This window comes from Mustela lutreola, chromosome 4 (assembly GCF_030435805.1).
Source record: "Mustela lutreola isolate mMusLut2 chromosome 4, mMusLut2.pri, whole genome shotgun sequence".
Classification (NCBI taxonomy): Eukaryota; Metazoa; Chordata; class Mammalia; order Carnivora; family Mustelidae; genus Mustela; species Mustela lutreola.
In genome coordinates, this window is record NC_081293.1 from 109,217,754 (window position 1) to 109,269,393 (window position 51,640).

Consider the following 51,640-nt stretch of genomic DNA (forward strand, 5'->3'; position numbering starts at 1 on the left):
CCACCTCTGGCCCTAAAGGGGGGGGGGGGGCAACTGTGGCTTGTGTCCAGACAAAGCAATTAGCAAACCTAGCTCCCTGCAAACACCGTGGATGGGCTGGTCTGGGTGAGAACAGGCAGGATTTCCTATCCCTGGGATCTCTTAGCAGCGGGCGGTGACGAGCACTGAGCTGTGGTTTAATACTTACCCAGTGACTTTAGCCGAGAAGTTCTCTGCGTTGGCGGATACTGTTTCCAGCCTCCAGAGCTGCAGCCTCGCTGGAGGGCTGGCCGGGGGGCTCCGGATTTTACCCAGAGACCCCCTCAGTCCCCTGCCCAGGCCCGGGCCCTGTCCCTGTGTCCCAGAGCTGGTGAGCAGGGGCTGTGGCCCACACAGTCCTGCTGCGGCATTCACACCAGGATGGAGTTCGGGACAGGGTGTAAGGAGTCTGCGTAGGCAGCGACTGCAGGCAGCAGGAGCTATTCTGAGGCACCACATGCTTGAGTGCCTTGTCCACCGCCACACAGAGCCAGGCCGGTGTGGGTGCCCGTCTCCAGGAGCATTCGCAGGCCCACCCGCCCGCCAGGTCTCCAGGGGTTGAAAATGAAGACATCCGAAGGACACAGCGCTTGACGGCACCTAGCGCAGCCTCCCAGCCTCCTTGTGCGAGGGCAGCCCAGAGCAGGTCCCCATGACACTCATTCTAGTCCAGGGCCAGAGGGCTCGGCCATGGGGAAGGGCTGCTGCAACACTTGATTTCACGTTGCTGACCAGATGTGCTGATGGAGGGACGTGTGGGTGCACCAGTACCCCAGACGGTCTTGGGGTCCTGTCTGCTCAGAGGACCTGACCATTTCGGAGCACAAAAGGGCAGAAAGGCAAGGCCAGAGACAAAGACGCCAGTCTCAGGTGGAATGTCCCTTGGAAGCCACAGGTCGTGTGTGCACACCACCCGAGGGAAGTCACGGGGTAGTTACCGGGTCCCGCTAGTCAAGCTTCTGTGTTGCTGCTGCGATCAGAAGGCCCAGCCTGTGTCTACACCCGGGAATCCTGGCTGGCTGGGGGCTTGTCGGCCTCAAGCAGCCTGCTGGTTCTGCCGCATGCCTGAGAAGCAGAGGCCACCCCACTGAGACGAAGCCCGGGATATAAGCTCACATGAGGGAGAGGCATAGCCCTCCACCTCCCAGCCGGACACAGACCTCAGTCCCATGGCCACATCCACATTTAGGCGAGAAGAGGTAGGGGTCACCTAGACGCTGTGAGAAATGAGGAACTGTTGTTGCTTAAGTCGGAAAGCCATGGGGCAGCTTCTTCCATTCATTCTGACCTTCTATTATAGGAATTGAGGCCAGCTCCCACCAGTCACCACTCACAGACACCCCCCCCCCCCCAGGGCAGTGTGCGTTTTGATTAGGGACTTCCAGGGATGAGGGCCTCTGATGGAGGACCCAGGCTAGAGGGACGTAAGCCAGAAGGTGCTAGAACAGTCCCGATGGCAGCTGGGGTCGTGGCATCTGAGCCTCTGCCTGGCCTCTGGCCTCCCTGGATTCAAGTCCCAACCCAGGCATCCCCTCCCCAGAAAGCCACCTCCTGAGCCACCGGGTGTGCCTGGCCCAGCCTGATGTAAGCCAGTCTGGTTTCCCAAGAGCAACAGGGACAGGGACGCGTCCACCATGCCTGGCATGCGGCCGGTGCTCAGGGGGGATGTGTAGTGAGTGAGCAGGGCAGCGCTATGAATCTCCAGACTTCTGGAAGCTGAGACCAGCAGGCTGTAGACCCTGTGAGTCCCCAGAGCCTGCTGCCTAGTGGTTGGTGCCCTGCTGCTTCCCTGGCCTTGCCCCCTTGGGGATGGCTGCAGGGAGGAGATGCCCTGCCAGCTTCTCTCCCCTCCGCCCCTATCCCACTGCACTCTCCCTGCCCTGTCTCCCCCGCCCCAGGGGTCTGGAACAGCCTCTGACCTCCCACCAGCTGCTGGCCCTCCCCTACCATCTGGGGACCATCCCCACGGGAGTGTGCTGCTGACATGCAGAGCCACATAGCCCCAAAATAGCACTTTGTCACCCTGGCTTGCCCTGCTTTGCATCAGCAACACCTCCAGCATCCCTCTCCCCGGACCCCCTCCTCACTTCCTGCTTCCCCTCCCCACCAACATGCACCAAGGCGCCTTGGTCAGCCCAGCGGCAGACAGCCTCGTCCCATTGGCCCTGCCAGGGATGACTGGTGTGGGCCACCTCGAGTTCCTGCCAGGCTCCAACCACAGCACCCCCTTGCCGTGGCCACTTCAAGAGATGGGGACCCTGCGTTGAGCCACAGGTGACTGGACTGGGGTGGCCATTACTCCCAGAGGGACACACAGACCTCTCCCAATCCTGTCTCTTAACTGGCTGGGAGAAACCATTCTCCAAATTGGGAGTATCTTTCTGTCCCTGTTGACACCAGAGCTACACATGTGCAGCCCAGCCCCACCGCGGCAGAGCAGCCCCTGGGAGGGGCAAACACTTCAAATGGTGGGGGTCTCCAACCAACCTTAGCAGGTTCCTGCCTCTGAACCCACTCCCTCGGAGGGGTACCCGCTCTTTTCTCCTCAGTCCCTCCGCCCCTACTCCCTGGGCTGGGATTCCTTACAAAAGTATCATGCCAGAATTCCTTTCTCGCTGAAGGGGAAGATAATTCTAGACTCTGACAGCAGCGATCAAAATAGCCAACCAGGGGATTAGATGATGCTCTGATGTCTTTTATCTGCTCTGTCTCTGGCGGGACCATCACGGTGTCTGGGAACACCCATCATTTATTTCTACTGGATCAACTAACACCCTCTTTTTGGGCAAAATCCTCAGCTGATATTGGTAAAATCCACAGCGCAGCTCCCAAGATTCAGCTAGATCGCTCAAAACCTCTCCCTAGAATTATCAACGCCCTAAAAATACAGAAGTCCTTCAGGGCCTCAAGCCCATGACAGAGAATTTCGAGACTCAGGGCCTCACGATCCCCTGTACCAGTCCCTGTCACAACCCCACTTTACCTGGGAGGAAACCCAACAGCCAGGGACGGACCTTTGTCCAGGTCCCTGAGTGGGACCCCTCAGGCCCCTGCTATTCCTAACCCCTACATGCTGCTGGCACCCACTCCCACTGCAAACAAAGTTTCCACGGTAACTGGCCTGGGGGGTGCTTGGTTAGAACTCCGGTCGGTAAGGATAGCCCGTGTCTTTCTGCCTTCACTTGGGGAGAACAGCAGGACACCCCGGCAGTCACACCCCAGGGGGGCACTGAGGGTCCTTCAAAGGCTGACTTGGATGACACAAAGTTTTCGACAGGCTGGACTTGGTTACAATGTGTAGAGGATTTGCTCTTCTGCTCCCTTCCCAGATGTCTTCACAGGGAGGCGGTCTCCCCTGTCAAACTTCCAGCCTGAAAGGGACCTACGGTCTCCAAAGAAAAGGTGTTGTTTGCCCAGACTCTGTTTTGGTACCCAGAGCATCCACCTTGGAACAAGGAGTACCTCCCGGTCCAGATGAAACCCTTCACAGCTGCTTATTGTTGAATCCCTGGGACAGCCGACAGGAAACTCCTCTAACCAGAGGCAGGAGCTTAAGGATTTGCTGACTTTTTTTTAAAGATTTTGTTTATTTGACAGAGGGAGCACAAGCAGGGGAGCAGCAGAGGGAGAAGGAGGAGCAGACTCCCCGCTGAGCAGGGCTCCTGATATGGGCCTCGATCCCAGGACCCTGGAATCATGACCTGTGGACATTTATACTGATGGCTGGCATGTCTTGGGGGTGGCTCAGGGCTTTGGAACATTCTAGAAACATCAAGGCCTCCTTACCGCCAATGGGGTAAGATTAAATATGTCTCCTGTGGGGGCGCCTGGTGCTCTATCAGTTAAGGGTCTGACTCCTGATCTCAGCTCAGGTTTGATCTCAAGATTGTGAGTTTAAGCCCTGCATTGGGAGGGGGAGGGCTTGAGGAAAAAGGCCCCTGTGTCCAGAGCTTATGAGGTACGGCATTCTGCTGGCTGGCTGTTATTAAGGTTCCCTGGTGTTCCAGACTCAGCTCCCTGGCAGCTGGAGTCAACCCCCCGCTGATATTTCTGCCAGAAACACTGCTCTCAACCCAAACCTCTGTTGTGTTCCAAAGAGATGTCCTCCCAAGTGATAATTTGGAAAAACTGACAAGAGATGTTAATGCCAACTGGTCCCAGAAAAGGAAAAACAATATTGGAAATCTAATAATTTTTGGATCCATAAAGAGAGAACTCTGGTTTAGGCCAAATAACAATCTGGTCCTACCAGGAACTCTATAATTCCCTCCACTAACCACTGTACTTGCATTAAACCACCAGTCTACTGAAAAAATGGTAGCACCATGGCCAACACCAGTGGGCAAATATAAGTGAGGCCACAGCAAGGGCCTTCCTCCCCTGTCCCAGCTGCCTGAAGTATGGATGCAGAGAAACCAGCTCATACAAATGGACCTCATACAGCTTCCCCATTCATGGGGGTCCATGTTTCCCTTGTTTTCTCACTGGACCAGAGCTCTCTCTTGTAGACAGGATGACATCTCTTCTGCAGTTAAAATTCTGTTAGAAAAGATTCTCCCCCACCTAGGGAACCCCTTTCACGCCTGATGGTTATCAGGGAACCCCCAGTCATGTCTGTGTGGTCTGACTGGCTTTACATGTGCATACCAGGCTCACAGTCCTCAGGGTTAATAAGATGCACTAACAGCACTGTTAGGACTCAAGTGGCAAAAATCCGTGAAGACTTTCCAAAGCTTTGTGTTTGGCCTCTACATCTCCGATGCGCCCCCTGGGGGCCTCACAGATTCTTGAACTTTGGGGCAGTCACAGGATGTCCGTACACATGCCCCCCCCCCCCAATTGATAAAGAAGAGCGATGCTTTAATACGGTAAAGGCCTAACTGCTCCAACATGGCATTGAGAAAACTGGATAGCTCTATGCAAACAAAAGAAGTTAAACCTTACGTAAAGCCATATATAAAAACTAATCGTATGTGAATCAAAGACCTAAATCTAAGAGCCACGACTGTAAAACTCTGAGAAGAAGCCATGGCCGGCAAACTTCATGATACTAGATTTGGCAGTGAGTTTTTGGATATGACCTCTAAGGGACAGGAGACCAAAAGAAGAACAGGTTATGATGGGACTTTAATACAATGAAAACAGTGTGCGTCACAAGACAGTGTCGACAGAGGAAAACCTGTGGAATGGCAGATGATATCTGCAAATTACATCCCTGATAAGGCATTAATAACCGGGACACATAAAGCACTCCTGAAATTAAAAAACAAAAACATAACCCACTGAAAACATGGACACAGAACTCGGGAATTTCAAAGATACACAGGTGGCTAACAAGCCCATGAAAAGGCGTCCAACATCACTCATTATCAAGGACATGCAAATAAAACCCAACTGCGGCGGCACCGCACACCCCAGGAGGCAGGCTACGAGCAGAGCGCCAGAGAAGACCATGTGTTGGCCGCGATGTGTAGAACCTGAAGGACTGCACTGCGGCTGGGAACGTGAAAGGGCACAGCTGCTGGGGTGAGTGGGCGGCCCCTCCGGAACCTGACCCGGAGGGACGGTGGACTTGCTCCAATTCCACCTGCAGGTATGTACTCAAAACCTGAAACCAAAACCTTGACGCATTGGGCTCACCCACATCCAAAGCAGCGAGTTTCATGAGCCCCAAGAAGGAAACCAGCTAGGGCGCCTGGGGGCTCAGGTCATGACCGCAGGGTCCTGGGATGGAGCCCCACAGGGGGCTCCCTGGTCATCGGAGGGCCACCTTCTCCCTCTGCCCCTCCCCCGCTTGTGCTCCCTCCCGCCTTGTCTCTGTCATAAATATGTAAAGGCAAGTATGCAAACCAGCTGAGTGTCCTGTCGGGCGGGCGGACAGACGAACAACTGCGCTCTGCGTGTACGAGGCGGCGCTGCTGGTCCCTGAAACTCCGCAAGTTCCGACTCGCGGTCCAGCATGGACGTACCTGGGAGATCGTGACATAAACCAAACGAGAGAAGATGGACCCCGCATGGTTCCCGTCCGCGGGCACGTAAGCTGAGGCCCGGGGGCAGATGGAGGCCTGGGGACAGACGGACGGACGGCGGCTGCTCAGGGGAGCAGGTGCGGCGCTCCGGGGCGCCGCGGTGAGGCCGGACGGTGCGGACGACCGCGCCGCTCCGGGAAGGCGCTCGGAAGCCTCTGGGCCTTGCACCCCCCGGGGGCTCCGGGGTCCGTCCTGCGTCGTGCAGACGCCCCGGCGCGAAGACGGCCCGTCCGGCTCGGCTCAGCAAGGAAACGCACCGACTTCCCGCAGCGCGCCGCGAAGCCTGCCGGGAGCCCTGCGCCCGCGCGTCCCCCGCACATCCGGACCGACCCCGTCTCACGCGGCGACCGCGGCTCGGGTTCGGGTTCGTCCCGCTGTGCCCTGCGCACTCAGCCCTCGCAGGCGGCACCGCGACGCGGTGGCGCTGTGGCCGCAGGACCCCGAGGCGGGCGCAGGGCTGCAGGCCGACCCCCCACGGGTGCAACCGCGCGGACGCCCCACACGCCCGCGACCGTCCGGGGCGCCACGGGCTGGAGGGTGAGGGAGACCCCGGTGCGCGCGCCAGGCCACAGCCCGTCGGCGGTCGCATCACTAACCCCAGTCCGAAGCGTTCCTGGGCGGTTCAGGACCCCAGTCCCGGGCCCTGCCCTCCGCGGGCTGACCTCAGGCACGCTCCTCGGGACACGCAAGCGCTCGAGCCCCACGCCACCCCCAGGTCCCGCGTAGCCCGGGAAACCCGGAACGCGGCCACAAACGGGGCGCTCGCGGACTGGCTGGAGGCGGAGGTGGGCGGGGCGGCGCGCGGAGGAGGCGGGAGGCAGGGCGAGGAGGTGGGCGGGGCGGCGCGCGGGGGTGGTGGGAGGCAGTGCGAGGTGGTGGGCGGAGCGGCGCACGCAGTTTGGCGGGAACCCGGCGAGGAGGTGGGCGGGGAGGCGTGCCGGATTGGCGGGAGGCTGTGTCGGTGGGCGGGCCCCGCCGTGATGACGGAACAGGAAGCTCGGCGACTGGTAGAAAGCGTTGGTGGGCGGGCACTAGTGAGAGGCGGTGCTCGGAGGTGGGCGTGGCGGCGAGCGCGGACTGGCGGGAGGTGGCGGGAGGCCCGCGGCCGACGATTAGGTAACTGAGGTCCTGCGACCCCGGGCCCGCGTGGCGGCGGCGGAGGCGGCGGGGCCGGGGTTCCGGTGTCCGCGCGCGGCCCTGTAGGGTCCCTGCTGCACGCGCAGAGCCGAAGCCAGAGCGCGGCCCGAGGCCGGCGGGGCTCCTTCCGGGGCTGCGGCCCGGCTGCGCGCGTTCGGGCCGGAAGTTAGTGCGGGCAGCGCGGCTGCCAGGAGCGGGGCAGCCGAGCGGGGTCCGAACCGGGGTCAGAGCCGGGCCGCCGCGCTGGAACGGTACGCAGAGGAGGAGCGACCGTGAGGCGTGCGCTGCCCACGGCCCGGGAGCTCGTGCCCCAGGCATGGGGCGGACCGCGGACCTGCCGCGGCCGGAAGGAGGACGCGCGAGCGCCCGGGGAGGGGGACAGTGAGACGGGAGCCGAGACGGCGGGGACGGGGGCCCGCGAGACCGCCACGTGCTGGCAGAGGCGGGGGCAGCGGAGTTGTAGGGACTCGGGGTCTCGGTCACTGAAACGGGCCGGTCGAGCAGAGGGTGGCAGGCGTAGGTTTGTTTCCAACAGGCGTGTCTCCTGGGGGCGCAGGTAAAGGGAGGCTGGCCTCGTGCCCGACATGGGGCAGGGGCCGGGGGTCGTCTAGGTAGAGCGTGAGGCAGGCAGCGCCTTGCTGGTTTGGAGTCAGGACAGCCCCAGGTGGGACAAGCCTTCGGAGCCTTGCCGTCTCCGGTTTCAGATGAGTGTGACAAGGTGACCGGCTGGCATCCAGCCTGGGCTGTTCTGAGCCACGTCTGGGCTGGCGTCCTCCTTCCATGCCCGCAGGTGCAGGGGAGACATGGTGGGAGAGCCATGGGGTGGGCAGGGGCTGCAGGGCTACATCTGTGTCTTCACAGTGACTGCTGCTGCCTGGGCCCAAGCACAGGGTTCTGAATGCGTCTGGCACACCATGTTCTCGGAGCAGGCTGCCCAGAGGGCCCACACTCTCCTCTCCCCACCGTCCGCCAACAATGCCACCTTTGCCCGTGTGCCTGTGTCCTCGTACACCAACTCCTCCCAGCCCTTCAGGCTCGGGGAGCGCAGCTTTAGCCGGCAGTATGCCCACATTTATGCCACCCGCCTCCTCCAAATGAGGCCCTTCCTGGTGAGCCGTGCCAAGCAGCGTTGGGGTAAGTGATGCCTTCGGGCAAGTGCTTCCTGCCTGCCAGCCCAGAAGGGTCCGGGTGTTGGGGGGTGTTCTAGAGATGAGCGACCAGATACAGCTGGGACCTTCTTTAGTTTACCCCCCTTCCCGCTTGTCTTGGGAAAGCAAACCCGTTGGTGCCTCTGCTGCTTCTTCAGGTAGTTACAAGGATTAAATTAAGGAACCGGTGGCTTTAAAGGGAGGTTTAGTTCAGAAACTGGGATGAGGTGGGCTTTGTTCTCCTGGGAATAGTGGTCATCTTACTGGTGTAGGGATGTTCCCTGTCGGGAGAGCAGGATACGTGCTTGTTTGCCTGCATGTGGCCACCCTGTGTCTCAGTGCGGCAGCCAGGTACCTGGCACTGGGAGCCCAGGTCCGTGAAGACACGCCTCCCGCCTCGGGGGCTCCCTGTCCGCTGCTTCTCTGGGCCCTCCAGCCTGGTTGGGTCCCGTGGACTCTTCTGTCAGCACACATCTTCTTCCTTCTCTACTTCTTCCGTGACCTGTCCTGCAATTACGTTATTGGTCGTGCAGACAGGACCTGCAGTTTCAGCTTCTGGCCGATGCCCTGTTCTCGGTCTTACTGTGTGTCAGAGCAGCTTTCCGGGCTGTTTTCAGTTCATCTGAAATGTTTACAGGTGGGACCGGTCTTCTCCATCCATGTGTGTTGGCCCCAGCCCTGGCCTTGGTGCTCCAGCTTGGGTCTCGGCTGTGGGGAGCCGTGGCACTCAGGCCCGTCCCACAGAGCCGGGGGGAATCGACTCTGGTGTCATTCCAGGCAACAAGAACTAGACCGTCACATGTGTTAGGGACATCTTGTATTGTCTACACCACAGGCACAAGTGCAATGGGCATGTCCTCCGCCACAGAATGAGGTCTTCCTGTAGCTCCTGGTGGCCTTTCCTTGCTTTCCTTGAAGCCCTTGGGGACACCCTCCTCAAGCCCCGTGTCCCTGCCACCTTTTAGGTACCAGCAGCACCCGGTCTGATGTGGCCTTGCCTTGCAGTCACCGCTGCTGTGGCTCCCATGGCTCCTTGGCACTTGTCACAGGGGCTAACCCCTTGTTGACTGCTGTTGTTTCTCTCCCTCTGGGTTGTACCCTTGGTGAGGATGAGATGGGCCGTGCTGTTCATTCCCGGTGCTGGTGCCTGGCCTGATGCCCGCATGCCATCCAACTGCACACATGTCCTGCCCTCGACGCAGGGATGTGTGGTTCTGCCTGGTGCTTAGGTGTGCACAGTGGATTCCAGCTGTGCAACCTTGAACTGTCACTTAACCTCTCTGTGCCTCTGCTGCCTTAAGCGTGTGATGGGGCAGTAGCGTCTACCCTGCGTGTTGGCAGGCACGGATGAGTTTCAAGGACAGTGCTCGGTGTGAAGCGAGGGCTTGGCAGTCGGGCTCCGGAGTTTGTTGTCTCCGTGGGTCTCTGGCATTTCTCTTTCAGCTGCTGGCGCTTTCCTTACCTTGTTTTGAACTACTAGCCTTCTCCCAGGGCGCAGCTCTGTGGAATGTTCTTGGTTATTCTGAGGCAGAAGGGGCAGCTGGGCTCCAGAAAGGGCTGGTCCTGGGGTCACATGATCCCTTTGGCTCCTGGCAGCATTTTTCCCAGGCTCCGCGTCTTTCCTGACAAACCCACAGGCCTTCTGGGACTTGTGCTCCTTCCTCTTGCCTGCCTGGGTGAGCCCTACACACCGAGCCTCTGTAGTTTTTAGGGCAGGGTGCTTCTTTCTGAGAGTGAGTGTTATGATTTTGGTGTAAGTGACGTAATGCTCCGTGTCAGTTTCCTGGTTGCTCGTGCTGTCACGGACGGCATGGTCACAAACCCAGCAGCTTAACACACCAGACCCGTATTCCCTGTTCATCCTGGAGACCAGGAGTCTGAATGCAGGTGCTGGCCGGCCAGGAGCACCTCCTCTTTGGCTCTCCCTGTTTCTGGCAGCAGCTGTGCTCCTGTCTCTGAGTGTCTGTCTTTCTTATGAGGACGTGGGACGTGGGAGCCCCGCCACATCTTTCTGTCTTCCTGGGGCCGAGGCTGCTCGTGTCAGAGGGTCTCTGTACTTGGTGGTCTCCTTCCCTGCAGAGGCCGGCCTGTGGGCTGCTGCGTGGTGGGCGGGGAGGCCACTGGGTCCCTGAGCCCGTGCCGTCGTGCCCAGGTGGTGGAGTCCAGGTAAAGAAGCTGTGTGAGCTGCAGCAGGGGGAGAAGTGCTGTGTGGTGGGGACCCTCTTCAAGGCCATGCCGCTCCAGCCTTCTATCCTCCGCGAGATCAGTGAAGAGGTGAGGTTGGCCGCTGCTACGGGAGCACCGTCGGGACCACCAGCCGTGGACCCAGGGAATCAGGGCTGGGCCTCTGTCCCAGGGTGGGGGGTGGGGGGCGTCCGGAATCTCACTGATGGGGCCTGGGAGCCTTAAGACCAGGCCTCTGGCCCCACAACTCCCTCCCATCTCTGCTGTCCAGCACAACCTGCTCCCCCAGCCTCCTCGGAGCAAGTATATCCACCCTGACGACGAGCTGGTCTTGGAAGATGAGTTGCAGCGCATCAGACTGGAAGGCGACGTCGACGCATCAAGGCTGGTCACAGGTGGGGGCGGGGGGGTGGCCCACACCTGTCGCTGCAGGTGCAGCCCTTCCTCCCCAGAGTGGAGGCCCAGGGAGGGGGTCAGTGGTTCCTGCCTACATCCAGAGGTGGTGACCCCAGGATTCGGTCCTGAGTCCTCAGTGAGAATGTTCTGGTGTGGCAGAAAGGAACTAATTGGTTTTGCCGCAGGGGTGCCTAAAGGTGGTAACCTCTCAGGCTTCTGTCCTGGAGCCTGACACTGCTGCTCCCCAGGGACAGTGCTGGCCGTGCTCGGCTCCGCGAGAGACAGTGGCAAGTTCGTCGTAGAGGACCACTGCTTTGCAGAGCTCGCCCCTCAGAAGCCCGCACCCCCCCTTGACACAGACAGGTGAGGAGCAGGCACTCAGGGGTCTGGTGGTGGTCTGGGGCGGGTCACGGTTGCCAGGCTTCATGTCCTCTACTCACCCATGACGGTGGCAGAGCTCTGCCTGTGGCCAGGCTGGGGGCAGCAGTGGAACTCCCGCTCTCTGGGTGCACAGGAGGACCCTGACTTCCCCTGCAGGTTTGTGCTGCTGGTGTCTGGTCTGGGCCTGGGTGGAGGCGGGGGTGAGAGCCTCCTGGGCACCCAGCTGCTGGTGGACGTGGTGACAGGGCAGCTGGGGGACGAGGGGGAGCAATGCAGCGCCGCCCACGTGTCCCGGGTCATCCTCGCTGGGAACCTGCTGAGCCACAACACCCAGAGCAGAGATTCCATCAACAAGGTACTGTCCCCGCCCGCCCGCCTACGCACACTTGAGCCCCTCCTTCCCCAGGGAGAGTCGGGGTGCGGGGTTTCACACATCTGGTGGCCAGTGCCCCACAGTGATGCTGCAGTCTCTGCTCCGGCCCTGCTTTATGAGGGCAGGGGACCCCGTGGCACAGAACCCCTACCATCCCCGAGCAGTGGGCCTCTGCTCCACTCTCCACTGTCCAGCTGGGGCTCTTAGTGTCCCTTCGACCTGAGCCTGCCTTGGGGCCTGACAGCCTGCGGACTTCTATCCCCAGGCCAAGTACTTAACCAAGAAGACCCAGGCAGCCAGCGTGGAGGCGGTCAGAATGCTGGACGAGATCCTGCTGCAGCTGAGTGTGAGTGAACTGGGGGCTGCCGGGGACGGGACTGGGGTCTGCGTAGCAGGCGCCGGCAGGTGGGCCGAGGCAGAGGGGGGGGGGCTTTGGAGTGCACTGGGCCCTGCAAGCTCCCCTGCCCCTGTGCCCTCCAGGCGTCGGTGCCCGTGGATGTGATGCCAGGTGAATTTGACCCAACCAACTACACGCTGCCCCAGCAACCCCTGCACCCCTGCATGTTCCCGCTGGCCACCGCCTACTCTACGCTCCAGCTGGTCACTAATCCCTACCAAGCCACCATTGATGGAGTCAGGTAGCTGTAGCCACACCCCCATATGACACCTGGCCTCAGGCCTCAGTGGCACCAGGATGGGAGGGTTGGGTCCAGGGCTGCAGAGGGCCTACCAGATCTGGGCTCTTTCTTAGAGTCGGCTTGGGATACCCACCGTGAGAGTGCCAGGTGAGCTCGGGGCCAGCTCCTTTGGGAGCACAGGCAGTGGCCCCATGCGGGGATCAGCTGAGCCTTGCCTTGCAGATTCCTGGGGACATCAGGACAAAATGTGAGTGATATTTTCCGGTACAGCAGCATGGAGGATCACTTAGAGATCCTGGAGTGGACCCTGCGTGTCCGTCACATCAGCCCCACAGCCCCAGACACACTAGGTAATGGGACTCAGCCACATGGGGTGGGGCCAGAGGGCCAAGGGAGTCCTGTTCAGGGGCCTTGATGTCCAGAGGGTTCGCAGCCTGGAAAAGCTTCACGCTAGTTCTGGAACCTCCCCTGGAATCTTCGGGCTTCCACCGTCAAGGCGCTGTGTAGGGCCAAAGACCCTGGAGAGCATATTGGGAGCTCTGGGTAGAGCCTGGCGCCCTACCACAGTGGCCACCCAGCAGGGCATGCTGACCTGACCCCAGGGCCATGGGGCTGTGGCACAATGGGCGGGGCTGCTACCAGCACAGCCCGAGTGAGTATGAGGGGGCGGCGCCCCAGCTGCCCTGACTGGGCACCGTGTAGAGCTAAGAAGCTCCAGTTGCTGTGGGCTTCCTCCAGGATGCTACCCCTTCTACAAGACTGACCCATTCATCTTCCCGGAGTGCCCTCACGTCTACTTCTGCGGGAACACCCCTGAGTTTGGCTCTAAAATCTTCCGAGGTGAGTCCTACCTTCTGGGGGCTCTGGGCCTGGGGTGTCACGAGGGACCGTGTCCTGGGGACAGGGCTCAAAGAGGACACCTCCCTGGAGTCCCCGGGTCCTGTGGGTAGCTGACTGAGCATGTCCGAGCAGGGGCTGATCGGTCTGCACCTGTGCAGCAGGCTCCCTGCCCACCTCTGGTCAGCAGGGCTTCAGACTTTGACCTTCATGCTGCTCTTGGCCCTTTGTCTGGTCCAAAGGGGCTTCTGTGGCCAGCACCCCGACAAGGCTCATGGGGAATTCCTGTTTGCTTCTGGTGACTTCTGTTGGCGCCAGGGCCCACCCAGAACCTAAGTGGTAGTGCCCGTGTGTCTTCTTTACAGGACCAGAGGACCAGAGGGTGCTGTTGGTGGCCGTCCCCGACTTCAGCACCACACAGACTGCCTGCCTTGTGAATCTGCGTAGCCTGGCCTGCCAGCCCATCAGCTTCTCAGGCTTTGGGGCAGAGGATGAGGATCTGGGGGTCTTGGGTCTGGGCCCCTGACTCAGAGACCCCAGCTATCTGTTCCATGTGACACTGACCCAGCAGTGGCATTTGTTTCTTAAGAAAAGCCTGGGGCGCTTGGCCCGTGGAACAACCAAGTCTTAATTTTGACTCAGGTCTGATCTCAGGGCGTGAGATGGAGCCCCATGTTGGGATTGGCGCTGGCGGTGGAGTCGGCTTGTGAGTCTCTCCGCCCCTCCCCCTGCGCGCACTCTCTTTCTCTAAAATGAATAAAGTCTTTAAAACAAAGCCTGACCAGTGTGCTGGTGTTGAGCCCCAGGCAGAGATGAGGCCGACCCAGGGCCCTGGCGGGGCATGCCGCTCTCCCTCCCCCAGTGCTCTGCAACAGGTGTCTGCGGTGAGCTTGCTTTATTGGTGAAGTTGTCGGGGCAGATGGCTGAGCAGTCCGTGCGCACGGGGCCCTGCAGCGCCCTGACCATCCAAAGCAGCCTGGCTCCTCGATGTTGCCCTGTGCGCGTCCCCTCCCGGCCCGGTGACCTCGAGGCAGGGGGCTTCCCTGTGCTCAGAAGTCCCCAAAGTTCACTGTGTAGGTTTCGGCTGTAGTGAAAGCGAAATCTGGGCCCATGACCACCACCACCTCCTCCTCCCCATGGTCCTCCTCGTGGTCCTCCTCGTGGTCCTCCTCCTCCGGCCCCAGCTCCGTCCCAAACTCGGTCACCACCTCCGTGTAGGTCTCTGTCTCCAACTCCTCCCAGCCCACTGTGGTGGCCTCGGGCTCAAAGGGCCAGGGCCCCAGGCTGGCACTGGGGGTGGGGGAGGGGATGAGCGAGGGCGCTGGGGGCAGCGTGACGGAGGTGGGGGGCGCAGCCGTCCCGGGGGTGCCGGGGGCGGGGGTCGCAGTGGCGTTGAGGCGCCGGAGCCGCAACTGCTCGCGCATGCGCAGCCGGTACTGCAGGCGGCGCCGCTGCATCCGCCGCTGCTGGGGAGTCATGGGGCGCGAGGGGTCGATGCGCGGGATGGGCCGGTTCCCATTCATGGCCATGATCTCACGGATGCGCTTCCAGTTGGAGCGCGCCAGGATGAAGTTACACTGGGTGGCCCCGATGTCGTAGTCCACGTTGCAGGTCTTGGCACTGGGGGTGTAGCCCTCGGCGTGGGCCGTGACGCGGTACTCACCGGGATTCAGGATGCGCCAGTAGTCGCCGCCGCTTGCTGCAGAGGGAGGCCGGCGCTGCTGCCCAGGATGTGCGCTCCCAGCCCCCAGCCCTCCCTCCGCCTCCCGCGGACCCTGGGGTGGGGGGTGGCGCCGCGGACGGTCTGGCCGAGACCTTGCACAGATCTGCCCCCGCTTCAGGCAGGAGGGGTGGCCCCGTGCGCACAAGGTACCTGTCTTCACGCCGTGGTTAATGCCGCTCACAGAGATGGTGGCGTTAGCGATAGGGATGCCCTGCTCATCCGTCACAACCCCCTTGATGCCCCGGTGAACCTGCAGAGGAACACAAGGCTGGGTGTCCCCTTGCAGGCCCCACACAGCTCCTGTGAGCTCCCAGGGACCCCAGCCCAGGCCAGTGCCCACCCACCTGCTCCATGAAGGTGAGCAGAGCCTCCTTGTTGTTCTCCCACTCTCGGGGCAGCTCGCTCTCATGGGGGAACTTGTCGCAGCCCAGGTAGATGGAAAGCTCCAGGCAGTTGGTGTGCAGGTAACTGAAGTCGTTGATGGCTACTCAGGGGCAGACAGAGCCACAGTCACTCATGGGCCCCGCCAGATCCCCCAGCCCGGCCCCTCCCCGGCTGACTTACTCCCAGACCGGGGGTTCCACTTGGCCCCATTGACGATGCCCATGCCACTGGTGTAATCCTGTGCTTGGCACCCTCCCCGATACGGCTCCGTCATGGTGAGGTGGGCAGACGCGAAGGAGATGGCCAGCCAGCGGAAGATGGCGTGGTCCGGGGTCTCCTGGGCCTCGGATACCTCATCCTCGTCTTCTCCCCGGGCAGCTGCCATGGCCGCAGCCAGCAGCTGCTCCTGGGTGGGGGTCCGGGCCATGTCGTAGGGGTAGGACACAAGACGCTCACCACCATTCAGGTTGGCCCCCAGCACAAAGGGGTTCTTCTCCATCCAGGCAATGATGGCTCGGACCTCTGTGGATACCTGGGGATGGCCAGTGCGTGAGGTTGGAGACACAGCTGCCATCATCCCCCTTGCAGAATGCACCCCCATACTCAAGCCCCCTCTGTGCCCCCATGCCTCGGTCGGCCCAGTCCCAGCCTCAGTCCCCCACCAGCCCACCCCCTAGTCCAGAGCTCAGGACCCCAGGGTCTGGGCTGCTCCCCTAGGCCTGCTAGCCAGACTGCGGCCTCACCGTGGCATCTGGGGAGAGGTAGCGTTCAGGAATGGGCAGGTTGTTGTTGGGGACCCGGTAGGGGACCCATTTCCTCTCCTCTGCTCCCCAGAGCACAGAGTTGAGATCTGGGAAGTCCTCATAGATGTCAAAACCTTCCTCAGTCCACAGCCCCATCGCCCAGTTCCCAAACTCAGAGCCCTGGAGGAACGAGCAAGGTTGGTGTCAGCCTGCCCCCCACCCCCCGCCCTGTCACCCTCACCCGCCAGCCCAGCGTCTGCTCCCCCACCCACCATCTGCGCTGCCACCTCGTAGCCGTCGGGGTTTAGCGAGGGCACCAGGTGGATGCGCGTGTCCTGCACCAAACTGCGCACGCGGGGGTTCCCATCGCGGTACTCGCGGCACAGGTACTGCATGAGAAGCAGCAGCAGCTCTCTGCCCAGCACCTCATTGCCGTGGATCCCAGCCGTGTATCGGAACTCAGGTTCCCCTGCAAGGGCAGGAGCCTCAGCAACCTCCCAGGCCCCGGAGGAAGCACCCACCCAGGGGGCTGGGGGCAGCTGAGTCTTGCTGGGCCTAAAAAGGCAGACTGGGCCCCCCAGAGAGGCTCTGAGATAGGCACAGGGACCAGCTGCAATGCCAGGGAGGGCAGGCCTCCAGGGGGTTTTGGGGCACACACCAAGCTCGTGATCCCCGGGGTTGTCCGAAATCTCCATGGCATAGATCTTGAGCCCGCGTGAGCTCTTTCCCAAGCTGTACGTGCGGGTAATGGTGGGGCACTCCTCATTCACCACCTTCATCAGCTGGGCGCAGGAGAGGGCACCGAGTCACACACCCCACACCCACAGAGGCAGCCCTGCACGCAGGCAGCGCCACGCCTCTTCCACCATCCTGGTCTGTTCCGTGGGGAAGGTCTCTGTGGTGGGAGTGGCCCCTGCGGGCCACACTAGCTCCTCTCGGGTACCAGCATCAGAGGGAGAGGACCTGCGGTTTTCCCCTGCCTGAGGCGAGGGCCAGCCGACCCCTCCCCCCAGGCAGGCTGCATCTGGGAGCCCTGACCCCAGTCGCCGGACAGCCTCTTCCCGCCCCTGCGCCTACCCAGGGACAGGCCCTCACCTGGCGCATGTCCTTGTAGCTGTGGTGCCGGAAGTCCAGGTTGTCGGTGGCCACCACCTCGTTCTGTGCGTAGTAGCTGTGGACAGCTGCAGCAGGCGGCCGGGGCCCTGAGCGGGCCACCGGCCAGCCCCTCCACCCCGGCCAGCCCCCCACCCGGCTGCCCACCGGCCCCCTGCACTCACGAGTCACTGGACACCCCAGAACCTCCAGGCGCATGCACAGGCTGCCGTTCCAGGTGAGAGGATAGACGCGGATGAAGCGGGCCACCACCGGCTCTGGGAGCTCGCTCAGCACGGGCGTGTCCTTGTCCACGTTCCCATGGAAGGTCTGGGGAGAGGCTGGGCTCAGAGCAGCCCCCCGACCCCTGCCAAGAGCCGCTCCCAGTCCCGATGCCAGGGCAGAGCCACGAGCTCATGTGCCCACCATTTCCTCGTAGCCGTTGGTGTACATAGTCCATGTTTGGCTGTCGTTGCTGAAGCCCACGAAGAAGGAGGTCACGAAGTCATCACTGGGGAGCAGATGGCGGTCAGGGCAAGGCTGCTCTCCCTACCCCAGGTCCCAGGGCCTCAGGAGCTGGCAGGGGCATGTGGAGCTTGACCTGGGCGGCAAGAGTGGCTCCCACGCCCGCTATGTGCCACAGGTGGGTGATCTGCTCATCCACGAGGATTGGGCGTGGCACATCCTACATGGGATGCAGTCCTGTGCCCAGGGCCATCCATCCCTCGAAAAGTGCCTGGGAGTCTGGCTGACGTACTGGATGCTGGAGTCACGGCCCTGGGTGATGACGCCCGTGAACTTGGTGATCCTTCTGGTATCGACCTCAATCCACTGTCTCTGAGCGTCGTCCTCAGCGCACCAAGCCCCGTCGTAGTAGTCGTCCTCGGTGGCCCCAGCCTGTTGGGGAGTGGGTTGAGCAGGGGGAAGAGCCCCCGGGCCAGCCGAAAGACGGACGACCCCGACACCCACCTGTATGTTGAGCCGGCCTCGCTGGGCACCCAGGCCATGGCGCAGCATGGACGAGGCCCGGATCTGGTTGTCCTCAATGCGGTGGGACTCCATCCCAATGGGGGGACACTCTAGGGACATGGCACCCAAGGCTGGTGGCCCAATGGCTCTGCCACTCCCTCCCAAAATCCAGAACGAGGAGCCCAGGGCAGCCGCACCCTAGCCTGTGCTTCCCCTCCCCGGGACTTAGCTTCCTCCTCCCGAGAACTGGCAGGTGATGCTGGCTCCAAAAGGCCCCAGGGCTCACATGAAATTACAGGGAATGGCAGGCGTGGAGCTCAGATCCTCCCAGCCACACATACCCACCCCCCCCCCCCCCGCTTCAGGGGCTCCTGCACACTGCCTTGTGCTGTGAGTTCTATCCCCAGAGAGTGATCCCAGGGCACAGATGCTCCAGGACCTGTCCCTCCTGGGTCCCAAGACTTTAAGAGCAGGAAAGGGTTCTGGAGGCCTGGAGCATCATTGGGAATTTCAGGTTTGGGACCCATGCGTGGCTTTGGGTCGTCTGTCCAGCACCCTTACCCTGCTGCCACTGCATGGACCCCAGCCCCCACAACCCCCACACTCCCCAGCCTCCCCACATACACCAGCCCCCCACATACACCAACCTCCCCCACATACACCACCCCCAACCCCCCACACTCCCCAGCCCCCCATATATACCAGTTCCCCACACAGTCCCCAGCCCCCACTCCACAGATCCTACATACACCAGGTCACACACACCAGCCCCCCACATACCATGCCCCCCACGTACCCCAGCCCCCACATATACCAGCCTCCACAACACTTCACAGCCCCCTCAATCCCCAGCCCCCACATATACCTGCACCCACCTTACTGCAGACTCCCCACACTCACACACCCATCCCCACATAACCCAGCCTCCCCACCCGCAACCCACACACCTGCTCTCCAGTCCCCTGCAGCCCCCAGGACCCTCACTCACTGACTTTCTCGGTCGGAGCCCACTCCTCCTCCAGCTCCTCACCCTTCTGGGGCCCTGGAGGCAACAAAAGGAGATGTGGTGCAGAGGGTCCTGGGTCTCAGCGCGCACTCGCTCTCTCACAGACGCCCGGGCAGTGAGTCCAGCCCCAGACGCACACCTTTGTGGTCCTTGCCCTTCTCCACGCTCCACTTGTCATCCTTCTCATCCTCCTTGGGGCTGCCCTCCTTTTTGGGTTTCTCTGAGTAGTGGAAGGTAGAAGCCATCTTAGCCCTGGGCTTCAGAGGGCGAGGGGTCCGGGGTCGGGCCTGCAGGGCTGGGGGGCTCGAGGGTCAGGCCATGGGGGAGCTGGGAGGCTCAGGGGTCAGGCCGCTGGGGGAGCGACGCGGCTGCACTCACTCAGCTCCTCCTTCTCCTCATCTGTCTCCAGCTCAGCGTGGGGCTTTCCGGGTCTGGGAGGACCGAAGTAGTAGTCCACTGTGGGGAGGCAGAGCCCTGCTGTGGCCCAGGTGCTGCCCCCAGGGGCCCCTCTGTAGACCAGAGCTCCTGGGTCCACAGGAGCCTGGCCAGCAGGACCAAGCAAGAGGGAGAGCAGGAGGAGGTGGGATCAGGGTGGGCCTTGAGGAATCCAGGTAGGCAGGGATGCGTAGGGAGGGTCTCCTGGAGGAGAGGCTGTCTAGGCACAGGTGGGATGAGCCCAAGTCGGGGAAGTCACCAGCCTGGCTCAGGAGGGCATGGCCTGGGGAAAGGTGAGCCATGGAGTCCTGGGCAGGGAGTGGGGCGCACACAGGACACACCTTAAGTGACACCGGACGCCTGTAGCCAGGAAGGGCTGGTCTTGAATGGGGGCTGAGTTGGGGCCAAGGGTCAGTGGGAGGGATTGGTGGGGACCTGGGGGCAGGAACCTTTTCAGGCCCCTGTGGACACAGGCACAAGAGGGAGAGGATGGTGACTGCCCAGAAGGAACTGGAGTCCCGCGCAGTGATGGGAGCCAGGGGCTTCGAGTGGCAGGACCCGTGGCAAAGCAACTCCCACCAGAAAGCACAGGAAGCAGGGGCGTGGTGGGCCGGGCCGGGCACTCACTGTCGTCATAGTGAGGGATCACATAGCCATCCCCGTAGTCAGGGGGCAGGGGTGGCGGCAGCGGCTTCGGAGGTGGCTCTGTGGAGGTGGGAGGCAGGGGTGGGCCCAGAGCCCCCGCGCCGGGCAAACCCCCGCCCCCCGGGGTCCCCATCCTACCGATCCTCTCCTCCGGGGCCTCCAGTCCGGGCCCAGGCGGCTTGGCTTTCTCTTCCGGGCGTTCCGGCCAGGGCCGCTCGGGCCTCCTCCTGGTGGGGGGTGGCCGGGGCCGCTTCTGGCGTCTGATGTACTCAACTGAGGGGGAGGGTGGGCTCTGAGCCAGTCCAAGGGCCCCCCTCAAAGGCAGGGGGGCTGGGAGGACAGAGTTTCTGGGAGGGCTGACCCTCGGTGGACCCGGGGCCAGGGGTGCGGATCCAGACAGGGGCAGGGGGGCCACTCACAGTCCTCGTAGTCCTCCCTCTCTATCTGGTCGTTGTAGTCCAGGGTGGGCGGCTCGGTCTCCTCCTCCGGCTCTGGAGGAAGTGCTCATAGCTGGCTTGTGGAAGACACTCACTGATGCCCCTCCCCAGGCCCACTCTAGAAACCCAGCCAGCCTAGGCAGCGGGTCCCCCAAGGCTGGGAGGACATTGCCCACTCACCAGACTGGCGCTCCAAGTCAGTTTTTTCTTCTGGATCCAGCCAAGGACCTGGGAGGGCCCCACCTGCAAACACAAAGCCCCCAAGCCAGTGGACAGGAAGCCCACCCTGACCACGGCTCGTACAGGGAGCGCCCACGAGACCTAGGCCATGCCGACAGCTCCTGGAAGCCTGAGCTCACTCCCAGGAGGCCTAGACTATTCTGGCCTTCAGCACCCAGTTGGCATCTCCTGGGGCTGGAGAGCTGGAGGGTTTTCTGGGGAGCCCAGGCCCCAGCAGGAGGGCAACCCAAAGGCCGAGGGCCCCACAACACACAGGAGAAGGGATCCAAGTGGGGCCCAGAGGACAGATCCAGGATACTGGAATCAAACCCCATCCACAAGGCCACCAACACCCCTACCCAAAGGAGGCAGCCGCCCCAAAGGAGGTCCAACCAAAGAGCTACATTCATGACAACAACAAGTCTATGGGGCCCACCCTGAGTGGCCCTCAGATCTATCTGCAGGAAGCAGGGGCCTAGGGATGCCCTCCCCCTCCCAGTCACCTAGCAGTCAGAGCCCCACAACCCCAGGAGAGCCTGCACACACCTCCCTCCTGGGGCAGCTCCTCAGGGCCGGGGCTGGTGGGTAGGGGCCGTGGCCACCACAGGGTTTCTGAGGGGGTGGGGGTGGGGGGCCTCTTCCCAGTCGAGGGCCTCTTGGTGGCTTTGGGTGGCTTCTCCTTGGGCTTCTTGGTGGCCTTGGGTGGCTTCTCCTTGGGTTTCTTGGTGGCCTTAGGTGGCTTCTCCTTGGGTTTCTTGGTGGCCTTAGGTGGCTTCTCCTTGGGTTTCTTGGGTGGCCTGAGGGACCCTTCCAGGGGCTGCTTGGTGGCCTTGGGGCCTTTGTCCTTCTTCCCTTTCTTCCCTTTGTCTTTGGTCTTGTCCAGAGGTGCTGTCACAAATGCAGACTTATGTCAAATCAATGGAGACTTCACTCTGTACCTCACGGGGCCCCCAAGGTGCCCACAACCAGGGCACAGCAGCTCTTGCTAGTCCCGCGTTTCTTGGATTGGGAAAAAGAGAGGTTAAGTAGCTCGCCCTTGTGGCGGAGCTGGGATAGGAAACCAGGCTTCCCGTCCGCATCCGCAGTCCGCAGCTCTGTCTGCAGCTCTCAGCCACCAACACTGCAGCTTGGCCAGGGGAAGCAGGCCCTTACCCTCCCACCTGCTTAAACTCAACAGAGGCCCGTTACCATGCTCTCCTTCCCCATGCGTCCACTCAGCTGACCAGGGGGCGTTATACTGTGTGGGGCACAGAAGGGATAGAGAGGCGATTGAGCGATCCAGGCCTGGGGGAGTGCCCTGTCTAAAGGGGAAGGAGGTCTCACCCGCGCCAACTATCACAGAGTCAAGGGCCAGGTCCTGGGGCCTCCCTGAAGCTCCCCGCAGAGCAAGAAAAAGGTCACTTGTGCCCGTTTTAAGAAGTAAGGGGTCTGCTGTGGGTTGGCTGCTCTAACCAAGAGGGGGTCCAGGGGGCAGGAGGACAGGCAGGCACTGACGCTGCCCCCTCAGAGTCTGGGGGAGGAAGCAGGAGCGGGGCACGGGGCACTCTGTGGGAGTCCTCCTGGCCCCTGAGAAAGTGCGGTGCGGTGCCCGAGATATAAACACAGAAAAATTTACAGAATGCACACAGCCGGGAGAAACAGAGCTGCCACCGCGGCATCCAGGAGGCCAGGACAGCAAGCCTGGAATGGGGAGTAGAGGTGGGGAGGGGAGGCCATGTTGGGTCCTAGGATCCGCCTCCAAGGGGTGGGGAAGGAGCCAGGAAAGATCTAGAAGAGGACACAGGGGAGGGGCTGCTGACCTCAAGAATGATGGATGGTGCCTGGAGTCTCCTGGGAGAGAGAGATCAACAGGACCCTTGCCCCCCTCCACAAAGTCACCACAAACACATGAGATTTATTGACAACTGATTATGTAAGAAGCCCTGGGCCGCATGCCCTGTGATGCTCAGGGTGGTGAATGCACTGTCCAGAGAGGGCAGGGCGCTGCCCACGGCTCCCTGCAGCCCCCTCACCTGCCTCTGCGCTCTTGGAACAGGAAGCTAGGCAGGAGGCTGCTTGGAGCCCTCCCAAGGGAGGTCTGAGGCTGGGACTCTGGGGGGTGGTGTGGGCACAGCCAGGGTGTGCCACACACAGGCCCCAAGACCACATGAGGGCAACTCACAGGACAGACCTGGGGAGGGGGCAGCCAAATCCCCAGGTGGCTCAACGCTCCTCCTTGGGGGGGCGGGGGTGCTGGGGGTGAGACCAGGAGGGTGCAACCGTGAGGCAGCAGACCTGCTAGATATGTCTCCATGCCCAGAGGGCTGCAAGCCAGCCCTGACCTCTGCCTGGCGCAGTCTCCTGCCAGACATCTGGGCTCTCTTGGGCCTCATGGAGAAGACTGGACAGCAGCCAAACCCCTGCCAGGGCCTGCCCTTGTCACCTGCGACGAGGGGAGCCCAGAGGTCCCCCATCGGGCGCAGTGGACCAACCGCACCCCCACACCCCCTCCCCCGCACGCCCCTGGAGATCTTACCTTCTTTGGCTACCCCCAGGCGAGCCCCCGGCTTGTCTCCCGTCTGGGCTTTGCGGGCGCGCAGGGTGGGCTCGGGGGGCGGCGGCACCTCCAGGTCGTCCTCCCGGGTCTCCGGCTCCAGCTCCGACAGGAAACCCTCGAGGAACTCCTCAATCTCGTCGTCGGTCAGCACCGTCTGCGGGCACCCCCCGGGGCACAGCGCCAGCAGCGCCAGGAGGCAGCCGAGCAGGGGCGCCCCGCGCACGGCCTCCATGGCCGGGGCTCGCGTGGGGGGGCGCCGGGGGTCCCGGGGTGGGGGGTGCAGAGGAGTCCCGCGTGGGCCGGAGCTCCGGGGTTGGCAGAGGGCTCCGGGAGGGAGCGGGCGGGAAGATCCGGGGTGGGGCGAGAAGGCTCCGGGCCGGGCAGGGGCTCGGGGAGAGTGGGGGCTCAGGGGTGGCCGGGGACCTCTGCGGCGCTGGTGGCGGCTGGGAGCTCCGGCCCCGCGTGGCGCGCTCCCGCGCGGACCGCCTCTCCAAAGCTCCAGTGGCGGCCGGGGCGGGGGCGCTGGGGCTTCCGGAGCCGGCTTCCCCCACCCCTGGGGAAGGAGGAGGAGGAGGAGGAGTCGGGCGTGGACAGAGGGGCTGCGGGGGCGGGGGGTGGCGGGCGGCGGTCTGTCCTGGCGCGGTGCGCGCTTGGCACTTTCCGAAGCGGTGGCGTCCCCGGCCTGAGGCTGGCGCCTAGGACAGAGGACCTGGGGTGCGGGGGGTGTGCGGAGGGAGGAGCTGAGGGGACGCGGGTCTTGAGGGCGCAGGTCCTAGGGGTCCACGCCGCCTGCCCCGCACGCTGGGTCTGCAGCAGCTCACTCGAGTGGGACCGAGAGGCGGGATGCAGGGAGACCAATGGAGGGGGTCGGGAGCCGGGACGGCAGAGTCCAGCCGCGGCTTCTGGCCTCCGAGATCCTCCCCATCTCAGGGCTCCGGACCGGGACCCGCTGTGAGGGCTCCCGGCCAACCCATCCTTCCCTCTCTCCGGAGGCTGGGGCTGGCAACCCTGTGAACGGTCACCAGCTTTCCTTCAGACGCCCAACTAATTTCCCGGGCCGTGGGCCACGTGCGGGTGCCCGGTGAGGGACAACTCTTAGGGAACTCGCTCCCTAGCGGCAGGCAGTTTCGAGCCTCCCCCAGGGCAGGCGGATTGCTCTGCTGGGGCTGGGAGCCTCTCAGTAATGCCCCCCTCTCCCTGGGTCCTGGCAAACAAGGGCAAGTTTAGAAGGAGGCAGAGAGAGCAGGGAGGGAGGGGAGTCCTTTCCCATTGTATTAACTTTGTGTAGAATTCACAGGACCCCGACTCAGCATTCACACAGCGATTTCCAACCGAGCTGAAGGGGTTCTTGCCTGCCCCACACCTGAGTCTCCTCAGCCCACTTATGTGGCCTCTCCAGCAAACCACATAGCCCCTGGTCAAGCCCGGAAAGATTTACCCACAGTGCCTGTGAGCCCAGCGGCATGTGGACCATACGGGGCGGGGGGTGGGGTGGTGGTTCGAAGACAGAGTAGACCAGACAGGGCCCCTGAGGGCCCAGCTAGGGAGAGACTTGGCGTGCCTTTAACCCAGCAAAGCTGTGTGCTGGGACATGCCACAGGGACTGTCCCTCGACACTGAGGTAGGAGGTGCTTCTGTCTGGGGCTCGTCCCCTCCCTAGAGTTCCTTCTGTTTCCTGCAGTGAACACTGCCTTGCCTCGGGACACACGGCTTTTGCACCGGCTCAGACCCCAGCACAGACAGCCCTCCTGTGCCTCTTACCATAACCTGGTTTTTAAAGACTGTTCACAGCAGCTCCAGCCGCCGCGTGGGCCTGGGAGCACAAGTATTGGGTAGTCAGAGAATCTCGGAACCCATCAGTAGTATCTGTATGGGTGCCTGCCTAGATCTGTGAGTCCAGAATAGATTGGTAATGTCTGCCATGGGTGCTGGTGCAGCCCATTAGGACACGTGTGTTTCCACAGGCTCCTTGAAGGTCAGCTGGCCCCACATGGGCCTCACAGCTGAGGCTGGAGCTCCCCGCAATGAAGGAGCGAGAAAGTGCGAGAAAGCACCGTGGGATTCAGTGGGTCAAGTTTGGCAGCAGTCAGCCCTGAGCCAAGGTTGTCTGGGAGGCTTTGGCCCCCTGAAATGGGTGGGAAAATCCAGGAGCCCCTGGGATGAACCACAGGCAGTTTGGTCCTCGGACTAACGGGAAAGAGAAGGGGCAGGTCAGGAAGCCCCTGGGCCCCTGCATGCAGCCACAGCCAGCCAGAGGGACACTGTGGGGGCTGCCGGCTCAGCCCCCCGGACCAGGAGCAGACCCCGGGGAGGCTCTGTACCCCTTCTGTTCAAGGCCCTTCCTTTATTCGGCACCAGTTCACCTTCGTCCGTGCTTGAAAGGCACTGGGGTTGTGTCAAGGTCTGGTCCCTAGGGTCCCACCCCAGCTCTGCCATCCCAGTCTTCTGAGGGCATGAGGAACCCCTGCCCCCAGCCTTAGATGGTGGTGCAGATGGGAGCACGTGCTATGCCTGGTAGGCTGTCAGCAGTGAGACATGCCAGCGCCTGTTGTCTCCCCCCAGAAACCACGCCACCCTCCTGAGCTGTCCAAGCACCGCCCAGCCCCTGCCCCCAGCCAGCGTCCTTGTCCCTGCTCTGTACTCACCCTGTCATGTGTCCCCAGGCCGGTCCTAGCCACAGAGATGAAGCAAGCTCTTACCCGTAAATGTCCTCTTTGAGCCTCTGAATCATCATTCTTGAAACTGTCTTGGAATTTGCTCTGTGGCCCCCAGTTGAGTGTGTCAAGCAGGGAGGCTCGAGGCCGGGGCGGGGGGACGTCACTTCCCTGGGAATGCTTCTGAGTTCAGCTGGCTCACACATGGATCAGATTTGGGCCCAACAGCCTCTGCCAGGGAAAATAGAAACCGTAAAAAAAATGAGAAAGGAATAGAAAGAAACTTTTCCTTGGCCACAGTGAGTCACCAACGGGAACATGAGCAAAAGCCTTGTGGGGAGCTGGGCAGGGGGTGGGGGTGGGGAGTTGGGGGCCCTCTGCCCCCAAGTGTCCGGGCAGGTGGAGAGCAGGGTGGCTGCTGTCCGGGCCAGGCCAGGACCTCCTGCTCCGTGCTTGGGGCTGGGACCCCACTTTCCCACGCATTTACCCTAGAAGGCCCTCGAGCTGGGCCCAGGCTCTGTCTGGGGGCAGAGAGGCAGCCATAAGGCCTGTTAGGGGGTCCCTTGGTGCTGAGGAGCAGGCCAGCTAACCAGACTCTCCGAGGGCAGCACAAGGCAGGTCCGGGGGAGGCTCGTGGCCTGTAGCTGCCATTCACCCCTTCAGGGTCCGGTGCCTCCTGCTCCCGGGTAGGGTGTCGGGATGCAAGTTCAGGGGCTCTTGGGAACTAGTGAGGGCCTGCTGGACCCTCCAGCTTCCTGTACCCCTACCTCGGGGGCTTCCCTTCACTCTCTGGTAGGGTCTGCCCAAGGGGCCACAGCAGGACCGGGCTTGCCAGGGAGAGGGCAAGCCCGGTGGGCCACTCTAGCTGTGTCCAAGGAGAGAAAGGAGAGTTTCTGGAGGAACCTGTGGGCCAGCAGCAAGTCCTCTGGAGAGGGAGCTGGAGGGGCTCTCCCCACCCTCAGTCAGGAGCAGGGGAGCCCTCAGAGGTCAGCATAAGCGCCATCTTGGAGGAAGGGGGCCTTGCAGAGGCCCTGCAGGCTGCCAGGGAGGGCCAGGGGACATGTAGACAAAGCTTTCAGGTAGGGGTCACCAAGGCCACGATGCTGCTTTCAGCAATGTCCCCTGCCCCCAACATGGTGCGGTGGGGGAGCTATGAGCTCCTACATTGGAAGGGGTGAGGAGGTGGAGAAGAATGGGAAGGAATGGAGGCCACCCTCTTTCTAGTCTGGTGGGGTCCACCCTACAGGGACGGGGAGGGAGGATGTTGTAGGTGGGATGAGAACCAGAAGGCTCAGAGGACGTAGATCTGCCCTGCATGGTGAGGAAGGCCCCAGGATGGGCCTGGGGCAGGAGGGAGAGAGCTCCCACCATCCTGGAGGTCAGTCTTAGAACTGGGACCTCAAAGAGTTCCGTTGACTTAGTCTGTAAGACCAAGGCTGGCTCAGGACCCCGGGGCCACTGCCCCACAGGGACAGAGCCTGAGGAGTCCTCTGTCTCTGCAGCTTGGACAGCTTCAAGGCAGTGTTGGCCTGGGCCTTGGGAAGTGTGAGGTTCACTCCCATTCTTGCCCCCATGACCTTGGCGCTGTTCCCTTCACCCACCGGACCTCAGTGTTCCTGCTTTCCAAATGTGGTCACCGGAAGCACTAGGAAATGCCGGGAGTGGGGCACGGGGTGGGGGCAGGGAGGGCATTCTCTACTGGCCCCTCTGGGGAAGAACTGAGCTCTGGGTCTAAAGATGTCCCCAGACCAGCCAGCAGACCACCCCAGCAGGAGACCACCTCACCCCATGTCGCCGTGGCTACCACATTCCTGGTACTAGGAGTCTAGGAGGCCCTCCACCTCCTAGTCTCCAGCCCACAGCCACCCCCAATGACGGCCCCCTCCACCCTGCCCACCCCCCATCCCGCACCTTTGGGCCCCCAGGCAATTTGTGCATGCCTCTGTGGCCTGTCTCCACGCTAGCTCACTGGCTCCTGGAGCTCCACAAGCAGCTGGCAGGCACAGAGACCATCTGCCCCTGACACAGTCAGGCTGCAGGGCACAGGAAGTGAGTGATGGACTGTCTGGAGACAGACAACAAGGGGAAGGTAACGACCAGTGGGGAGACAGAGTCCTGGTCTGTGAGACAAAAGATGGGGGATCTCAGAGGGGGAGACTCGACCCCCCTTAGGCTAGGACCCCCTGTCAGGCTCCCACGTCTCCGGTCCTAGCACGTGGAGGGCAGACAGGGACGGATTCACACTTGTCCAGTAGGCTACCATCTTTCCCCGTCCCTAAGTGAGAAAGCAGCTGCTGCGGGAGAAGGGATATGTTCGGGTCACAGCATGTCAGCGGCGGGGAAGGGCCAGGAAGGACTTTGGAGCTGGACTGAATGCTCTTTCCATCTGGGCTCCCCAGCCTCTGGGCCCAGGCCAGGGGGCCGCGGTGGCGCTAGCCCAGTCTGCAGAGGCCCGAGTGTCACCTGGGCATTCACCCACCAACAATACCACATGCCCGGGGTCCGGCTGGGGCAGCCACAGGGCACAGGAACTGGGACAGGCATGAGTGGCAGAGCCGGGGAGCCCCGAAGAGACCCTCCTTGGCTCCTGGGGCCTCAGGAAAGCAGCTTGGGCACCAACGCTGGGCCTTGGGGGAAGCAGAGCCTCAGTACTGAGCTGGCCAAGCGGAGCCTTCCTCCATACCTGGCCAGCCGGCCCATGTGTCGGGGGTCCTCTCAGTGGAAGGCCTGGCAAGCCCAGGCTCTGGACAGCAGGCCCAGGGATCACGTCCCAGCTCCTCTCTGCCTCTTAGAGTCCTGGTTCTGTCTCTCAGGATCAAGGGAGAAGGCCCTGGGCCGGGCCCACTCTTCAGCTCCTCCCTCTGGGGAGTGGCCCCTAGAAATGCCCCCTTGCGTGCAGGAGGTCAGGCCGCTGGGGGGGGCAGCATGGGACCTGGGGTCTCCCAGACAGTGTCTAGTCGGCCACACAACTGGCAGAACAATTTCCTTGGTTTCTGACATGTGATTTTCCACAGTCCAGTGTCCCCGCCCAGCTCACCAGGCCTGCTCTGCTGAGTGAGCAGAGTTCTCCCGGATTCCTTCCATCACCGCAGGACCCAGCTCCCGGGGAGATGGGGGTCACCACAGCCACCAGGGCCCTGCAGGCTGGCGGGGGGCAGGCGTCCAGTGCCCTGAGAGCATCTGTGTATGTGGATGGGACCACGGTGCGCGGCAGAGGCAGCCGGACAGCCTGCCAGGGGCGCGTTCCAGGGGGACGGTTCCAGACGGCGTCTGCTGGGAAATGGACTGTGGATCCTGGTGGCTGTCCTCACCCAGATGAACTCCCGATGGGCTGAAGTTACAGATGTTAGAGGAGAAGCTGTCTGGCCTTCAAGGAAAACAGGGTTCTGAGTTTGGACTCCTCTCGGGAGAAGTTTCTGGGCAGAAACTGCATAAAAAGAATCAAGAACTTTGTCTGGATTAAAGTTTTAGTTTTCTATTCAAAACGTACTGAAGATCACCTAAAAGGGCAAACAGAATGCTGGGGGTGGAACTCCCTGGATGGAGAGAGCATTTCAGGGGCTCGGCAAGACTCCAGAGCGGCCTCCGAGCTTCCGCCTCTCCCCTCTGACAAGGGGTCACAAGGGCCATGAGGACTCCCTCCAACAAACCTAGAAAGCTGGGCCCGAAAAACAGTGCCTTTGATAAAAGGAAGCTGTCCAATAAAATTCTTTACATTTTTAAACCAATCTGACCTTGTTTCCGTTTTTTAAAAGTGAGAGACAACACAGAATCCAGCAGTGCCCCAAAGTACAAACATAAGTTTCCAGGAAATACTTGCAAACTGTTGACCTCATTAAAAATCACTAAAATGCAAATTAAAATCTGTGCTCGGTGCTACTTTTCCTGCGTGAGAGGCTCCGGGACAAAACATCTCCTGGTGGAAGCGGTGCTGGGGAGACCCCGAGCACGCCTCTTGGGGTCATTTGGCTGCAAAGGACAGGATCAGGCTGAGCTTGCTCCACGAGTGTGTCCTACTGGGCTGGGGATGCCCGGAGCCAGAGATGTGACCTCAGGGTGTATCTGTGCCATTTCTCCAGACCAGTTTGCTGAGCTGCCCTGTGCACTGGGAGGAGCCCACAATCCTCCCCAGGGAGCCAGACCTGCAGGAGAGCGAGGTCAACCCCTCTCCCTGCCCTCCCCCACTCTCTACATCTGTATGTCTTCACATACATGATGTACACACATGTGTGTTTATAGTGATACACATATCCCCTGAGGGCTCCGTCTCTCTGAAGAGCCCGGGCTGGAACCTCCCCCACAGCAGCCGAGTGGACCGACCATCCCATGGACACCTGGTGGGATGGGGCCCCTGCTGTCCGCTGCTGCCCAGCCTTCCCTGCCCGCCCCCAGCCCTTCCATATCCCGAACTCCAGCTTAACGTGTCCCAGGAAAGGCTGGGACCAGGTGACTGGACTCCAGCCTCCCCCTCGCTCCCCTCGGCCTCAGCCAGAGGGCGGGCCACATGCACACCCCATGGGGCTGCCCCGGGCCACCTTCCTGGGGGCCACGAGAGGACCGGATGGCTCAGCAGGCCACAGCTCTTCTTCTTGGGAAACCGGATGCAGCCTTGTGAAGACCGCATGCCCCAGCACCCCCACCCTGAGGCGGGCTGTGGCCACACGGAGGTGCCCTATGGCCCTGGGGGTGACAAGCCTGGTCGCACAACCCGTCCACAGGAACTCTGCGGAGCAAGGTATTGCGTTAGTCCCTGAGAAATCCTCCCCGGGTCCACCCAGACTAATGTGACACATTCCTGATTTCACTGGGAAGAAATGCCACCAACATGGTGGGCGTGTCCTATCTTGGGGACATGTTTGCTGTTCCTTCTGCTGGCAGACCCTTTTCTCAGACATCACTACTTTCGGTCCTTTACCCAAAGGCCCCCTCTCATTGAGGATCTCTGCACTGCCCTGCAGAGGCCTTCAGCCCTCCCCTGTGTCCCCTGGAACAGCCCACCCCACACCCCCACTTGGTAGCTGACATATTGACCCATGGGGCTACCCCGATGGCATTAATGCTCCATGGAAGCGGCCTGCCTGTGCTGATGCCCTGTGCCCTGCACCCTGTGACTTGGAGGTCCCTTTCCCCTGACTACAGGCTTGGTCATGGGCTACTCTGGCCAGTGGGACAGGAACATATGTGTCTCAAAAGGAGGCTTGAAGAAGCGCTTGCAGAGTCCCTCCCCCCCCCCCCAACTTTCCAGAACTGTGCGGGCAGACCTGGGCCGGCCTTCTGGAGAACGGACCACAGGGGCAGGCTGAGGCCCTGGGGGGCCGGCACCCTGCCAGGAGGACCATGAGGGTGACCGGGGAGGCTGGCCAAGCTGGGCTCATGCGGAGAGCAGCCTGGAGAGCTGGCCGGCATGCGAGCAGGTAGACGGTGCGGTTTCCATCTGCTGAGCTAAGTGGCTAGTCACTCGGCAAGAACTGACACCTTGGTGTTTATTACCTTTCTGCTGCCATCGTGACATCTACAGCTGCCCCGTCCCTGTTTAGAGGACGGCCCAGCCCACACGGGCCTGAGTAAACGTCTATTAAAGTGTCTGGATATGGGCCAGATATCTTCGTGGGATCCTGCGAGCTGGAGAGCAGCGTCGGCTGGAACCGAGTGAGGACAGGAGTGTGGCCAGCGCTAGAGCTCGCAAAGAGCATGGCAGACCACAAGCGCCCAAGGCTCTAGATCACTGACACAGGTCATCTGTGAGCTTCAAAGATTAGCCGAGAGTCCTCGTCCTCTTCTGGAAGGTAATACCTTTGCATTATAACAAACCCTGATGAAGCCTAACAGAACAGCAATAGGTAACACCCCCAGGAGAATGCTGCTGGCGTAGACCCGTATCGAGAGGACAGTGTGCCAGGCACTGCTGTCCCTGTGAGATTTAAAGACTACATCATCTCTGCGAAAGACACCAAGTCTCCAAAATGTAAAACCTGCCTGAAAGATACCAGTTAAGAGCTCCATTATGTAGCAAATGAAACTTTAATGAAAAAAAAAATCAGTCTAATACCCAGGTTTGAATAGTTTCGGATAGCACTGAGGGTCCTGTGTCTCAGCTGATTGACACAGGGACAGTCGAACGACGACTTGTAACCTGCAACTTCTGATTGCTGGAAATGGCTTCTCAGTTAAGACAGGGTCGGCTGTGAATGATGGAAAGCCCAATGTAACAGTGGTTTACATAAGGTAGAAACTTGCTCTTTCATATAAATAAAACTCAGAGGCAATCCATCCAGAGCTGGCATGGCAGCCTAACCACCACTGGAGGTTCCAGCTCCTCTCATCTTGTTACTCCAGCATCCTCAACTTGTGGCTTCCGTCTCCTGGTGCAAAATAGCTGCTTGAGATCCAGCCATCATGCCATCATCCCAGCCAGCTGAAAGGAGGAAAGGAATAGCAGAACAAAATTTCTCCCTTTAAGAACACTTTCTAGAAGTTTACACAAAAGGTCCAAGTTGAATCCAGTGGCCTTGCCCAGAGTGCAGTCACGGCTCATCCCCAGTTCCACACGAAGCTGAGCAGTACAGCTTTTTTTCCAATGGCCTCATGCCAACCAAGTCTCAGGAGTTCTCTCATTGAACAAGGAGTCCATAATAGGTGCTGAAGAATAATCAGTCTACAACAGATGATGTTTTCTCCCGAGTCCGGAGAGATTACTAAACTCATAGGAAGGTACGGAAAAATACCCAGTGTGTTGTGGAGGGCGGTGTCGAAAGTACTCACATTCCTGCATGCTCGCCAGCAGACCTGAGCCCGCAGCCCAGCCAACTGTAGTGAGAAGCGGGAACCAACTCCAGTGGGCAAGGGGGGCCCCTAGCAGGCGTGTACCCCGACTCCAGAGCTCCTGGCCCCAGAGGGGGTTCTGGAGTACCCCAGGGTGGTGGGAGGGTCGTGTCAGGGCTAGAACCTGCAGCGGCTCTCTCTCTGTCCCCTCTTCCTGACAGCCAAACTTCTCGAAGATGTGCCCCACGCTCCTCTCTCTGCTTCCTCAGTGTCAGGCAGCTGCACCCGCGTCTGGCATTCTAACCAGCCCCTCGACCACCCAGGGCCACCATGGCTCCTCTCAGAACCTCCTTCTCTTGGACAGGATTGGGGTCACCCAGATGTCTAGGCTAGCTCCCTGCCTCCTCCCCTGCTTCTGGGGCGGGTCCTCTGCACATGGCCCCACGCAGTCCACACCATATAGATGCCCTTCACCTGCCGTAGATTAGGACCCTCCCCCTCTCAAATCCTGTCCTGTGTACTAGCATGGTCCCCAAAGAAGGGGAGGCAGACTCGGTGTCTAGAACCCCAAAGACATGGAAGTCTGGGGGGAACCTCAGCCCATGTATATCCAAGGCCAGCCCTCAGGGACTCCTGTGGGGCTGTGTAAACCCATCCAGGCCAGCCCCCGACCGCACAGGCTCGCCTTGGGCACAGGCCCTCTCCTGGTAGGTAGTGCTTGCCAAGGGCAGCAAAGGTCAGGTCATATGCGTTTTGGGCCAGGATGACTTGCTCAGTCAAAAAGCATTATCAACTGAGTCCGTGAGCAGGCACTGGCACCCTGAGCCCATGCAGGAAGGACCCCCACCCCGGGAGCCTTCTCTCCAGCAGAGGAAGGCCTGCCAGGGTTTCATTACAAAGGGAGGAGCTAGTGGGCCGGGCCAGGCAAGTCCCTGTAGGGAAGGGATCCCGTCCTGGAGAGGGGCAGGGCAAGGTCCAGAAGACCCTGCCAGAAGGGAGCCGCAAGGATCACGGCAGGACGGGGTCAGTGTGGACGGGGGTTAGGGCAGTGGGAGGCCTGGGTGGGTCTGCAGGAAGCTGGCTCACACTGGGGTTCTATCCCATGGGCAGAGGGGCTCCCTGCAGCTGAGGGGAGTCACGGAGATTGGAAGGACCGCAGGGTGCAAGGAGGCAAGGCTGGAGACAATACTGGGGCAGCACCCTCAAAACCTGGGCTCCGCAGATGGGGAGGGAGGGGCCAGTGAGGCCACTGGTTGTAACGGGTGGGTGGGGTCTGAGGGGGACCCACGGGAAGAGCATTTCCAGGGGAGGGTAATCCTTGCAGATAGCTGGTCAGACATTCCTGAACCGAGGGGCAGGAACTGGACAGTGTGGATTTGGGGGTGACTGATGGGAAGGTCAGACGCCCCCAGGGAGGGTGTGGGGAGCAGTGATCCTACCCGACCCAGGTGTGATGTAAGGATCAGATGCGAGGCAGAGGTGGCCACTTGGCCCTATGCCCCCTTGAGAGCTTGTGGGGCTGGCAGGGTCCTCAGGGCCCAAGCTAGGTTGGGCGTCGGGTGGTCCCGCCAGCTATGTGCTGGGTCTGCAATCCTACCAGTGGCGGTCGTCAGAAACGGGGATGGCACCCCTGCCTGCCTGACTCCCGCCCTGCCCCTGCACTCCAGTGGGCTCAGGACCCCCAGCTGCCCAACCACTCAGGGCTGCTGGCAGCAGGTCTCTTGAACACTGCTTACTGTACAAGCTCATTGTAGAAAAATCAGAAAACAGGAAAAAAACCAAGTGATTATGGTTAAGTTGTATCAAATGTATCCCCCCTGCAAATAACAGTTTCATAACAAGTAACAGTTTCATAACATCGGAAGCATATAGGCTGGGAGGTTTGTGAGGCAGTCAGCCTCTCTGGGTCCCATTCTTGAAATAACAGAAATAATACCTCAGTCTCTGTCCCCATCCCTGACATGGAGCTCCTGAAACCCTTGGAATTACCCAAGCCACAAGAGCCCTGGGAGCTGCTCTTGCTCTAACATTCAGCCTTGATCCCGTTTCCAGAATAGAGATCCTAAATCTATTGGAATTTCCTGGCTGAAGGGAATGTCTTTCATTCTAACGAGCCCCTCTGGGTGGGCTCCAGGGATGGTTTCAGGAAGGGTGGTGGTCACCAGAAGGATCAAGCCACGGTGAGGAGCCTGGAGCGTTCTGCCTCACCCCCACACCCCCGGAAAGGGAGAGGGGCTGGAGACTTGCTTGATGATGGAGGCTGTCTCCGTGAACCCCAATGTACAGTCAGGCAGTCAGGCGCACAGAAGCACCTGGGCCTAAGGTGGACATCTGGAGTCGGGTGGTGGCTGAGTCCCTGACCTGTAGGACAGCCAGCCGGTGCTGGAGAATTGTCCAGGGCGGGAGTCAGAAGGCGTGTGAGAGTCAAGGAGACACAGGAGTGTTTTTCCAGGACAAGATCCCAACGCTGCAGTTAACCATCTGTGCAATGGCAGGCAAGTTCCTTAACCCTCTGTGCCTCTGTCCCCTCCCTGGCAACAGGGGGGGCATGGAGCTCACCTGGGAACATCTTGGCCATTGAGGAGTTGACACGTGATCAAGCTTAGGACAACGACCGGCAGAGGGCGCTGATCTAACTATGTGTGTGCGCACATGCTTAAAAAACATATTATTAAAATCTCAAACATATGCACCCGTGGAGAAATGATATACTGCACTTCCTGCCCATCTAAGTTATCGGTTCACGGCCCGTCTTGTTTCTTCTGTGTCCCACCATTTCCTCTAGGCAGGATCACTGGAAGCAAGGCCCAGACATCATATGACTTCACCAGGAAACAGTGCGCATTTCTAAAAGAAAGGGCCGCCTCTGCCTCTCTCTCCGCAACATAGCCTCCAATCGGTCTTGACCACAATTCCCGGAGCATTCAGAGCTGCTGTTACTCAGCGTGCACATGTACCCAGCTGCCCCACGCATTCTCCGTTCTGCAGCTGGGTTGCTTGAACTGGGACCCAAAAGAGGCTCCCGCTGTTCCCTGTATGTGTCTGTGGCTCTGATGCAGGAGGACGCCTGACCACTCCCTGTTATGATCAGGACATGGGGCAGTTACGCACTCTGGAGAGGGTGGGGGAGGAAGGGTGTCTGCAGGAAGGGAGGGCAGCCCCCACCCCACTCCCCACCAGAGGGGCTGTGGGGTCTGGTATCCAGCCACCCGCTCACCCTCCATTCTCATCTCAGGTGAGCTGTAAGGAGTCTGACACAACTGCTCACACCTGTTGGTTTCTAGGGCACCAGCTTGCCGGTTTTCTCCAGGCCCTGGGGACAGTCTCCCTCTTCCATTACGGGGAACCCTGCCCTCCCTCCCGGGGGGGCCTCCTCACTCCCTCACTGTAGCTCCTTTGGTTTCCGCGAGGTCCCGTTTGGAGCCCCACTCCTGAGCTCCTTAGGACTTGGCCGGAGCATGTCCTCCCTTCTCCACTAGGGCAGCCAGATCCAGCCCCCACGACGGGTTTCGTCAGCTCCACTCACACGCCTCGTCCCAGCGGGCACCTCCCAGCTGGCCTCTCAGAGGGGTCTCCTGGCTTTCCCCCTTGCCCCGAGCTGCTCTCTGGACAGCAGTGGGGGCTTGTGGAAGCTGAGTGGGGTCACGTCCTGCCCCTGCTCAAAGTCTCTCCTCTGACTCTGGGGGAAAGCAGCCTGCAGCCCGAGGACCTCACTTTTTAGCCCCTCGCTGCTTATTCTGCGCTGACCCCACAGGTCCTCCCTCTTCCTGGCAGGTGCCCCCCCCCCCCCAACGAGACCCCTCACCTGGACCTCTGCGAGGTCACTGTTCAGATATTCTCTGCTCAGTGAGCCATCCTGGGCCCTCCTCCCCGAGGGCCGCAGCTCCCTTCCCCAACCCCAGCCACCCCTGCAGCCTCCCCCTGCCTCCTCCCATCCCCGGGACCGTGGTTCCAGCTCCCCAGTGCCGTGTAGTGAGCGGGCCCCGGAGCTGAGAGGCTTCTAGCAGCGCCGACGACTTCATGTGGAGTCAGTTAGAGTCCCGAGTGCGATGCTAGTCAGCCGTGAGCAGGAGGCACACCCCGTCCTCTGCTCCCCTGGCCTCTCGTTGCCCCGGAGCCAGCCCAAGTTTCTCTCTATGGCAGCTGTCTTCTGAACAGAAGACATGGAAGCTACGAGCCGTCTTCAGATGAAACACAGAGGAGGTCCCAGAGCATCGCCCCTGCTGCATTCTGTTGGTCAGACAGAGCAAGTCCCAGGGCCGGCGCAGGATCAGAGGGGACGAGACCCTGCCTCCTGCCGAGGGCTCTGTGCACCCACGCTGCCAAAACCCACTGCACCCTCTGGCATCTGGCTCAGTACATGCCTTCACTTAATCGTTGTCCCCTTGCTTCCACTAAAATGCAATGGAGGCAGAGATTCCTGCGTGTCTAGTACACCGCGCCCAGCGTGCTCAGACCAGTGCGTGGGGAAAAGCAGGATTTTGCTGAGGTGATGTCTCAGAGGTCAAAGGCCAGTGCTCTGGGACCTTGGAAACAGCCTTTCAGCCCCAAACATCAGTTTCTCCAACTGTAAGATGGGAACATGACGTTAAGACCAATTCCACCGGACTGAGAACAGAAATACAACATAACACATAAGTAGCAGAGCACTTGGCCTCCAGCCAGCTTCCTGTAAATGTCAGCAGTGCACTGATGAGGACCCCGGGCCCGCCTCGTCACCCAGACTCCATCGCCTTCCAACCGCACAGGGTCCTGACCTGGACGCCCCCCGGAGCAGCAGCCCGACCACCTGTCTTCCTCTGGGGAAGGACGGTCTCTGACCTTGACCTGCCCCATGACTTAGGGCAACATGCTGCCTCCCTGTCTGACTTCTCAAGACCCTCCACCCTCTGGGCTGCCATCCAGTGCAACCGGACTTGCCAGCCCAGGGCTGTCCCTGAAGCCACTACACTGGGACTCCCCATCATCGTAGCTGTGTTTTATTTCAATGGTAACAGTAGTAAGTGGGAAAATACCTAAATAAAGTACATTGGTTTTGTTAACCTTCACAATGAAAACTGCCAGTTATTTCACCAGGAACAGATGGGCTTATTCAGGAGTAAGAGAATTTCAACCCCAGTACAAACACACTGGGCAAAACCCTAAGCAAGTCTGGGAATGAGGAGAAATGGGGTGACTCGGGAGGGGCTGTTATGAGCCCAAAGTGCTTGCGACGAAGGAAGCTGGGAGTGGGAAGTAAGTTGTGGCCCTGGGACGAGGGATGTGTCTCTCACTCCTGCAGGTGTCGCAGCCTTGGGCATGGTCCAGTCCAGGTGAGGGCCCTGCGGGCTCTTTCTGTCGGGTCAGCGATGGACCCAGGGGAAGCCCGTGAACCCCCTGCCGCAGCTCCCCCCTCCATCTCTGGGGGGGTTTACCCCGTACAGACCTGCAGTCACGTTCATTCCAGAACGTGGTGAGGTTATAGGCTGCTGTGCTACAAGCAGAATAAACTGTGGTGGGAAGAGTAGACAACTATGTCAAGTTGGGATAGAGTTCAAGTCACAAACGTCTCTCTTCTCAGAGGCCCTGGGACCCCTTGGCTCCCCACTACGGGCAACCACAGAGCCAGGCTGGTTGGCCAAATGAACCCAGAGAATTTCGGTGAATGACATGCCTCTACTCCATTGTTCTCAGGCCAGATTCCCATGCCGAGGGGAGTCGGGGGCTGTCCTCCACCCTCTGGCCCTGACACACCCCCCTGGATCCTGACCCCCAGCCTCTTGCTGATCCAGATTTGTATGTGTTTGTATGAACACCCAGGGCGCTGGGTTTAGGAAGTGGGCCTTGAGACCCAGTAAGGTCACGAGAGTGGAGGCCTCCCAGATGGGATCAGGGCCCTTGTGAAAGAGTTGCCGTTTCTCACCCCTTCTACCCTGTTGGGGACACAGCGGGACGTGTGCAGCTCTCCCCAGCACGGAACCTACAATCCCGGCCTTCTGAACGGTAAGAAGTAAATCTCTGTGGTTTAGAAGCCACCAGTACTGGTGTTCATTATAGCCACCCAAACGGGCCAAGACACCATCCAATCAGCAGCCAACCTTCTCCTCCAAAGGCAGTAAAGCGTGTCTGTATTATACAACCTCCACGCCCTTGGCGAGCCGTAGCCCCTAAGACTAGTACATCTATTCCTGTCAGAAATGAAATCCTGGGGCCCTGATACCTCTTTGCAGATCAGGGACGGTTGGCCGTGGGGCCCACCAGCGGAGTCCAGAGCTGACCCTAGGTCAGAGCACCCTCAGGGGGGAAGGGTGAATGGTGTCCCCCTCCCATTCATGTCCACCTGGAACCTTATTTGGAATAAGGGTCTTTGCAGATGTCATTAAGATAGGAAATTTCAAGAAGCGCCTGGGTGGCTCAGTCGGTGAAGCGTCTGCCTTTTGCTCAAGTCCTGATCTCAGGGTCCTGGGTTCCAGCCCTGCCTCCAGCTCCCTGATTAGTGGGGAGTCTGCTTCTCCCTCTGCCCCTGCTGCTTCCCTGCTTGTGCTCTCTCATTCCTTTTCTCCTTCTCTCTCTCAAGTAAGAAAAATCTTAAAAAATAAAAAATAAAAGAAAGATAAGAAATTTCAAGATGAAGTCATCCTGGGTTAGGGTGATCCTTAAACCCAATGACTGGGACCTTCATAAGAAAAAAGGAAGGGAGGGGGTGAGGCAGCCACCAGCCTAGGCCCACCAGGAGCCCCTGGAAGCTGGAAGAGGCAGGAAGGGTCCTCCCTGGAGCCTCCAGAGGAAGCCTGGCCCTGCTCACCCCTAGATCTTAGAACTCTGGCCTCCAGAATTGGGAGAGAATAAATTCCTGTCATGTGAAGCGACTCGATTTGTTGAGAACTGAAAATGCCAGGTGCTACGGGTAAACTGTCTCCCCCACACCCCTCAAATTCCTACACTGCAGCCCTAACCCCCAGTGGGACTGTATTTGGAGACAGGGCTTTTGGGAAATTATATGGTTAAATGGGGTCATAAGGGTAGGGTCTCGATTCAATGGGATTAGCAGCAGGTGGCAAGGCAGAGATCTCTTCGAGCTCTCTACAGATCACCATCAGGCCCTGTGAGCCCAGAGAGGAAGCCTAGGAACGAAGTCTCCCTGCCTGCACCTTGATGCTGGCCTCCCAGCCTCCTGGCCTCCAGGCCGAGAGAAACGTCTGTCATTCAAGCTTTCACTGCGGTGTTTTGTGATGGCCTGAGCTGACTGAGGCAGCAGGTACCCCATACCCACAGGGTGTGGAGGGAAGCTCAGGAAGGCGCAGGGCCAGCAGCATCAGCAGTCTGACCACGTGCCCTCCGGAATGCTGCCGGCAAGCAGCCTGGAAAGACGGGAACCCAAAGCCGGGGTGGGCCCCAGAGCAGGCAGGGCAGAGGCCTGGCCCCACCGGCCAAGGGCAGGTGCAAAGTGCACCAAAGTGAATTTTTGAGAAGCTGGCCCACAGGGAGGTTTTGTGAAGGTCACCCGCAGGGACCTCTCTGAGCTAGAAATGGAAACAGGAAACAGGATTCATCTTGGAAAAATGCAAACTCACATATCTGGGCAAAACTAATCCATACCATAGGCGGGAGGACTGCAGCCCTTAGGGCGGCCGTGAGGGCCCAGGCAAGGGCCATTGGTGTAGCCTCTTTGAGGGGCGGTCTCAGCATGGGGAGACGCCCTGAGGCTGGGGACTTAGACATCTGGGAACCCCAAGGCAGGCTTAGTGGGAGTAGAGGGCTCAGGTTTCTACTTCTCAGTGGGCCAGATGGCAACCTAATGGTCCAGGGAGTGGTGGGCAGAGACAGCACCCCGCCCAGCAGTGCTGTGGCTTTGCTCATGGGGCCCAGGCCTCCACTCAGTGGCACGGGCTCCTTCCCCCTCACAGAACCTCCCTGGGCCTGCAGAAAGCCTCATGCTCCTCAGTTTTGCAAGCTGCCAAGCGTTTGTAAATATAAATGTGTAAATGTGATGGGTCGTTAGAATTTGCCTCTGCCCCCAGGAAGGGACCCAGGTGCCCTGACCAGAGACAGAGGATATTAAGAGGGAAGAAAATGGTTTCAGGAGAGAAATGGCTGCCCCCTGAGGAGAGGCAGGAACCCACAGGTGGGGAACAAGGCTCTGATCCCTTCTATAGCCCCTGGCAGCGCCTCCTTCCCCACTGGCCAGAGAAACGGGCACAGGAAAAGAAAAAGGAGAAAGGAGCTGACGGCCAGGCCACCTTGTGTGCCAGGAGGGCAGGCTGCTGTTGGACAGGGAAGAGACCTGCCTGAGGCACCTTCCTCCCCCAGCCCTGTGCCCACCATCTGGGACAGGAGACCTCCAGGGAGAGAAGAGGAAGGACAGGGGTGGGAACAGGGTTGCACGTGGCCTGTTGCCCCTGTTCATCTGAGCATGGGCCAAACCAGCTGCAGCAGAAGGAATCCAACATGTAGAGCCTGGAGATGAGAGAGACACTCCATACTGTCGAGATGTCTGCTTTCCCAAACTGATCTACACAATCAAAACAGTCCCGGTGTTGGAAAAGGTTTGGCTGGTGTGATTTTTGTTTTCATTGTGTTGGATATGGTTATCAAGTCAGCTTCCAGAAGTCCTTCCTACAAACTGCCAGCTCCCGCACGCCGACAGGTGCACCGGTCAGACAATCTGGTTCGAGTTTCCAGTAGGGTTCTTCTGCGAAATTCCTACCGTGCTCTTGCCAATTTTTCCATTAAATTATCGTCTTTTTCTTATTTATCTGTGGATAGTTTCACAATTACAGAAATTAGACAATTCCCAAATACACGACACTTACTTTCCCCCCTGCTGGCCTTTTAATTAATTCTTATGGCATTCTCAATTTCAGTATGGTCAAGTTTACTATTCTTTTCTCCCCCTTCCCTAGGTTTATTGTGATAGACATTAGTCGACTTTCCAGGACCTTTTTTGTTTGCTTTTTAGATTTGGACGTTTTATGCATCTGGATTTCATTTTGGTGTTAAGGAGTGACGGAGGAAGCCAACTTCTATTTTTCCAAATGGCCGGCCAAGGGTACCAAGGCCGGGGGGCGGAAACACCTTACTGGGTCCGAAACCCCTCTACCGCACGTTCTGACCTCGCGCCCCGTAGCGCCCCGCCCCGCGCGTCCAGCCCCCGCCGCGCTCTCCACCCCACCCCCGTACGCCCCACCCCCACGCCCTGCTCTCCCCGCCCCCACACTCCCGCGCTCCCAGAGCCCTAACCCTAACCCTACCGGCCCCCGCCGCGCATCCCGCCCCCGCCGCTCCCCGCCGGCCTCTCCCGCCGGGCCCCTACCTACAGCGCGTCCCCTCGCCCCGCCCCTCCCCAGCGCTCCTCTGACCCCATTACTCCAATCCACCCCAGCGCTCCGCAGCCCCGCCCCCGGCTCCGTTCTCCGCGGCTCCACCTTCGCGCTAGCCCAGGGGCTCGCTGGCCCCACCCCCGCCCCGCCCCGCCCCGCCCCCCGCACCCGCGCTCTCCAGGTCGCTCGGCGGTTTTTTACATAAAAGGCGTGGCCTCTGGTGCTATTTGCATGGAGACCCGGCCGCTGGTGCAAACGCTCGGCGGTGGGGCCCGAGGCGCCCCGAGCCGCCCGGGGTGTGCGGGGCGCGGCCCGCTCGCTCGCTCCGCCGGGTGCCACGTCCCCCGCCAGCCCGCCTCGGGCACCTTTCTTCCGGCTTCCGCGCACCTCTTCCCGGCGGCGGCCCGCGCGAAGCCAGGATGCTACCGCGGCGGCGGCGAGCGCGGACCGGCTCCCCCGGCGGCCCGGCCCTCCCCGGCCCCGCCTGCCCCTGCCCGCCTCACTTCCCCGGGGTCGCCATCCACCTGGCCGAGCCGCGCATGGGCCGCAGCCGCCGCGCCTTCCTCACGCGCCTGGCGCTCTCTAAGGGCTTCCGGGTCCTGGACGCTTACAGGTGCGCGGTCGCGGAGAAGCCTGCGGCCCGGGGCCGCCCTGGGGCGCCTGCCCGCGGCGCCTTCGTGGTTGGAGGGCGCCTGCACCAGGGGCGCGGGGCGGGTGCTGCGCCCTCAGGGCACCGAGGGACGGCTGTGCGCGTATGGCCCGGCCAGCACGGCCCGAGGACGCTGCTGCGTGGTGGGAGCCCTCATGTCGGTGCTCAGACTTCGCCGCGGACCAGCCACTTTCGCGAGCCGCGTTTCTTTTCAGCGGAGGACGTTAAGGTCTAAACCGACTCACCTGGCAGTGAAGGGGCCCGCGGTTTCGGATTCCAGTTGACCACGGCTCTTGGTGCTTTCTTGGCTTTCCCCGAATATCCTCTCCGCAGCGGGTGCTCGCGGTTAGGGCCAGGAGTGCTCTGTGGGACCAGCAGAGGGCGTGTGCCCGGGGCTCTGGAAGGAGCCAGAGGGCCGTTTGGGGTGGTTGAGGGTATCACCGGCTCACCGCCTTCTGCCCTGGGCGAGTGCGTCTTGCTCTGTTAGCCAGGCCGACCTCGCCCCTCAGGCAGAGACAGCGACGCGAGGCTCCGAGATTAGCAAAAATCCTGGGCTGGGTGCGGAGACACTGCTGCGATTAAGGAAATGGGTTCCCGTAGGTTTGAAGTTGACAGAGCAAGCAAACCAGGGGCCAGTCCCCCAGCAGCTTTAGTTCTAGTTTGTTTTGAAGTGATGTAACCATGTAACCTTTCCCAGTGGTTAGACCCGCTCAGAGGAGTTTAGTGTGTGTGTGGGGGGCCTAAACCTCTAAGCCCTTTGGCTTATGAGTTTGTTTAATCTTTGCAACAACTCTCCGTGGTAGTCACGTTGTTAACGGCTTTAAAGAGGAGGAAATCAGGGCACAGAGAATTGAGATGCAGCATGTGTGGCCGAGCTGGGGTTCAGACCCAAGCAGCTTGGGTTCAGCAGAGGGAGAGGCTCAGGGCCTGGCCTCCATTGTCAGGGGCTGAGGGAAAGGATGGATGAGTAGACAGAAACTTGGGCTGGGCTGCAGCTCTGTGGGTGGTGGGGTGGCAGATGCCTTCATCGGCTAGGAGGGGCTTTCTGAGGAGGTTGTTGGAAGCAGGAACAGGTGCTTGCCAGACGGAGGGGACTGTGAGCCAAGGCAGAGCAAGGCAGGAAGGACCTCTGGGTGTCAGCTTTGTCCCCTCTCTCTGCCCAGCTCCGAGGTGACGCATGTGGTAATGGAACAGACCTCGGCAGAGGAGGCCAGGTGCTGGCAGGAGCATAGGGCGGCGGCCTCTCCTCCAGAGGGCACCCGCCCGGCGCTGCTGGACATCAGCTGGTTCACGGAAAGCATGGCGGCTGGCCGGCCTGTGCCCGTGGAGCCTCGGCACCGTCTGGAGGTGAGCTGGGTGGCCTGGCCTGGGGCCGGCGAGGAATGCTGGTGCAGGCTGTGGCTCGGAGGGGACAGGTGACCTGTCAGCAGCACCGCCGGGCCGACAGATGAGGGGGACAGTGGGGCTCAGTGCAGACCACCAGGGGCCCTGGGAGGCCAGGCCTTCCCAGCTCCTGCTCTCACCATTGCTATGAGCTCTTGGGGTCTAGTCATTTCGAGCATCTTCAGGCCTTTCTTGTTCAAGTATTGAGATGGTCAGTCCCAGTCAGATGACCCGAGGACTCCTGGGTGGGTCCGTGGCTGCTGGCCTGTGCAGTGTTTCCTGGGGGATGCAGGTGTGTGTGGGCTCAGAGTTGGGCGTCCCAAGTTCAGACCTGGGCTCTGCCTGTGGGCCATGAGCTGCCATCCCTGTCTGTGAGGGGGACGATGAGCACTGCTAGCCCACTTGACCGAGAGGGCTTCAGGAGGTGGAGCACTCACCAGGTGCAGTGACAGGAAGCGTAGCCCCTGAGAGCCCACAGGGGCCGTGCCTGCCACTGCGGTGGGTGAGGACCCCCTCCTCGGCCTGCTCTGCCCCTCCTGTCCTTGTTGGGATGGGGCTCCAGGGGCTGCCTCGCCCCGGGAGCCCTCAGCCTCCGCATGGCCTCTGTATCACCCATCCCCAGGCAGCTGTGCCCGGGAAAGGGCCGCCCAGTCCCGTGAGGGTGCCACCCTACGCCTGCCAGCGCCCCACGCCACTCACACACCCCAACACCAGCTTCTCGGTGAGCCCTGGGTTTCCAGCCTCCCCGGGGTGGGGCCAGACCTGCTCCCGGGAGCCCTGCTACTGTGCTCTATCCCAGCTTGGGGACAGGTGGGTGGGAGCTGGAGGATGGGGAGCTGGGACCCCTCCCCCCTCACCAAGGGCCTTTCCCGGCAGGAGGCTCTGGAGGTGCTTGCAGAGGCCGCAGGCTTTGAGGGCAGTGAGGGCCGCTTCCTCTCCTTCCGCAGAGCCGCCGCGGTGCTCAAGGCCCTTCCGAGCCAGGTCATGGCCCTGAGCCAGCTGCAGGGGCTGCCCAACTTTGGAGAACACTCCTGCAGGGTCGTCCAGGTGGGTGCTCCACACACTCAGCCTGGTGGAGTCGGGCGTGCGGGCAGGTGGGTGAGGTGGCCTGGAGACTGTGAGCGCAGGGATTGGCAGGTGGGTGAGGTGGCCCAGAGACTGTGAGCGTGGGGGTCGGGGGCTAAGGGAAGCGGTGCAGGCCAGCTTCTGGTCCCGGGCAAGCCGCTCTCTACTCACGTTCCTCGTCTGTAAATGGGGCCACACCGTGGGGCTGGGAGGGGCCGGGCAGGACTGGTAGCTGGCATCGCCAGCGGTGGCCTGCTGTCTGGGATGGTGGACGGGAGCCCTTGACTTGGAGCACCTCCTTTTAACATACAGAGTATGTAAGAACCCAAAATGTTAGGTCCTTCGCGTGTCCCGTGAAGTGCGCCATCTAAGGGGTACACTTGCCCCTGGGAGAACATGTGGGGACCAGACGTACTTTTGAACTCAGTTAAGCTTTTACACAAAGTCCTATTGAATATGTCCCCCGTGTTTGGAAAAGCCGTGGTTTATGTATCTTGGGACCTGCCATTCATCTGAAAGGTGGCCCGTGTTCCCTGGGCCGAGAGCCATGAAGCCAGGAGCACCGATGCCTCCCCAGGCGTGGTCTGTATTTCCAAGTGGGTCCTGATCGGATGAAGCTGCCTTGCTGAGTGTTGGGGTTCTGCCTGGCCCTTGTGCCCCGCCCTTGTCTCCAGTTGGGCTGAGCCTTTTGCTTGGTCCCCCAGGAGCTGCTGGAACATGGGGTGTGTGAGGAGGTGGAGAGGGTCCGGCGGTCAGAGCGGTACCAGACCATGAAGGTACGTGCAGGGTGGACCCCAGCAGGGGCTTGGAGCCCTCCCGGGGAGCACAGCACGGCTCCATCCGTGGACGGGAAGCGAGCAGAGGGCCCACCTCGGAGGAGGTGTCATGGAGGCGGCGGCAGCTGGCTGACACCCCATGTGCATGAGGCAGCCAGGTTGAGCGGGGCGAGGGCAAGCTCGTGCTGAGCGCGGGGCAGTGCATTCATCACTCGGCAGTGCCTGTTCTCATCGGACCGTCCGTGGGACAGTGCCCAGTGTGCTGTGTCCACCGGCATCTTGAACGGAGCGTGCTGGACGAAACTAACTTCCTCCCGGAGCCAACTCTACGGGCTTCCCCTCCTCGCATGGTTTCCCTCTTTATGATCTAGCCTGTCGCCCTGCCTGTCGCCCTGCCTGTGTCCATAGCACATCTGCCCCTGTTCCTCCCACCTCCGACAGGATGTGCCCAAGCTCTTGTGGCCGCCTCCATCCCGCTGCTCTGACACCTGTCCAATCAGCGACCAGCTGGGGCAGGGGGCTTCCCTGGCAGGGTGTGCCGTTGGTGCTCTGGGCGTGGCCCCGAATGTGCTAGGGGCCGATGGGGGGCTTCAGAGAGGGAGAGGAGCCATGTTTGAAGGATGGAGGGTCCCAGGTGAGCGCCCAGCAGAGAGGTGGGTCAACAACCAGAAGTTCATTGTTTAAGCAACATGGTTGGGTGGTTCTGAGCATTTTTTCTGTCGGCACTCGGACTCTTGGTTCAGGGAGTCGAGGGAAGGAAGGACTGCCAGCATAGCCCGAGAGGGGCAGGGCTGTAGCCAGAGGAAGCAGGGCTCGGGGACCCAAGGCCACCAGAGTCATCCTCCTTTCCGCGCACTGGCCCACTTGCCAGCTGAGACGCGGTCACGGAAGCTCCTGTTCCATGGGTTACAGCCGTTGCCATGGCACAGGCCTGACCTTCTGTTTTATTTCCAAAAATTGCCAGAGAGGGGATTGCCTCTGTTCTCCGACCAGTGAGCTGTGGTCAGGAAGGAAAGAGTGACTTGCTAGGGCTGGGGTCCAGGCCCCCCACCCATGTGGAAAGCTCATGTGGTGTCAGCTGCTCCCAACGAGAGGTTGGCCCCCATGCTGTATTTCCTTGTGGCCAGGTAGTGACTCCTGCTTGGTGTGGTTCCCAGTGGGCAGGAGGCTGTAGCCATGACTGGTGTGTGATGCTGGACCTGCATGGGCCCTGGGGAAAGAGGTTGCCAGAGCAGGGGCCCTTGGAGGGAGGTGCAGTGGGGTCTGTCTTGGCTGTTCCCTGTGCAGGCCAGCCTAGGGGTTTGAATCCTGCCTGTGTGTGCACCGTGTGGCCTCGGGCAGGCTGCTGGAACCAGACAGCCGGGAGTGGCTATGGGGCAGCCCAGGGCAGTGCTGCCCTTGCCAACAGTCGTGGCCATCAGTGTTTACTGTCAGGTCTTTGCTCCTGACCACACTGTGCTCGTCTCCCAAACAGCTTTTCACCGGGATCTTTGGGGTTGGGGTAAAGACTGCTGACCGCTGGTACCGAGACGGGCTGCGGACCCTGGACAGCCTCCACGAACAGCTCCAAAGGCTGACCCAGCAGCAGAGAGCAGGTGAGCCTCTGAGAAGGGCAGAACCCTGGGCTGCCCGCACCTGGAGCCCTCCGCACCGGCCCACGGCGCATGCCGGGGGGCTTCCTGGACGGTAGGGTATGGGGTCAGTGCATGGAGATCCTGGGGCAGGCAGGCCTCTCTGTTTGGCGGGGTGGAGTCTGGATCCGTTGCAGCACATCCACAGCAAACTGCGATGGTGACAGTGACTGCTATGATGTCCGCACCTCCTGGCTGGACCAGGAAGGGGAGACTGGGTCTCAGTGGCCAGTGCCCTATGCGCAGCTTGCCGGCACGGGGCTGGTGTCCTGGCGCGCTGGCAGATGGCATGGGGACCTGTGTAGCAGGAGTGGCTCAGGTCAGGGCCCGTGATGGCAGGGGGCCCCATGCCGTGGAATGAGTGTGAGCTTGAGAGTGGGTCAGGCCTGGGCTGGATCCTGCCTTGGCCCTTAGCTGGTGACCATGGCCCTGGGACTTGACTTCTCTGAGCCTCCATTACGTTGTCTATGAAGCGCGTGGTTCCGTGAGCAGCTCTGTGTGAGGCCAGTGGGTTGCAGGGCTTAGACGCTCTGTCCTCCCCGCGTGGCTGGGGTTGCGGGCCCTGGCCGAGGTCGTTCAGCAGCCTGGCACCCACCACATCTTGGAATATTTCCCCTGGGCTGGGGGGGTGCTGTATAGGGGACCCCATGCCATGAGACCCAGGGAATCACATGTCTGTGACAGAGGAGCTGTCACTGCTGGTGCCACTCAGCCGCTCGGCCCCCATGATGTTTTCAGGAACCACCTACTGAGAGTCTGTGCCCCCAGGTGCTGTAGCTGCCCCCTGAAACCTCTCCTGACTGTGCAGGAGGTAGCAGTGCCCCCGTTGGTGCCGAGATGGGCCAGGGCTCCAGTGAGGGCTGGAGGGCTGTGTCTCTTTCACATACTTATCACCTCTGGCCCATTTTATGGAGAGAAAACTGAGGCCTCAAGGGGTAGGGTCTGCATCATGAGGGCATCCACACCAGCACCCTGATGGGATAGACAGTCATTGCCATGATGGGGAGTGGGTGGGGTACGTGGGGGCTTCTGCCCTTTCGTGCATCTGCCCACGGATTTACCGTTTCCTCTACCTCAAAGTGAGGAGGGTCCGGTGGAGAGTGCGACCGGTGGGGCGGGGACGGTCAGGGGCCCGTGCTTCTGCAGGACTCCAGCACTACCGTGAGCTGAGCGTCCCGGTGCAGCGGCCAGAAGCCGAGGCCTTGCAGCAGGAGGTGGAGGCTGCCGCGGTGGACATCCTGCCCGGGGCCACTGTGACACTGGTGGGCGGCTTCCGGAGGTGAGGGGGTCTGAAGGCCCTCGGGGAAGGCATGGAGCAGGCCTTGCTCCTGGGACCAGGGAGTGCATGGCTGCCACAGCCCTGCGTGGCCCGAGTCAGACGGGTTGATGGTGCCCCTGCAGGGGTAAGTTGCACGGCCACGATGTGGACTTGCTGCTCAGCCATCCCCAGGAGGGCCTGGTGGCAGGGCTCCTGCCCCACGTGATGCGCCGCCTGGAGAGGCAGGTGAGGGGCTGGGGCTGCCTGGGCTGGGAGGACTGTGGGACTCGGGTTTCTGTCCTGGCTCTGCCCCGCGGCGCGGCCCCACCTGCTCGGCCCGCAGGGCCTTGTCCTGTACCACCAGCACCACTGCGGCCACCCCGAAGACGCTGCGCACCGGACCTGGCACAGCAACACCATGGACGCCTTTGAGAAGAGTTTCTGCATTTTCTGCCTTCCACATTCCCCAGGGGCCGCAGCAGGGGGCGCCCACAGGCGGGCCGTGCGCGTGGACCTGGTGGCGGTCCCTGTCAGCCAGCTCCCCTTCGCCCTGCTTGGCTGGACGGGCTCTAAGGTAAGCGTGTGCCATGGGGGCTGGGCCGGGGGCTTCAGGGGGTCGCGGCTCTGCCACAACCTTGCTCTCTCCAGCATTTCGAGCGGGAGCTGCGCCGCTTCAGCCGGAAGGAGAGAGGGCTGTGCCTGAACAGCCATGGGCTCTTTGACCCTGAGCAGGTGTGTCGCTGGGGGGACACCTGGGGGAGGAACCTGCTGGCCTTGGGCTGCCCTTCCACAAGCCCTCCCCACACCCTTCCTGAGGAAGCCCCGCGGAGGCCGTGGGGGGTGTGGGGGTGCTCCCAGGCCATGACGCCCACACTCTTGCTGTAGAAGATGCTGCTCCATGTTGCCTCTGAGGAAGACATATTCAGGCACCTGGGCCTCGAGTACCTTCCTCCAGAGCAGAGAAACGCCTGAACCTGCCTGCCCGGCCCACTCAGCGCTGGCAAGCCAGGCCCCGTGGGCTCCGGGAGAAGCTGCACTGCTGCCCCAGGCCCTTGCCCCTGCCGACCCCTGACCGGAGCCCCACTGTGCAGGGCACTTCTCGCCCCCTCCCCAACTTCCAGTCCAGCATCTAATGAAATGAGCACGTTGTCCAAACCAAGCTCTGTGTTCTGAGCATGCTGCTATGACGGGGGAGCGCGGGGCACCTGGCCCCCATCAGCTATGGGGTAATGGTTGAGGGTTGGGGACAGGGGCCACCATGGCAGGGTGCCACTGGGCCAGTGAGAACATGACTGGTGCTGTCTCCCTGGTGGGGCGGTTGAGGAGCCTGAGGTGGTGGATGGCGGTCTCCCAGGGCTCCGAGCCGGGAGATGAGGGCCTGGAGCACCCCCCGCCCCAAGAGTCTGCCAACATTTGGAGAGGGACAGGATGCAGAGCTGGAGCTGGGGTGGGTGGGGCAGAGACTTTCGGGTGCTGACCCCCACCTCCCAAGCAGGCGTCCCAGCTCTGCCTTTGCTCTTCCAAGCTCTGTCCTCAGGCCTTTAACAGCAGGTCGATCAGCGTCCCCCCTCATTCCTCACATTCTGTAGCTCCCCTCCTCTGCACACCCCTCCCCCCGCTCTGACTGAGCCGCACACGCCTGTGGGGCCATCATGGAGGGGCACTGAGTGTGCGGAGTCCCCTGCTTGGCCCTCGGGCCTGCTCCCACTCCAGTGCCCTCGCTGCTGGACTGTCCACTTGGAACACTGTCCTGACGCACAGGTCTTTGTCAGGTTAGGGCTCCCCGGACCACTCTCTGGAATAAAAAATATTTTTTAAAGTAACTTGCAGTAACCTTGACTCTTTTTGGTGTACGGTTTGACGACTTGTAACGTGTAGACGCGTCCACCTCCACCAGGCCAGCCTTGAAATAAAACAGCCAGTGGTTGTACCAGCAAAATGGGTTTCTTGGGAAAGGTAGAGGAGCCGTGGTCAGAACAGGACCAAGAGGAGGAGGTTGGGAGGGGCTGCTCTGTGCGAGTCCGATGGAGGAAGTCAGGGGCTCTGGTGAAGCCTGGGGGCAGGGCAGGCTCCCTCCCGAGCTGGTGCGGCTTCCAGACTCCTCTAAGAGAGGCGGCCTTCCCTCAGCGTGCTCAGCATCAGGATGCCTCGCACTGTCCCGTCGCCGTCACATGCTCTCACTGTGCTTTCCTGTCCCTGTAGGTGTCCTTCTACAGAATGTCCTGTGAGTGCAGGTAGACTCCCTGTGCACTTCTAAGACCAACCCCTCCAACGGTGCCTCTGAGAGTCGTCTGGGCACCCGCTGTTCCTCCTTCTACCCGCAGAGCCCCCAGAATTGGGCCAAATGCCTGGCGAGAACCTCGTGTCCAGGTTCCAGTGATAAGACACCGAGAAGCAGCACAGACTTGGACGTGCAGGTTTTCCTTTGTCTCAGGTACACGGTGAGACGCGGGGTTTCCTGGGCTCATGTGGTGAGGGTGTGCCACTTTCCGAGACTGCGCCAACTTGTCCTGCAGGGCGCCCGCATAGCACCCGCACTGACGTGGTGTCCCCGGAGCCCGGCACCGGGTCCTTGGCTACACTTGCGGTGTCCCGGGGGCGCGTGGCCGTTCTGTGGGCGGGCGAGTGTTCACTCCTCAGTCCGGCACTTCCCAAGCCCACGGTTTACCTTTTATGAGGGCTGCCTTACCCCTGTGTCAGGCTGCTAGTGTCTGTCCTCATGATTTTGGGTCACGTCTCCGACCCAAGGTTACAAACAAACGTTTTTCTGTTTTCTTGTAGAACATGCATTTTACACCTAGGTGTAGGACTCATTTTGAGTTACTTTTGTTGT

General features: G+C 60.9%; 3 protein-coding genes and 2 long non-coding RNA genes across 14 annotated transcripts; 2 read left to right on the top strand and 3 right to left on the bottom strand.

The window, feature by feature from the left end:
- Positions 1 to 6,029: 6,029 nt before the first annotated feature.
- On the top strand, positions 6,030 to 13,916 carry POLD2 (DNA polymerase delta 2, accessory subunit). 4 transcript variants are annotated; one of them, XM_059170722.1, is made up of 11 exons: positions 6,030 to 6,053; positions 8,046 to 8,318; positions 10,485 to 10,606; positions 10,788 to 10,911; positions 11,161 to 11,275; positions 11,450 to 11,648; positions 11,932 to 12,012; positions 12,147 to 12,304; positions 12,527 to 12,654; positions 13,043 to 13,144; positions 13,507 to 13,916. In XM_059170722.1, the coding sequence occupies exons 2-11, from the start codon at positions 8,099 to 8,101 to the stop codon at positions 13,665 to 13,667; spliced, it is 1,410 nt and encodes a 469-aa protein (XP_059026705.1). In that variant the 5' UTR covers positions 6,030 to 6,053; positions 8,046 to 8,098; the 3' UTR covers positions 13,668 to 13,916. The 4 variants fall into 4 exon arrangements, with proteins under 4 accessions (XP_059026705.1, XP_059026702.1, XP_059026704.1 ...); XM_059170719.1 differs by lacking the exon at positions 6,030 to 6,053 and adding an exon at positions 7,064 to 7,163; XM_059170721.1 differs by lacking the exon at positions 6,030 to 6,053 and adding an exon at positions 7,176 to 7,435.
- A 103-nt stretch (positions 13,917 to 14,019) lies between these two features.
- AEBP1 (AE binding protein 1) lies at positions 14,020 to 23,879 on the bottom strand. Its single transcript, XM_059170717.1, has 21 exons — positions 23,310 to 23,879; positions 21,341 to 21,682; positions 20,756 to 20,818; positions 20,558 to 20,629; positions 20,277 to 20,411; positions 20,121 to 20,198; positions 19,437 to 19,514; positions 19,198 to 19,278; positions 19,041 to 19,094; positions 18,053 to 18,162; positions 17,841 to 17,980; positions 17,510 to 17,594; positions 17,269 to 17,413; positions 17,087 to 17,172; positions 16,650 to 16,773; positions 16,264 to 16,460; positions 15,992 to 16,171; positions 15,429 to 15,780; positions 15,209 to 15,348; positions 15,015 to 15,114; positions 14,020 to 14,840 (listed from the first exon to the last, which is right to left on the bottom strand). Exons 1-21 carry the CDS (start codon positions 23,560 to 23,562, stop codon positions 14,191 to 14,193), a joined length of 3,465 nt encoding a protein of 1,154 aa, XP_059026700.1. The 5' UTR covers positions 23,563 to 23,879; the 3' UTR covers positions 14,020 to 14,190.
- A 126-nt stretch (positions 23,880 to 24,005) lies between these two features.
- LOC131829204 (uncharacterized) lies at positions 24,006 to 29,475 on the bottom strand. Its single transcript, XR_009352770.1, has 3 exons — positions 29,022 to 29,475; positions 25,976 to 26,215; positions 24,006 to 24,137 (listed from the first exon to the last, which is right to left on the bottom strand). It is a non-coding gene; the product is annotated as an uncharacterized LOC131829204 (long non-coding RNA).
- An 8,234-nt stretch (positions 29,476 to 37,709) lies between these two features.
- On the bottom strand, positions 37,710 to 43,357 carry LOC131829206 (uncharacterized). The gene is made up of 2 exons (XR_009352771.1): positions 42,940 to 43,357; positions 37,710 to 41,481 (listed from the first exon to the last, which is right to left on the bottom strand). It is a non-coding gene; the product is annotated as an uncharacterized LOC131829206 (long non-coding RNA).
- Positions 42,267 to 50,630, top strand: POLM (DNA polymerase mu). 7 transcript variants are annotated; one of them, XM_059170730.1, is made up of 11 exons: positions 42,267 to 42,658; positions 43,858 to 44,041; positions 44,700 to 44,798; positions 44,954 to 45,124; positions 45,847 to 45,918; positions 47,393 to 47,513; positions 48,678 to 48,828; positions 48,951 to 49,053; positions 49,278 to 49,381; positions 49,456 to 49,539; positions 49,696 to 50,630. In XM_059170730.1, exons 1-10 carry the CDS (start codon positions 42,465 to 42,467, stop codon positions 49,508 to 49,510), a joined length of 1,254 nt encoding a protein of 417 aa, XP_059026713.1. In that variant the 5' UTR covers positions 42,267 to 42,464; the 3' UTR covers positions 49,511 to 49,539; positions 49,696 to 50,630. The 7 variants fall into 7 exon arrangements, with proteins under 7 accessions (XP_059026713.1, XP_059026712.1, XP_059026707.1 ...); XM_059170729.1 differs by having other exon boundaries at positions 42,268 to 42,658; positions 49,693 to 50,630; XM_059170724.1 differs by having other exon boundaries at positions 42,271 to 42,658; positions 49,151 to 49,381.
- Positions 50,631 to 51,640: the final 1,010 nt, after the last annotated feature.

Bases quoted from the DNA above. Each gene is read 5' to 3' on its own strand.
- POLD2 (XM_059170720.1), top strand. The intron at 11,649-11,931 runs GTACTGTCCCCG...TTCTATCCCCAG, and splicing joins GCAGAGATTCCATCAACAAG to GCCAAGTACTTAACCAAGAA. The intron at 13,145-13,506 runs GTGAGTCCTACC...TCTTCTTTACAG, and splicing joins TGGCTCTAAAATCTTCCGAG to GACCAGAGGACCAGAGGGTG.
- AEBP1 (XM_059170717.1), bottom strand. From the start codon at position 23,562: ATGGAGGCCGTGCGCGGGGCGCCCCTGCTCGGCTGCCTCCTGGCGCTG. The intron at 19,515-20,120 runs GTGAGTGCCCGG...GCCTCCCCACAG, and splicing joins GATCCCTCACTATGACGACA to TGGACTACTACTTCGGTCCT. The intron at 15,349-15,428 runs GTAAGTCAGCCG...GCCCCTGAGTAG, and splicing joins GTGGAACCCCCGGTCTGGGA to CCATCAACGACTTCAGTTAC.
- POLM (XM_059170723.1), top strand. From the start codon at position 42,465: ATGCTACCGCGGCGGCGGCGAGCGCGGACCGGCTCCCCCGGCGGCCCG. The intron at 48,829-48,950 runs GTGAGGGGGTCT...GTGCCCCTGCAG, and splicing joins CTGGTGGGCGGCTTCCGGAG to GGGTAAGTTGCACGGCCACG. The intron at 49,054-49,150 runs GTGAGGGGCTGG...CTCGGCCCGCAG, and splicing joins TGCGCCGCCTGGAGAGGCAG to GGCCTTGTCCTGTACCACCA.